The 69,264-nt window shown below is 39.7% G+C and overlaps 1 non-coding gene across 1 annotated transcript; it reads right to left on the bottom strand.

Moving 5' to 3' along the window:
* Nucleotides 1-26,178: 26,178 nt before the first annotated feature.
* LOC114388834 lies at nucleotides 26,179-26,285 on the bottom strand. Its single transcript, XR_003661624.1, has one exon. It is a non-coding gene; the product is annotated as a small nucleolar RNA R71 (small nucleolar RNA).
* Between the last annotated feature and the right edge of the window lie 42,979 nt (nucleotides 26,286-69,264).

The following is a 69,264-nucleotide window of genomic DNA, read 5'->3' as shown; positions in this document are numbered from 1 at the left end:
AATAAGCAATTGTCATTGCTGAAAATCCTGTTTAGCATGGAAAGACAAAGCATATTCAAGTGATTTCCATGTTGTTCGTGAGGCTGTTAAGAATTGTGAGATCAAGCTTATTCAAGTGTATTTATTTTTTATACTTTATGCATTGTAGTAAGTGTATGTTCAGTAAGTGTGTTGACTAGTACTTGCTCGAGTGTGTTTTAAGCTTTGTGTTTATGATCAGTATACGAGCTATTAAGCTTGTTGGGTAGAAGTAACTACTGTTCTATTTTGTGAGAATATATGTATTAGATACAAAGCATTTCAGCTGCTCTAAGAATGAACATCAGACTTTCACTTCTTCTCTTTTGAGTGTATTTTTATTATTTCTAATTTTTTGAATCTCTTGTGCCAACAGTATCCTTCTACAAACTTAAGTTGAATCTTTAGCCAATGAATTTTCAAAAGCTAAGTCTTATTTGTAAGTTTCATGTATTCTGCAAATGGAATGGAATTGTATATGAAGTTTCAAATTCTATGTTTTAATTATATTAATAACCTCTTAAAAAAAAGATGATATTGGTGTTATTAGGTTAGGTACATTATTTTATTTGGTTTTTTGTTGTATGACTGCTTGTCTTATTTTATTAGTTTCTTTTCTTCTTTTGCTAATGTGACTGTTTTGAGTGGGTGACTGAGGAAGGTATCTTTGGTGCTGCCGGAGAAGTATTGAAAGTTCAGTATAACTGAATTATGAAGCTTAAAAAGAATATAATTATGCTTTAAAAAAGGAGCACTAGATGGATGTGGTATAGTTTTAATGATTTATAACACGGGCAATGTGAATTGTTGGTTGGATGATAATGATCATGGATTGAATTGTAATATGTTTTTTCTTCACACAATTATTAGATTTCACAAAATTGATCGAGATCCTTTGATTACTATGTTGTAAATTGCAAGAGTTACTGTGAATTTTGAGCATAAGTTTTTTTTAAGAGTACAAAACGCTATAATTTTGACTGATTCTATTTAAAATATTAGAGAACAAAACATTAGAGTTACTCTGTCAGTACTTTTTTAGCAAAGAAAATTATTAGTTAGTATTTACATAGGATTTCCCTATTGTCAATTGTATAACACAATTTTTGTTATTTTTTCTGAATCTTGGATGAATTTAAGGAAAACATTTTTCAACTAGAGAGAATAAATGTATGAGGTAAAGTTTTAAAATTGACATAAAAAATGATTTATATAAAAAGAAAATTATAAACCGAAAATGATCAAGCAAGAGAAAACACTCTAGTATGAACTAACAATAGTGCACAGAATCTACCAAAAGAAAAGTAGTACCTCCACAATCCACATGACAAAAGCATAAAAAGGGAACAAGAGAGAAGAATGAACCAAATTGTAGTTTTGTCTCGGTGCATTTCTTTCACATCACTAGAGTTATGACTTTGGCTTCACCAATGTTGCTTTAGCAAAAGTACCTAGTGTTTTTTGGGTGCCCACAGAGTTTCTCTGATTCACCAACTGCACTGAATTTAGAATTGAGAAAATCAGTACCATTACAAGTGGTCAAATAACTGTAATCAGCTAAACAACAAGAAGAATCTAATTACATTAACGAGGGTCCAAATGTTGGACGGCCATGATTCAAGACTCAAGAGTAGGTGTTACCAATTTTCAGCATGCACAAGCAGAAAAGTTGGCCTCAAAATGTATACTTTTCACATGAAATGAAATGCTATTTGACGCACATAAGTACAACTCAACCCATTATATTATCTCGATAAGAATAATTCCATGATCATGCACAAACAGAAAAAGGCTCACGGGCAACACCAAACAAACAACTACAACAAATGGAAGATGACTAATAATTAATGACCAAATATTTCTGAGACAATGTTTTTTATGCGCAAAAAGTGCAACCTGTCCTGTGGTTGAGATTGTTTCTCTCTCCTTCTCTTTTCTACATGGATGTCAGTAGAAGAAGCACCCGTGACCAATCCTTCACTGTCATTATTTTTCACTTTACACCTAAACTTTTCTTATGTTATCATGTTTTAAGTATGAAGTATTTTTGGAGTTTGTTGATGATTAAATTATCAACAAACCTTACTAACTATTTCTAAGGAAGTTCCAACCTAAGATTTCACTTAAAATACAATCAAAACAGGCTGCATTCCAACCAACTTAAAGTTATTACTTTACACCTAAACTAAGTTCCATAACTAGCATATAAGCCATAGCAATAAACAATTTCTAGGCCGCTTCAAATTCCAAAGACCATTCCCCATTAGTGTTATTGTTACATTATTTTTACTAACATCATTTGTTTTTCTCCATCTCTTTGTCGCATCAACAATCTTATTCCACATTTCTTTCTTTTTTTCTTTCTGTCTCTCTTTGTTGTATCTCTTACAATGTCAAACTTGCAGTACATGTTCATCTTGTTTGCAGTTCTTCTTGTGCAAAATAACAGTAGAATACATTGCCATACCAAGGGAATTAGCATTGGTCGATAACCCATACAACTTATCATTGGTCTACAAGGAATTGAATACTCACAAAACTAAATATATAAACACTTAATTAGACTGACAGAAGTAGTCACTCATAGGTAAAATTTCAAGTCATTGGTTCGAAGTTGGAATCCTTTGAGAATGTAAAAAAGACCAAAGAAAATTGCACCTAAATGTTTAAAGGACCAAAGAAAATGATTTTTGTAAAAAAGACAGTAACAAACATAGCGTTTGCAAAAAGAACCTCTCTCCCCTTAAATAGACAAATACCCAATAAGTAATAACTCTAGGGTCAGTGTATATATTGGTTAACTATGATTATTAAAATAAAATTTAAAAAAACTAAAATTGCTGTATCAATTTTTTTGAGAAAAATAAGTGTTTGGATTATTAAAATAAGATCAAAGCAAGTAGGAGGAACAGGAAACCATCAAGCATGTACAGAGGAGTTCAATGCAGGAAATGGGGGAAATATGATTGAGTTGCAGCACAAAGGTTTCACGCCCATGCCTAGGAAAGGTAAATCTGCAGAACCCCAAGTTGTTGGGGCAAATGAAGATCAACCAGATGACTGTGGAATGAAAAAAGGTGTATGACTATGGTGTACACTGTACAACGACTATGCACTACTTGTACCAATTAAAAAAGGCAACACATTGATGTTGAGGAGCAGACATTGAACACATGGGTACTTACCTTTTGTCGGAAAACTTCTCTTCCGCTGCTTCGCAAAGATTGAAGACACAGAGGCACAGTGCACTTCAAGGGCTGTAATATAAACACAAAGGCACCCAATGAGGGAGTCAAAGTCCAGGACAAAGACGAATTTAAGGGGCTTTTCAGGGAGTAGAGGACTACCTTCAACAACGATGAACAGTGGCTAGGGTTACGCGTGCGGGACTTCTGAGTGTATCGAAGAACAGTAGCTAGCTAGTTACGGGCGCTGGACTCCTCAGTATATATATGAGGAATAAATTATTCAAAAAATTAAATTTTAAAACATTATTCAAGGATGGTCATTATGGAAAAACCGTCGTTGTTCCAGTCTGGTTGCTTATTTAAAGGCGGTTATTACAATAACCAGCGTTGTAAACATTATGAAAATTACAACACTGCCACCGTGACTATTTCTACGACGTTTTGCTAATGACCGACGTAGTAGCAGTGTCGTAAAAGGCCATTATTGTAGTAGTGCATCCATCTATGAAACTCTAAAATCCATAATACATGCAAATGCAAGCATGAATGTTATAGCTTCTAACCTTACAACTGGAGTGTAGGTTTTATCATAGTCAATTTCTTCTTCTTGGTTGTATCCTTTTGCAACCAATCTTGCTTTATTCTTTACTATGATGCCAGATTCATCAATTTGTTTTGAAACACCCATTTGGTTCCAATTGACTTGTGAGCAGTTGGTTTAGGAACTAAATCCCGTACTTCTTTTCTCTTAAACTGATTTAGCTCTTCATGCATTGCCATTAACCAATGTTCGTCACACAAGGCTTCATCAATGTTTCTTGGTTCAACTTGAGAAACAAAAGCCATGTTGTTGCACAAAATTCTTAGTCTAGAACATGTAGAGACACCCTTTGAGATTTCTCCAATTATGTTGTCTAAGGAGAGATCTCTTTTGCCTTTCTCAAGTTCTTCAACCTATATGTCATCTTCAAGAGCAAAATCCTTTTCCTAAAAACCTGTATCTTCTTCTAAAGAATTTTTATTCTTTTACCAATGTGGACAACTTTACCGGATATGGCTTCACTTATAAGACAATAATTTTTGTTGAACTCTATTTTGAAGCCTTTATCACAAAGTTGACTAATGCTTTAGTCCATCCACATATAACACATTCTTTATCTGAATTTTGTGTTGATTCCCTATATTTTCTTCTCCTGTTATTTTTCCTTTGTTATTGTCTCCAAACGTGACGTATCCTCCATCTTTTGACACAAAGTCAGAGAGTTTGGACTTGTCACCCGCCATTTGCCTAGAGCAGCCACTATCCAAGTACCATAGTGAATCCCTTGCTTTTAGGCACACTAACAAGACAAAATCAATTAGAAGGAGGTGGTACCCAATTTAAGTTGGGTCCAATGGGGTTAATCTTCACAAATAAATATTTTGGAATCCACATGTATTTTCCTTTTGGAACATCAAATCTTCTAACATAGCAGTGATATGATGTATGACCCTTTTTCATGTGATAATGACATGTTTTTGCATTTCTCTTACAATACACCATGTTCCTCTTTATAGAGACCTTGGCTGGGTTCACCCCTTTTGAGGATACAAACTGATTTTTCTTTGAAAAGGAGGTTTGCTTGTTATACCCCAAGCTGGTCTTATTTGTAGCATGCTTTTGCAAATTGAGCATGTGCTTACGATCAGTCTTTCCTTTATTTAATTTTCCAAACATATCTTTAGAATAGGAAAGCTCAGATTGCAATTTCATACATTCAACATAGTGATTATTTTTGAAATTTTCAAACTTTGTCTGCAAAAACTTCTAATCATCCATGTTAAGGGAAGTAGAGTTGTCATCACAAGCAATGGCTTTACATCTTGAAACAAGCTTTTCATTTTCTTGCTTTAGTACATTCAGCTCACCTTATGTTGAAGCCAATTTATTGATATGCAATTTTAGTTCACTTTTCAGCTTTTTTTTTTTAACACAACAAGCCTTTGAGCTTCCTCATGCATTTCATTAAATGCTACTAAAAGTTCTTCAAAATCAGGACTTACCTCAACTTCTTCACTTGTTGATTGATCATTCATGGATTTTGCCATTAAGCATACATTTGCAATTTCTTCATCACTTGAAGAGTTGGAGGTTGTTGATGCACTATCTTTGCATGCTATGTAGGCTTTCTTTTGTTTTCTATCCTTCTTTCCTTTCTTTTCACCATATTTTCTAAGGTAGATAGGACAGTCAAATTTTATATGGCATTGCTTACCACATTCAAAGCATGTGTAGTTATTGTTGTTGTTCTCAATCTTGGAGGATTTGGAGAATTTTCTGTCCTTGGGTTTCCTGAGAAATTTTCCAAATTTTCTTACCATCAATTTGATGTTCTCTACGTCTTTCTTACTGTTGGAACTATCTTTGTATTCTTCCCTTGAGAAGTTTACTTTCAGTGCAATTCCTTTCTTTTTCTTTTCTGTTTCTTCTGCATAAGTTTGTTGAGTCAGTTCATGCTCATAGGCTAGTAATTTACCGAAGAGAGCTTCCATCGTCATTGTGGCTAGATTCTTGAATTCCTTCACTACAACAAAATATAGATTTAACATCGCACGATTAACATTGATTTTTCAAAAAACCGATGTTAAGAAAAGCACAGTGGCATTTTTGTAAATAAGTCGAGTTAGTTAACATCGGTTTTGTCAAAACCGATGTTAACATAATATAGTTAACATCGGTTATTGAAAAACCGATGTTAACATCAACTGGTTAACATCGGTATTTTAAAAAATCGATGTTAACCAGTTGATGTTAACATCAGTTTTCTTTATAAAACCGATGTTGTATTATAGATAAATTAAAACCCAAAAGGTTCTTTCCCCCCGCACGCTCAGTCTCAGAATCAAAAGCATCTTTCTCCCTCACCGCAAAGACCTGTCACTGTCATCTCCTCCTCACCATCGTCATCACTGGGGTTCGTGACTGCCGTTGGGGTTTGTGATCGCTGGGGTCCATTGGAGTCCGACTTTAGCATTCAACACCAACACCAACACTGCACTTTCAGTCAGGTAATTCCTTTTCCGCAATTTCTTGAAATGAGTTTTGTTAAGTTAAACCCTATATGGCTGTTTTTCACCACCCCCATACTCCATAGTTGGTATAATGTTTATTTAACCCTATATGGATGTTTGTTGTCGAGGGTCACTTCAAACGGCCGTAACTTTTGATAGAAATGTTCTTTTGTGGCCCATAATATGTCAAAACATTCGAAATTGAAGGAGGAATCCCCAAGTAAATATTCCCAAAGGGAATTTGGTCAACTCATTTTTCCAAAAAATGCCTTTGAGTATCTGAAAAATAGGATTTAAGATTTAACCACCGATTTTTCCAAAAGTTTCAAGTTTTGTTATTCTATAATAACCCAGTTTGGTCAATTTGCCCTGTATATATCCTTGGGTATGTTGACGACATTATAATTACTGGCAATACTATTCCTTTAATTAATCAAATTACCTCTTAGTTGAACTCAAAATTCTCTATAGCGTAGCTTAGGGAAAAGGTTTTGGCTAAATAGCTTACCATACGTTATATTCCTGCCATTGACCAATGGGCATATACTTTGACTAAACCCCTGTCTCCTACTAGGTTCAGTTTTCTGAGGACCAAACTCAATGTGATTGAGTTTGTTTCAAAGACTCAACTGCACACTCACTTAATTATGTCGGTTACCAAGTTAGTTCTTAGTTAGTTATGATAGTTACCAAGTTAGTACTTAGTTAAGTGTCAATGTTAGTTAAGAGTTTGTTAAAAGGTTAGTTAGTAATAACTAAGTGTTCTAGAACTCTATATATACTAATCTTTGTAACATAAATCAGTTGCCCAATGCCCAATCATAATATAAGAAGGTAATAACTATGTTTGATCAATAGCTTTAACCATAAAACAAGATTTCTTTACAAAATCACTACAAAATAACCATAAATTGGGGAACTATACAAGTTTCGGAAAATGTTTTCTATGCAAAAGTTAGTCATATAAGACGACTAACAATTACAATGAGGTTGTAATTGATTAAAGCAGAGAGTTTTAGCCTCTAAAGAAAATTTCCTAACTTTGAAACTTTTCTTCACACAAACCATGATGAGGCATGATGCAATACAAATATCAAATGTACTAAGAATGCAACAACCAAGAGTTACAAAAAATAAACTTTTGTATGGATCGTATCACAAAACAATTATGAATCAAACGTAATCAATACTTGATCAATCCTTAAACATGATCCTTCATTAACATCGTTTCTTTCACAATCATAAAACTTAAATCTTTATGAAAAACATGATTAATACTTGAATGAGTTGATTAATACTTTGAATGGGAGAAAAATATTAGAACAAGAGAAGAAAGACACAATCTTTTATATTGGTTCATTCTCTATTTCTAGAGAAGCTAATCCAGTTATCAAGTCCACAACCTGAATTAGATTTCCACTATGCATCAAGAATCCTTACAAGCAATCACAACCAATCTACAACTATAAAGATCTTTTCTTCTTTTCTTTCATTCAATAATAACAACATAAAATCTTGCTCATTCCGAGGTGTTGGATCAAGTGGCCTCAGAATAATTAAGAAGGGGGGGTTGAATTAATTATTCCTAAACCTTTACTAATTAAATAATTACTCTTCTAAGGCTTTTACTACATTGTTAAGAGAATGAGGGGTAGAAGAGAAACTTACCAGAAAGTAAAAGCGGAAATTAAATGCACAGCGGAAAGTAAAAGAGTAGGGAAGAAGGAGACAAACACACAAGAGTTTTTATACTGATTCGACAACAACCCGTGCCTACATCCAGTCCCATAGCGACCTGCGGTCTTTGAGATTTTTTTCAACCTTGTAAAAATCCTTTTACAAGCAAAGATCCACAACGGATGTACCGTCCCTTGTTCTCTTTGAAACCCTAGTGGATGTACCCTCCACTAGAACTGATCCACAAGAGATGTACCCTCTCTTGTTATCAATCAAACCCAAGTAGATGTACCCTCTACTTGTACCACAAAGGATGTACCCTCCAATGTGTTAAGACAAAGATCTCAGGCTGTTAAACCTTTGATACTTTGTGAATGGGGATACAAAAGAATTCTCAGGCGGGTAGTCATTTGAACACTTTTGTATAAGGGAATGGGAAGAATCAAAAGAATTCTCAGACTGTGTCGTTTTGAATTCTTTGACAAGGGAGAAGGGAGACACAAAAGAATTCAGGCAGTTAGTCCTTTGTTCTTTTGGAAAAGGGAGAAGAGAGACACAAAAAGAATTTAGGCGGTTAGTCCTTGGCGAATTCTTTTTGGCAAAGGGAGAAGAGAATGAAAAGATGAATAGCACAAGTTTTCAAGGTTTAGAAAACCAGAAAACTTTAGAAAGCTTTTGGTACAAAGAAGAAGAAGTTCAAAGAGATTCAAGGCTTGTAAAGGATTGTAAGAGATTGATTGTAAAAGTATTCAAGATTCTTGAAATGCAAAACAAAGCCTTGCTTTTATAGACTCTTCATGTCTGGTCAAGACAACCATTAGAAGAATTATGACTTTTAGAAAAACTTAAAAACCAATTTGAAAAAGTAAAAAATTATTTGAAGAGTTACATCTTTTGATTTTATTCATAAACAATCACTGGTAATCAATTACCAAATCAGTGTAATCGATTACACAAAGCTTTTATGTGAAAGGATGTGACTCTTCACATTTGAATTTGAATTTCAACGTTCAAAGGCACTGGTAATCGATTACCAAAACATTGTAATCGATTACAACTTTTTGTAATTAATTGGAACATTGTAAATTCAATTTGAAAACTTTTTCAAAATAATTTTGCTACTGGTAATCGATTACAACAATCTGGTAATCGATTACCAGAGAGTAAAAACTCTTTGGTAAACATGTTTTGAGAAAAATCATGTGCTACTCAATTTTTGAGAAAAACTTTTCATACTTATCTTGATTAAGCCTTCTCTTGATTCTTGAATCTTGATCATGATTCTTGAGATCTTGAACCTTGAATCTTGATTCTTGACTCTAAACTTTCTTCTCGAGTCTTGAATTCTGCTTGATTCTTATCTTGAACTCTTAAATTGTTCTTGATTCACTTGAGTTGTTCTTTGATTGATCTTTGAACGTTTTGTCATCTCCTTTGTCATCATCTTTTGTTATCATCAAAACACCTTCGAATCACCTTTGATTCACCATGAAGCTTTGCTTCTACACGAGGCTAAGATGTTATTATCAAGATGTATTGAGTATTCTCTATTGATCTCTTGACATATAGATGTGAACACAAGCTTGTTATTTATAGAGAAAACAATTATAATCGTCTATAATCGATTAAATGTATAAAGTAATCGATTAGATTATCTAAGTAATCGATTAAAGTGTTCATCTAACATCTGGAAAACAACTCAAGAATAATGTAAACGATTTGATGACCTAAGTAATCGATTAAAGTGTTCTTGTTCACCTCTGAACAACTAAACGAGAGAGAAGTAATCAATTAAAGCAAAGACTTCTGAATAAATCAATCATTGTCTGAAACAACAGTGTAATCGATTAAAATACTATCATACTTAATTAAACCAATACAAGACTTAACTCTTTAAGCTTCAAACAACTTGTTGTAATTGATTACGACAAATCTGTAATTAATTAAAACAAAGATGATGCACACATTATGGTGATGCACAATGCAAAACAAATATCAAATGTACTAAGATGCAACAATCAAGATAACAACCAATACAAATGCAACTCAAGGGAGTTAGGCATGTAAAAGCCAAAACATCTTGAAAGCTTCTTCAAGCTTTTTCTTGAGCTTCAAACTTTAGTCTTAGGTTGTTCACCATGTTGCTTATGTTGCTCCCCCTATCTCTAACAATAGGGAGTCTTCTTTAGGACTGGCTTTATATAAATTCTATTTTGTACATAACAAGCAGTGTTTACTGCTACAACCCATAATTGTTTGGGAGTTAAGTGATCGTTATGCATTGTTCTAGCCATTTCTTGAAGAGATATATTTTTTTCTCAACAACTCCATTCTGTTGTGTTGTTCTTGAAGTGGAAAAGTTTTGGTGAATACCATTCTCTTCACATAATTTTTCAAAAAAATAATTTTCAAAAAATAATTGAAGACATACAAATGCCTTTTTCATTTTGAATCATTTTACAAAATTTATAAAAGGTATCAAAAGACTCATCCTTATGGGTTAGGAACCTAACCCATGTCCATCTGGTGTAATCGTCCACTATGACCAGACCATACCTGCATCCAAAGAGGGGTGTATTCTTGGTTGGTCCAAAAAGGTCAAGGTGTAGGAGCTCTAAAAGGCCTAGAAGTGGAAAGATTTTTTTTGGCTTTAAAAGAACTTTTTACTTGCTTCCCTTTTTGGGAAGCTTCACAAAATGAATCTTGATACGATAGCTTTGGAAGTCCTCTTACAAGATTATGCTTTTAAAGCTTTGAGATTAACCTCAAGCTGGGATGTCCAAGCTTCTTATTCCATACCCAATGATGCTCTTTGACTGAGAGTAAGAATGACATCTTTTGACTGGACAGATCACCAATTCAAGTCTTATAGAGATTTCCTTGTATCTTAGCAAAGAAGAGTGAAGAGTTGTCCTTATTCTAGATGATACACATATCCTTATTAAAGGTGACATTGTATCCACTGTCACATAATTTATTTATACTCAATATGCTTCAATCCTTTAACCAGTAAAACATTATCTATAGTAGGATAGGGAATTTTATTGAATAGTTTGTAAGCGACTAAAGGAATGTGAAATAAAAACAAAGTTCAGGAAACAAAATAGAACATGAATAAAATACAAATCAAGTTTAAAAGCATCTGTCCAATTCACCAAACCAATGCAAATAGAATTATCACAATTACTATGAATAATGGTCAGTGTGAAAGTTCACTCGAATGCATTAGAGAAAGTTCAATCAAATCAATCTCTTCGAACATTCACAAAGTGTTCAAATACTAAACCAAAACTCAAGTTCAGCCTTGCTTGGAGTGGATCCTTGGATAGATTAGTTGTTTAGCCCTTCGTGATCATCAAAAAAAGGAAAAACCACAAATTTTTGTGCAAGAAAATGGAAGAACATAAGTGAAAAGATGAAGAGGAATGAAGAACAATTGAGAGAAAAAGAGAGAAAAGAGAAAACTTGCACAAGAAGTAACTGATTTTTGTTTTGTACAAAATGAAGTAAGTAACTAACTCTAATATATAGAGTGACTACTCAAAAGGACTGGATGGCCTTAATTAGGCCCATCTAATCTGCCTAATTAAACTAATTACACAAAACAAAAGCCCAAACTTGCAGCCCAATTATTCAAGTGCAGAGGTTCTTACTTCTGAGCTTAATTTAACCTTGGAAATGGCATAATTGGCCAAAGCTTATTTATAACAAAATTGAAGATCTTTTTATCATCATTCCAAGGATTATTCACAGCAAAGGCTTTGGACGCAAAGTTGCATTTTGGCCTTTGAACCGTATGGGCTTGAGATTTCCCATTCTTTATTCCTTCATCTAGAGCAAGCTCTTGCTCATGAACTTTAAAGATTCTGAGGAGCTCTTCAAGAATTGAATCAAGATTCTTGATATCTCTTAAGGTTGTAACATGTGGTCTCCACTTTCTAGATAAACTTCATAAGATTTTATCAATGTAATAATAATTATCATAATGCCTACTGTCATACCCTAATTTCGTCCGGAGACCATCCGTTGTTGGGATGCGACCCTCGTTTGACCACTTCGAGGTATTTGGCACCCATCGTTAGGCAATTTGTGAAGTTTCGAGACATGCCGGAAGCCAAAAGAAAAGCGTTGTAGCACAATCAGTGAAGTTTCGTGACATGCCGAAAATTAAAAGGAAGTGTTAGTGCACAATTCGTAAAGTTCCGTAACGTTCCGGAAGGCAAAAAAGAGATGGTTACGTAATCCGTAAGGTTCCGCAACATTACGGAAAGAAAACAAGTATTGTTACGAAATTCGTAAGTTTCCGTAACTTTACGGAAAAAGAATCACCAAAAAAAGGCAGGGGTGTATTTAGTAAAAATGGGGGTTCAAATAGCAACCAGGCCCACTTGGGCCTTCCAGGATGTTCCTCCAGAAGGCGGTTGGTTTTGGAGGAAGCAACCTAGCTCGCCTGGGTGAGCTGGGTGGCAAGCATCTCCTTCCTTTTCCAATAAATAGGGGAAGGAGAGAAGAACAAAAATGTTCAACCCTCCTGGTATCTGAGATTCACTTAAAATTAGTGAGAAAAATTGTTTCCGTGAAGAAAATCCAAGCCGAGGCGCTTCCGTAACGTTTCCGTGGGTGATTTCGCGAAGATTTTCAATCGTTATTCGACGTTCTTCGTTCTTCTTCGGTCTTCAACCGGTAAGTTCCCGAAATCGAACTTTTCAATTCATTCTATGTACCCTTAGTGGTCCTCATTTGTTTCACATGCTTTTATTTTCATTTCATTTACTTTCCGTACCCCCCTTTGAAGTGCTTTAGTCATTTACTTAAGTCATTTCTCGCCTAATCAAAAAATAAAATAAATTTCCACCAATCGTTTTAATTGTAATATCCGTTAATTTCTGTTAAAATGAAATCTGACCGTTCGGTCATGCCGTAACCACGTTGGAAACCAAAAAGAGGTAAAATAATAATATAATAATAAAAAAATATCTTTTAGTAAAATAAAACAAAAAAATCAATCGGACGTTTCTCTTTGAAATTTTTCTTTCTTAATTGAATTGACTAATAACCAAAGTGAAACTAAGGCTAAAATCAATTCATAAACCATACTTTTGTCATCGCCTAAAAAAGCCATTTTCAAAGGTCCAACGCCTTGAAATGGTCTTTTCCGCTTTTATTGGTTAAGTGTAGATTTCTAAAAAAAGCCTAAAATCAATATGTAACTTTGTTACCTCTTTCAAAAATAAAGAAATCATTAATGGTCCAATGCCTTAATGTTTTCACACTTTTCAAAAGAATCGAAAGATTGTCTAATGGTCCAACGCCTTAAATGACCTTTCATTCAATATAAACATATCTTGAAAAAAAAGGATAAAAAAATAACTTAACCAAAACGCTTTGTTCACAAAAGAACTACGTAGGTCTGATTTTCTCATCACAATTGAGGAATACGTAGGAGCAAAGGGAAACGCCCTTGTCGATCACAAAAAGATAAAAACATAAAAAGGCATAAAAAGACATAAGAACGTAAAAAGGGAAAAGAATATAAATTGAAGTCATATTTGCACATTTGATTAAAGGCTACCGTCTCTTGTGACGGACGTGTGGGGTGCTAATACCTTTCCCGTGCGTAAATACAACTCCCGAACCTTTCACTTAGAGTTCGTAGATCACGTCTTTTCTGGTTTTTCCGACGTTTTCCTCAAATAATCATTGGTGGCGACTCCGCACGTATTCCTTTCTTGGAACACGCACCCGTGAGTCACGCGTCGCCCTCCCGCCGAAGGGTAGGTTGCGACAATTGGCGACTCCACTGGGGACTGTTTTAGAGACTTAGGCCATTTAATCTTGTGCAAATGTTTTACCATGACTTTCTCCTTTGTTGGCTTCCCTTTATTATGTTCTTATATATATAACTCTTTAATGCTTTTAGTGCGTTTTAAAATGTATGCATGAGGTAAATATTTATCCATTTGATGCACACAAACACCAACACTATTTGCACACACGGTGAGTTGAAAAAAAGGGCCCTATACCCGAGCTCGTGGAAACATAAGGGGGTGTTTGGTTTGGTTGTTTTCTGTTTTCATTTTCACTGAAAACAGAAAACGGTGATGAAAATGTGTTTGGTTGGATTTCTGAAAACATTTTCAGTGAAAATGAAAACAGGAAACAACCAGAAAATGAAAACAATAAATTTTCGTTTTTAGTGTTTTCAGTTGAGAACAGAAACCTTATTTCGGGTAAAATAAAATTGTGGTAACAATGAATGTAATTTTAAGCAAATCTAAAAATACAAAAAGACAAGAAGTCAATATATCATAAATTTTCAGTATTTTTATTTCATGAAAACAGAAAACAAGAAGTCAAACCAAACATATTTTTAGAATTCTAATGTTTTTGAAAATGAAAACAGGAAATGAAAATGCAAACCAAACACACCCTAAGAAGTCGAGGTGAATATGTGATCATGCTAGGTCTGCGACTTGCTTGGTTACAGTGAACCCTCATCTAGAGTTTTTCTCTTTGATAACATATTGTTGCTAGTAGTCCCTACTGCTGCAATTTGTTCTTCGAAGGGGATGATACCTCTAGAGACCATCAAGAGAGATATGACCACCTTGGGAATTATCACTAAAAGCCTAGTTGGCTCCCTCCCATATAGGTCCCTTGAATAGGGGCACGAAGTGGACACGCTACATGCCATTTTTTCACACTGCCATGCATAAGTGTCATGTACCCTTTTGCTTATATTTTGTGAATATTGTCATACTATGTACACTCCCGCGTTGTGCCTTTCACATATGCATCACGCGCGGATTCTGTTTCGATCCCCTCTCTTTGGCAAACCAATGGAGGGTCCGTGCCACCTTCTTTAATACAGAGACAATTTCCCAGGCTCCTGTATTCATAAATTGCATCTGTGTCATATGTATTTCTTCATGCATTCATCCATTCCACCCATGATAGATGTCGGAGTTTTGATTTGCACCGATTTTTGTTCACTTTAGTAAAACATGGGGTCAAGTCAAATGCCTTCACTTAAAAAGAGGTTTTATCAAGTCAAGGTCAAGAGCCTAGGGACCACCAGTCTAAAGGAGTTAGGGCAGTTAATGGGTTAGCTCCAGCGGTAAGCTTTTCACAAAGCTTACGGTAAAATCTGGGACTTAGCCATGGTAGAAGTCTCCACAAAGGCCATTGCCTCCCTCGCCCAGTATTATGATCAGCCGTTGAGGTGCTTCACCTTTGGGGACTTCCAGCTATCACCTATGGTAGAAGAATTTAAAGAGATCCTAGGATGCCCTCTAGGGGGAAGGAAACCATACCTCTTCTCAGGGTTCTATCCCTCATTAGCTAGAATTTCCAAGATAGTCCAAATCTCGGCGCAGGAATTAGACCACAGGAAGCAAGTCGAAAATGGGGTGGTTGGAATACCAAGAAAATATTTGGAGGCAAAAGCAAGAATCTTGGTAGGTAAAGGCGAGTGGGCCCCGTTCATAGATATTCTCACACTGTTGATCTTCGGAGGAGTCCTCTTTCCGAATGTGGATGGATTGGTGGACCTAGCAGCGATCGACGCTTTTCTTGCCTATCATAACCACAAGGAAAGCCCGATTGTCGCTATGCTAGCCGATTTATATGACACCTTCGACTGAAGATGTGAAAAGAGAAATACAAGGATTGTTTGTTGTACTCCAGCTCTTTATGTATGGTTAGTTTCGCACCTTTTCATGCATAGAGAAAGGAGGGGCAAATTGGGACCAACTCTTAGCAAGCAAAGAAGGAGCATCTGTCAACTGGTTCCCTCGATGGAAGGAAGGAAGAACCAGAGTTCTTATTTCATGCGGAGGATTTCCAAATGTTCCCTTGATGGGGACGAGGGGTTGCATCAGCTACAATCCCGTTCTTGCTATAAGACAACTTGGCTACCCTATGAGAGGGGCGCCACTAGAGGATGAGCTCACGCCTGTCATTTCACGTGGTTTCAATAAGACCAACGTGGAGACACTTCAGAAGGTCCGCAAGGCATGGGAGGTGTTGCAAAAGAAGGACAAGGAACTCAGGGGCAACAACAATGGGCCCATCAGTGGCTACCGTAAGTGGTTGAGAGCCCACGTGCAAGGTTTGGATTGGCTCCTGAGTTTGAGAACCGCAAAAAGGGAGGAAGTTAAGGCACCAGAGGAAGACGAAGAGGTGCAGGTCCTTAGGGCAGAACTCGAGCAAGCCCAAACAGTCAAAGAAAGGTTCAAATCAGCAGCTCTGAAGATCCGAAAGGAGAATGCCGAAATGAGAGATATGAATGTAGCTACCACCAAAGCCTTGGAACAAGAAACCAAGAGGGCTCGTAAGGAAGAGCACGGTCGGAACAAGTTTCGAGGGGCTCTGTGGGGCAGTAACAGCGAGCTTAAGCTCTGGAGAGAGGAAAGGGACCAATCACGAGTAGACAGTTTGATCTTGAAAGATGAGTTGAAGGTTTGCTCAAGGTTCAAAAGAAACTTGTCTCAGTAGTTATGCGAGACAGAGACCAGCATGTTAGCTATCGTAAGCAAATACCAAGAAGAACTAAATCTAGCCACGGCCCACGAGCATAGACTGGCGGACGAGTATGCCCAAGTATACGCGGAAAAGGAGGCTAGAGGAAGGGTGATCGACTCGTTACATCAAGAAACAACAATGTGGATTGACCGATTTGCTCTTACCTTGAACGAGAGTCAAGAACTTCCCCGATTGCTAGCCAAGGCCAAAGTAATGGCGGACACCTACTCCGCCCCCGAGGAGATCCACGGACTTCTCAGCTATTGTCAGCATATGATAGACTTAATAGCCCATATAATCAGAAACCGCTAGGAAGTTTGTGTTGTCACTCAGATCTTGACTTGTTATAAACTTTTTGAATAAAATGAGTTTATCCCATGTTTTTACTCCAAAGATCATTGCGAATCAAGTCACTCCCACATTTTATCTCTAGCATGCATTCATATCATGCAGCGCATAAGCATCTCTTCATGGCATCATAATGGACATATCGTTCCTGCGTTTGTCCGTTATCATATTCCAACATCACATTTTGCATGAGTCATTGCATCATCATGCATATGCGTTCAACATACTTTTTGTTCTACAAACTGCATACCCTTTTGCTTTCATGTTCGCTCATGCATGATCCTTGCATTTTCCTCTACAAAACAAAAACAAAAAGGGAAGCATGAAAATTCATGATGCATTCTTGGTTGCATATATTCGGTACCATGAGCCAACCATGTTGGGATCATAAACCCGTTTCGCTTAAAAAACAAAATGAGTGAACATGGTACCTAATGCATAGTTAACTAGGAAATGATGTTTCTTCGGGCATCTCAATTTCATAATCACATTTTCCATGCATAGCTTAAAGTATGCTCGAGTCATTCATCCCTATGAAAGGTTGTTGAAGTATTGGCAACCGAATTGCCATTCCTTGGATTATAGGGTTGAATTAAGCTCATGCTTTTTCGAAAAAAGTTCATCAAGTCAAGTTGAAGTATGGAAGTAACCATCTAGCAAAAATTGGGGCAAAAGATGAATCGAGTTACATCACTGCTTCGTCTACTGCCAAACACATTTAGGACTGTTGATGCCCTTGTTACTTGTAGTTTCACCTTAACCAAGATGCCATGGACCATGTTGAAAAATCTAAATTTATTCAACCCCATGTCCTGCGTAAAAATTCGCAATACTTCAACTGTGTATCATTCACATACATCCATGCTTTTCATTGGTTGCATTGCTCATTGCATTCTTTCCTTGAAAAAAAATATAAAAAATAATAAAATAAAATAAAATAAAATAAAAATGAACTTAATCATTGTTAGCCGAAAAAAAACGCTTTATGGCGCCCTTACCGAACTTAATCCCCTCTGGTAATCAATTACCATCCATGTGTAATCAATTACACATTATAAATTTTGAATTCAAATTTCTAATGACTGTTATAAACATTTTCAGTCGCTGGTAATCGATTACCAGAGAGTAAATCTCAAATTGAAATGATTTAGATAGAATTCATTGGCCAAACCTTTTGCTTTTCCAATTTGGAAACTTCTTCCTAAGATTCTAGAGATCAACTTGATCATATATCTTGATTTTCTCGGATTCTTGGATTCTTGTCTTGAATAAAACTTAGAAGCACTTGATCCTTTGACATCATCAAAACATCTTGCTTCTACATATGAGTCATTTGACTTAATCCATCAACTGAAAAAAATCCTTCAACTATTTCTCATCCTTGGAAAATTCTTTTTGCAAGAATCAACCGCTTCTTTCATTCTTCCTCACTACAAGGTTGTGAAAACAAGACAACGATTGATACCTCAAAGCCCTGCACTGGGGCAATGAAAGGCACCATGCATAAACCTTAAGTGAACCTAGGGGTAGATTAGAAGTCCTCACCCAATAGGTTCCCTGCTACAAGGTCATGACGAAAGACAACGGTTGGTACCTCAAAGCCTTACACTGGGGCAATGAGGAGCACCGTGCATGAGCCTCAAGCGAACCTAGGGGCAGATCAAAAGTTCTCACCCGTTGATGTTTTTATAAAGGGGGGACAAACCCCGAAATTTTAATGGATTGATTAAATGTCAAACAGCTCCATTGCCGTCACTCCAAAATGGTCAAGTGACTAAATCAAACAGAACATATACTCTAAGGGAGTTCCCGAAAAGATTTGCAAAAGATAGGACAAGGTTGCATGAATTATCACCTCTTTCAAAAGGACAGTCAATCTGTGTTTTCCAAAAAATTAAATCAAAATGAAAAATCACAAAATAGGGAAAGAATGTTATGAACATTCCATTACATTGCATTGTTTCATATGAAATCCGCATTTACCAAATTTCACAACAAAGGTTGCATGCTTCTGCATCACTAAACATCATGTTAACTACATAGATTTCCTACATCTAATCTTTTGAATTTGGGATGATCGGCTCTCTCAATGAGTCGATCTCTTGCTTTCTCATAAGGATGGACCCTTGGGTACTAGTACCCTCACCTTTAGAGGACTATATGTCCTCGTCATCAGAGGGTTGCACGCCCTCACCTTTAGAGGACTACACGTCCTCGCCTTCAGAGGGTTGCACTCCCTCACCTTCAAAGGACTACATGTCTTCGCCATCAGAGGATTACGAGTCCTCGCCTTCAGAGGACTACATGTGCTCGCCTTCAGAGGGTCATGTACCTTCACCTTCAGAGGACTACACGCCCTCACCTTCAGAGGACTACACGTCCTCACCTTCAGAGGACTACACGTCCTCGCCATCAGAGGGCTACACGCCCTCACCTTCAGAGGACTACACGTCCTCGCCTTTAGAGGGTCATGTACCTTCACCTTTAGAGGACTACACGCCCTCGCCTTCAAAGGGCTGCACGCCCTCATCTTCAGCGGACTACCTGTCCTCTCCTTCAAAGGGCTACACGCCCTCATCTTCAAAGGGCTACACGCCCTCACCTTCAGAGGACTACACGCCCTCACCGTTAGAGGACTAGACGTTCTCGCCTTGAGAGGACTACACATCCTCGCCTTCGGAGGGCTGCACGCCCTCGTCTTCAGAGGACTATATGTCCTCCCTTTGAGAGGACTACACGTCCTCGTCTTCGGAGGGCTACACGCCCTCGCCTTCAAAGGACTACACGTCCCCCTTTTCAGAAGGCTACACGCTCTCGCCTTTAGAGGGCGACACGTCCTGGCCTTCGGAGGGCTGCGCTCTCCCTCGCCTTTTGGGGGCTATGTGTCCTCACTTTTAGTGGGCTCCATATCCACACCTTAAGAGGAATTAAGGTCCTCTGCCCTTAATGCTTAACCAAGACTTGGGCTCCCAGTTAAGGGACCAGTAATTTCCCTTCAACCATTCTTTTTCCCGGGCCACCCCTTGATCTCAAAGGAGGGCCAACTGTGCGAGCACAACCAGAGAAAGACTATCGCGCAACTACTGTGCGTACCGAGGCAAGCTTTCACCCGTGCCATTGTAAAGAGACGAGTGTGGATCATGCACACCAACATGACCACTCTTACATAGATATAAATGGCGTTGCTACTTAGCAACATTTTGCCCAGCAACCGTAATGTCGATCTCCCCCTGCGGAAGTATCAGTTGGTCTATGCCGTCCCGACATAGGTAGGTATGCATTATTTCCAACTGATTTCTAATGCCATCTGCTATTTGCAGGGGTCGCGCCCACAAGACACCCAATGGCCCTGGGGTTTCCAACTTTGGTTACGGGCCTCTATCAGTCCTACAGGATGCCCGTACCCCCCGGCAATGTCATGCCATCGCGACATAGGTAAGTATGCATATGACACATGGCCGACCTATAGGTGACCAAGTCCAAAGCCAAAGGTAAGCAAAGTAATAGGTCCGTGACCGACAAGTCATCATGCGTCCAGCTCAAGATGTTAAAGAAGCGCTACTAGGAGGCAACCTAGTACCTTTTGAATCTATGCTTGTTATTTGATCACTTTTTGTAGTAGGACACGCCTAGTTGCTCTTGATCCTAGGAATTTAAATAAAACAAGCACAAGCTTAGAAGGTAGTCATACCTCACAATATATATATATATATATATATATATATATATATATATATATATATATATATATGTATGTATGTATGTATGTATGTTTAGGTAGCAAGATACCTTGGATATGCATGTATATAGCAAAAATACCTCACAAAAATATACACATGTTTAGGTAGCAAAATACCTCATGAAAAAAAAGGAAAAAGCAAAAACAAACTAGAAAAAGAAATAAACAGATGATAAAAAAAAGATAAAAGAGAAAAATAAGTTGTCTAGCTGAAAAACCAACATGCTTTTGAAAAGAGATGACTTCCAGCATTTTCTTTGAAAAAATTCACTGATCATAACCAGTTTTTGAAAAAAATGTGTGTACACATTTAAAGGGTAAATGTTGTGAAAGTTTTTCCGAACACCCAAGATAGACTCAGATGAATGCACAAATTGATAAAAGAACATATTTTGGAAACACTGGGTTGACTAAAATAGAGGAAATGAATCTTGAGCCCTAGCATCACATGACCATAAAAGTTTGACACTTGAGTGTCCACATAGGTGCATGCATGACTAGTTTTGCATACAAATTCCAAATCATCATTGTTGCATTTGTGTCATGGAAATAATGTGGGACATCCCCTTTTATCCTTGAACCAAACCAAACCCTGACATATATCATGTCCATCCGTGCTACAAGCCTTGAGCCAAAATACCAACTTACCATAAACCTTGACCCAGGGTGAGAATATCAATCCTTGCCCTGGGTAGAAAACACAAAAAGAAGGAAAATCCCCAATCAAAGAAAGGGAGAAAGCAAAAAAGGAAAAGAAAATTCCCAATTAAAAGAGGGAGAGAAAGCAAAAAAAAAGAGGAGAAAGAAAATCCCCGATCAAAGATCGGAAGAAAACAGAAGAAATGTGCAGAAAGGTCTTTGGACCAGACAATATCTGAACAATACAAAATTGTCACCAAGAAAAAAAAAAAAAAAAGGAAACCACGACCTAAAGTGGCCCTCTCCCTTTGATTACCAACCAAAATCCTGTGCGTCGGTGACTTGTTCGCCTCACACTAAACAAAAACAACAAAAACAGAAAAGGAAAAGGCCAAAAACATTCAAAGCCAAAATTCCCACAAAAACAACACCATTCCCAAGAAAAAGTCCTACTGATCCATGATCACGCACGTAATCTTTGATTTGATAGGAAATAATTTGCAAAATCAAGTCATGGTATATCTATGGTTCAGAATTAGGATGAAACACTTACCCATGTGAGATTGATACACTTTGAGTGATTTTATTCTATTTTTGTTGAACCCAGTGTTTCCTCTAAATGGTCATTTAGAAACGAAATGCTAACATCCAAAATCTCATTTGTGGTTATGAGAAGATTTCATCAGCATACTCCCCTTCCCCGGTAGGTACATTGTTTTTCATCCGAAAAGCATATGTTGCTCTGATTAGTTTCAAGTTTTCTCTCTTTACTAAAGCATGTTCGCATTTTAGTGAAGAAAACACCGAGAATATTTTTAGTCTCACAAGTTATCCAGAACTATGTAGGTCTGAGTTCCTCATTGAGCATACGTAGGAGCAAGAGCCTCGCTTTTGTCGGCCGCCCCACAATTTCTGTCATACTGACCCTGGAGTCACGTGACATGCGGAGCTACCCGAGTGGTTATCCGTTTAAAATTTCTTTTGCTATCTATAACACTCAAAGCATGATAGCACGCAGAGACTAGCATCATCTTCTGCATCCTTTGTCAATCGCGGCCAACAAGCTCGTTGACACGTGAAGATTTACGTCATCTTCCGCGCAAACAATTTCTGTCATACTGACACTGGAGTCACCTGACATGCGGAGATACCCGAGTGGTTATCCATTTAAACTTTCTTTTGCTATCTCTAAGACTCAAAGCATGATAGCACGCAGAGACTAACGTCGTCTTCTGCACCTTTTGTCATCCAGAGGCGGCGGGCCCGATGACATGCGGAGATAGATTACGGTCATTCGCACGCTCGATGGGTGGTAAACGCGCAGAGACAGATTCTGCACCCTTTATCATTCAGGAGCAGCGAGTCAAGTGGTAAACGCGCATAAACGAATTCTATGCCCTTTCCATTCAGATTTCACAAATTGGGTGATAAAGGCGCAGAGACGAATTTTGCGCCCTTTATCATTCAGGAACAACAAGTTGGGTGGTAAACGCACAGAGACAGATTCTGCGACCTTTATCATTCAAGAGCAGCAAGCTGAGTGGATAAATGCACATAGACGAATTTTGCGCCCTTTATCATTCAGGAACAACAAGTTGGGTGGTAAACGCGCAGAGACAGATTCTGCGCCCTTTATCATTCAAGAGCAGCAAGCTGAGTGGATAAACGCGCATAGACGAATTTTGCGCCCTTTATCATTCAGGAACAACAAGTTGGGTGGTAAACGCACAGAGACAAATTCTGCACCCTTTATCATTCAAGAGCAGCAAGCTGAGTGGATAAACGCGCATAGACGAATTATGTGCCCTTTATCATTCAGGAACAACAAGTTGGGTGGTAAACGCGCAGAGACAAATTCTGCGCCCTTTATCATTCAGGAGCAGCGAGTTGGGTGGTAAACGCGCATAGACGAATTCTGCACGCTATGCCATTCAGATTTCGCAAATTGGGTGATAAACGCACATAGATGAATTCTGCGCCCTTTATAATTCAGGAACAACAAGTTGGGTGGTAAACGCGCAGAGACAGATTCTGCGCCCTTTATCATTCAGGAGCAGCGAGTCGAGTGGTAAACGCGCATAGACGAATTCTGTGCCCTTTGTCATTCAGATTTCGCAAATTGGGTGAAAAACGCGCATAGACGAATTCTGCGCCCTTTATCATTCAGGAACAGCAAGTTGAGTGATAAACGCGCATAGACAGATTCTGCGCCCTTTGTCATTCAGATTTCGCAAAGTCGAGTGATAAACGCGCAGAGGCAGATTCTGCGCCCTTTGTCATTCGGGGACAGTAAGTCGAGAGGTGGGCAGAGACAAATTATGGTCATTCCGTGCACCTTTTCGCCATCTAGAGGCGATCGTTTCCGGTGGCATGCAGAGACAAATTATGGTCATTCTGTGTCTCGCCGCTGATGTGCCATCATTTTCTTCTATTTTCTAAACCCTTTTTGCACCATTTTAATTACTGATTGGTCTTAATTGTCAATTAATTAGGCAGTTTTATTATTTGGTCTCATTTAGCTAATTTGATGTTTTTAATCTAATTTCAGGAATTAATGAAACATTGGGCTTAATCCGGATTTTGGTTGTGGACTTGAAGAGGGCAAAAAAAGCAGCGCTTACCTTAGTTAATTTTTAATTAGGAAATTTCGCAATTTTATTTTATGTGGTTTAGTGTTTATTTCGTTTTGGGACATTGTATTGTAATAGGACTCAGTGACTTTGAGTGACTCTTTTTAAATAGTAGCCTTGGGATTCGTGCAAGGCATTCTGTTATGCCATTCATTATTCAGAGCTTTGTTTAGGGTTTTAAGTTCTTTCTGTTCTAATGCTACTGTTTTCGTTCTTAATGCAATTTCCCATTTCCTGCTTCTAATTACAATTTCGTTCTTGTTTCTTCTTCTACTTTCATTTACGTTTCTGTTTTCATTTTCGTTTCTGTTATTTACGTTTCTCCTTCATGTTTCATTTACGTTTTCTGTTTGAATCTATGGAAGGCTAATCATTCTGGTGTTGTTTCCTTCTGAGGAAGAAGCCCAACTCTCTTTGAGGTTTCGTTTATAATGTGGTTCCCTGGCAGTTTTCCCTTCACCAGTTAACCCAAATTCGTGAACATTAATCAGTGCACGCTTCGTGTTCGATTAATTGCCTCTGAGCCTAACTTGTGTTCATGCTTAATGGACGAAGGGCTAACTGGTGTATGTGGTGCCTAATCACGTATTGATAACCCTAGGTTGATTTTCGCTTAGTAAATTGAAATAGGGTTGGATTAAGTGGTTACTGTTAGGGACGAATTCTCCATAACCCAGGATAAGAGAATGGCTTCTGAATCAGAGGAAACAACCCAATTTTTAATATTATTAGTTTCATATTCCAGTTTACTTGTTCTGCTCCTTAAATCACAAAACAAACAACCCCCCCCCCAATCGTTACTGTTACTGCGAGTATATTATGAACATTTGGTTTATCATTGCTCATTGGGAAACGACCTAGGATCACTTCCTAGTTACTGCATTATCATGTTTATTTGATTCGGGTATGGCCTCAATCAAATTTGGCGCCGTTGCCGGGGAGCAGTGTCCAAAGGTTCATAATAGCTAGCTAGTGTTGTGTGTTTAATTCCTTCGTGTTTTATGTTTAATTGTTAGTATTGTGTTAGTGTTGTTTAGTGTCCTGGTATTTTGTTTAGTGTGTGTTCTGTTTCAGTTTTCCTATTAAGCGCTTCCCCTATTTCAGTTTTGGGTGTTTTGCTGTGAATAGTGTTTTGCGACGGACTTAGCGACCACTTTTGGTTGCGGCAAAACAGAGGAGTAGTAGAAATCAAGTAGAGACGGATTTTAGCGACCACCCATGCTGAATTATTTGAGATTTTTTGTTTTAGTAGCTAGAGTTGTTATTTTTGGCTGAATTTTTTTTTGTGGTAACTTCTTTTAATCTATATTTTGTGGGAAAAATAGCTAGAGCCTTTAGTTAGGTCAGATTTGAAAGTTCCAAAAAAGTAGCAAATTTTGTGTTTGTCGAAACTTCAAATGGCCATAACTTTTGCTCCGGTTATCAGAATCGCAATAATTATATATGTATTTGGGGTAGAAAAAAATTTCCTACGTCGTGGCAGCTGGCAGCTGGGGTCTCTATAGTCCAAAAATAGTGATTCTGTCAAAAGGTTTTTATTTTTCAAGTTTTATTCACTTATTTTTCTTAACCTACCATTTTTAGCTTCCATAGTTAGACTTTGAATTTTTGCCTGAAATTTTTTGTGCTATCTTCTCATCATTTTATAAGGTTTCTCACAAAATTTCAAGTCATTTGGATATCATTTGAGGGTAGCTGTAGTTCAAACCTACACCTTTATTTACATGACAAGGCAACTAGTTGTGCATGCTGAATGTAGTGTATGACTAGAGGCAATCCATTTGACTTACAACCCTTTGATCTTGTGATAGATAGGACATTTCATAGATTAGTTAGGCATCATTTTATACCTTTTGATCATCCTGAGCATTCCATTACTGGTGAATCTGTGCATTTTGTTATTGGTGATTTTGACCATCCTGATTTTGAGTATTACAATTTTGAGTATTCTGATTTTAAGAATTCTGATTTTGAACATTCTGAGAACATGGCACAACCTCCACCCCGTGAGAGGACTCTAAGGGAAATGGCTGCACCTGATTTCACCTACGAAAGCTTGTGCATCCAATACCCTGATGAGGATATCCCATATGTTCTTAAAACTGGACGGATTCATTTGCTTCCAAAGTTTCATGGCCTTGCAGGTGAAGACCCGCACAAATATTTGAAGGAATTTCATATTGTCTGCTCCACCATGAAACCCCCAGATGTCCAAGAGGATCATATATTTCTGAAGGCTTTTCCTCATTCTTTAGAGGGAGTGGCAAAGGACTGGTTGTATTACCTTGCTCCAAGGTCCATCACGAGCTGGGATGACCTGAAGAGAGTATTCTTAGAAAAAAATTTCCATGCTTCCAGGACCACAGCCATCAGGAAGGATATCTCAGGTATTAGACAACTCAGTGGAGAGAGCCTGTATGAATACTGGGAGAGATTTAAAAAACTATGTGCCAGTTGCCCTCACCATCAGATTTCAAAGCAGCTGATTCTCTAATATTTTTATGAAGGACTCAGTAATATGGAGAGAAGTATGATAGATGCTGCCAATGGTGGAGCCCTTGGAGACATGACTCCTGCTAAAGCCTGGAATTTAATTGAGAAGATGGCTTCCAACTCCCAACAGTTTAGCGCCAGAAATGATGCTATTGTCATTAGAGGAGTGCATGAGGTAGCTACAAACTCAGTTGCATCATCTGAAACTAAGAAGCTTGAAGGCAAACTGGATGCATTGGTTAACTTGGTAACCCAGCTGGCCTTGAACCAGAAATCTGTACCTGTTGCAAGGGTCTGTGGTTTGTGCTCCTTTGCTGACCACCATACAGACCTTTGCCCTTCCATGCGGCAACCTGGAGCAATTGAGCAGCCTGAAGCTTATGCTGCTAATATTTACAATAGACCTCCTCAACCTCAGCAGCAAAATCAACCACAGCAGAACAATTATGACCTCTCCAGCAACAGATACAACCCTGGATGGAGGAATCACCCTAATCTCAGATGGTCTAGCCCTCAGCAACAACAACAGCAGCCTGCTCCTTCCTTCCAAAATGCTGCTGGCCCAAGCAGACCATACATTCCTCCACCAATCCAACAACAACAACAGCCCCAGAACAACCAACAGTTGAGGCTCCTCCACAACCTTCTCTCGAAGAACTTGTGAGGCAAATGACTATGCAGAACATGCAGTTTCAACAAGAGACCAGAGCCTTCATTCAGAGCTTAACCAATCAGATGGGACAATTGGCTACACAATTGAATCAAAAACAGTCCCAGAATTCTGACAAGCTGCCTTCCCAAGCTGTCCAAAATCCCAAAAATGTTAGTGCCATTTCATTGAGGTCGGGAAAGCAGTGTCAAGGACCTCAACCCGTAACACCTTCCTCATCTGCAAATGAACTTGCCAAACTTCACTCTACTCCAGGAAAAGGTAACGACAAAAATTTACCTAACAATTTCTGTGCAGGTGAATCTTCCACTGGTAATTCTGATTTGCAGAAGCAACACATTCCTCCTCTTCCATTCCCTCCAAGAGCAGTTTCCAACAAAAAAATGGAAGAGGCAGAGAAAGAGATCTTGGAAACATTCAGAAAAATAGAGGTAAACATACCTCTTCTGGCTGCAATAAAGCAAATTCCAAGATATGCCAAATTCTTGAAGGAGCTGTGCACTAATAAGAGGAAGCTTAAAGGAAGTGAACGAATTAGCATGGGCAGAAATGTCTCTGCACTGATTAGTAAATTTGTTCCTCAAATTCCTGAAAAATGTAAAGATCCAGGTACATTCAGCATACCTTGTATTATAGGGAATAGTAAGTTTGACAATGCCATGCTAGATTTAGGAGCTTCTGTTAGTGTTATGCCTCTGTCTATTTTTAATTCTCTATCTCTAGGTCCTTTGCAGTCAACTGATGTGGTAATTCATTTAGCTAATAGAAGTGTTGCCTACCCTGTTGGTTTCATAGAAGATGTCTTAGTTAGAGTTGGTGAACTAATTTTCCCTGTTGATTTTTATATTTTGAATATGGAAGATGGATTTTCTCAAGGATCAGTTCCCATCATTCTAGGCAGACCCTTTATGAAAACTGCTAGAACTAAGATAGATGTTTATGCAGGCACACTATCCATGGAGTTTGGTGATATAACTGTTCATTTTAATATTCTGGATGCTATGAAATACCCATCTGAAGATCTTTCTGTATTTCGTGCTGAAATAATTGACCATGTTGTTGATGAATACATGACTGATCTTTACTCTAATCTGCATACCTCTCACTCTTCATGCATTGAGTCTGAAATTGTACTTGATCATATGTCTGAATTTGATGCTGAAAGTGAATCTGAAAGTGATATTGATTGCATGTCTGGTGGTGGTGTTTTACCTCTTGAGATTGATTTTATAGAGTCAGATAGGACTAACCATGTTTCAGGAAGTACACATACCTCTGACTTTCTTTATGAGGTACAGGCAGAGAAACCATCTCCTTCTACCACTACCCAGCCAACCACACCAGAATTGAAGCCTCTGCCATCAAATTTAAAATACGCTTACTTGGATGATAGCAAAAGTTTACCAGTGATTATATCTGCCTCCCTTACTGATGAGCAAGAGGAGAAGTTGTTGTCTGTTCTCAAGAAGCATAAGAAGGCTATAGGCTGGACCCTGGCGGACATTCCTAGTATTAGCCCATCCACATGTATGCATCAAATAAATTTAGAGGATGGAGCTAAACCAGTAAGACAGCCACAGAGAAGACTCAACCCGGTGATTCTTGATGTAGTGAAGAAGGAGATAACCAAGCTTTTGCAAGCTGGAATCATTTATCCTATCTCCGACAGCCAATGGGTGAGTCCCGTCCAGGTAGTCCCGAAGAAGACCGGCCTCACAGTGATAAAAAATGAGAAGGAGGAGCTGATTCCTACTCGGGTGCAGAATAGTTGGAGAGTCTGCATTGACTATAGGAGGCTGAACCAAGTTACCAAAAAGGATCATTTTCCCCTGCCATTCATTGACCAGATGCTTGAGCGCCTGGTAGGTCAATCTCACTACTGTTTCCTTGATGGTTTTTCTGGTTATATGCAAATTACTATTGCTCATGAGGATCAGGAAAATACCACATTCACCTGCCCCTTCGGCACTTTTGCCTATAGGAGGATGCCTTTCGGCCTGTGCAATTCCCCTGGTACCTTCCAGCGGTGCATGATTAGTATTTTCAGTGACTTCTTAGAAAATTGCATAGAGGTGTTCATGGATGATTTCACTGTGTATGGATCCTCTTTTGATGGTTGTCTGGATAGTTTGGAAAAAGTTTTGAATAGATGCATTGAAACTAACCTTGTTCTAAATTTTGAAAAATGTCATTTTATGGTTGAGCAAGGTATAGTTTTAGGCCACATTATTTCCAATAAGGGTATTGAAGTAGATCCTGCAAAAATTTCTATTATTTCACAATTGCCTTACCCCTCTTGTGTGCGAGAGGTGCGATCTTTTCTTGGTCATGCAGGATTCTACAGGCGCTTTATAAGGGATTTTAGCAAAGTAGCCCTTCCACTGTCCAACTTGTTGCAAAAGGAGGTGGAGTTTGACTTTAATGACAGATGCAAAGAGGCTTTTGATTGCCTCAAAAGAGCGCTGACTACCACCCCCATCATCCAGGCACCCGATTGGACAGCCCCTTTTGAGCTTATGTGTGATGCATCAAATTATGAATTGGGGGCTGTCCTTGCTCAAAAAATTGATAAATTGCCCAGGGTGATATATTATGCTTCTAGGACTTTAGATGCTGCCAAAGCGAATACTGAGAAGGAGCTTCTAGCCATAGTTTTTGCTCTTGAAAAATTTCAATCTTATTTGCTTGGTACCCGCATCATTGTTTATACTGACCATGCAGCTCTAAAGTACTTGTTGAAGATGGCTGATTCTAAGCCTAGGTTGATCCGATGGATGCTCTGGCTTCAAGAGTTTGACTTGGAGATCCGTGATAGGAGCGGAGCACAAAATTTAGTTGTTGATCATTTGAGTCGGATCGAACGTGTATCGGATGCGAATTCACCCATTCGGGATGATTTCCCAGATGATCATTTGTATATACTGTATAGTATTTCTGACTCTCTTTCTACTCCCTGGTTTGCTAACATTGTCAATTATTTGGTTGCTTCTGTTTTTCCTCCCTTAGCTTCTAAGGCCCAAAAAGATAAAATTAAAAGTGATGCTAAGCATTTTGTTTGGGATGACCCCTACTTGTGGAAATTGTGCAGTGATCAGGTCATTAGACGATGCATTCCAGATCATGAGACTGACTCAGTCCTGCAGTTCTGTCATTCTTCCGCACTGGGAGGTCATCTGGGTGTTCAAAGGACAACTCGCAAAGTGCTTGATTGTGGTTTTTATTGGCCCACCATCTTTAAAGATGCGTGGAAGATCTGCAGCACTTGTGAGCAATGTCAGAGAGCAGGAAATACACTTACATGGCGACAACAAATGCCTCAACAACCTATGCTATTCTGTGAGGTGTTTGATGTCTGGGGTATAGATTTCATGGGCCTTTTTCCTGTCTCTTTTGGTTATGTTTAAATTCTCCTTGCAGTTGACTATGTTTCAAAATGGGTGGAAGCCAAGCCCACTAGAACTAATGATGCTAAGGTTGTTGCAGATTTTGTCAGGTCTAATCTATTTTGCAGGTTTGGAGTACCTAAAGCAATTGTTAGTGATCAAGGAACCCATTTTTGCAACAGAACAATGCATGCCCTGCTTAAAAAGTACGGGGTGGTACACAGGGTATCCACACCATACCACCCCCAGACCAATGGACAGGCAGAAATTTCAAACAGGGAGATTGTCATACCCTAATTTCGTCCGGGGACCTTTGCTTGATGACATGCGACCTTTCTTTGGTCCTTGTGAGGTGCTTGGCACCCATCATTAGGCAATTTGTGAAATTCCAGGACATGCCGGAAAACCAAAAAATATTGATGCACAATCCGTAAGTTTCCGTGACACACCGGAAATTAAATGGAAGCATCGTTGCATAATTAAGTGAGGTTCCGTAACATTCCGTAAGTCAAAAAGGGGATGATTATGTAATCCGCAAGGTTCCGTAACATTATGGAAAGAAAACAAGTATCGTTACGAAATTCGTAAGTTTCCGTAACTTTACGAAAAAAGAATCACAAAAAAAAAGCAGAGGGGGGTGTACTTAGTAAAAATGGGGGTGCAAATAGCACCCAGGCCCACTTGGGCCCTCCAGAATATTCCTCCAGAAGGCTGTTGCTTCTGGAGGAAGCAACCTGGCTCGCCTGGGCGAGCTAAGCTCGCCTGGGCGAGCTGGGCGGCAAGCACCTCCCCCATTTTGCTATAAATAGGGGAGGAAGTGAAGAAGAAAAGGGTTAAGCCCCTTAGGCACTTCTCTCTCTTTCGAATTTGCTTGGAAAAATTGTTTCCGTGAAGAAAATCTAAGCCGAGGCGCTTTCGAAATGTTTCCGTAACGTTTTCCGTGAGGAATTTCGCGAAGGTTTTCGACCGTTCTTCGACGTTCTTCATTCGTTCTTCATCGTTCTTTGATCTTCAACGGGTAAGTACCTCGAACCAAGCTTTTCGATTCATTCTATGTACCCGTAGTGGTCCACATTGTGTTTCGTGCATTTTTATTCTCGTTTTGTTTACTTTTTATACCCCCTGTTGACGTGCTTAAGCCATTTTACTTAAGTCAATTCTCGCTTAACTTAAAAATAAAAATCAATTTCCACCGAACGTTTGAATTGTATTATCCGTTAACTTCGGTTAAAATAAATTCCGACCATTCGGTCGTGCCGTAACCACGTTGGAAATCAAAAAAGAGGTAAAAAATAATATAATAATAAAAAAAAATATCTTTTAGCAAAATAAAGCGGAAAATCAATCGGACGTTTTCTCTTTGGGATTTCTCATTCTTAATCGAATTGATTAATAACTAAAGTGAAACTAAGGCTAAAATCAACTCGCCTAGTCAAGCTCGTCCATAAAAATAGGCTTTTGAAGTTTGTCATTTCAATTTCTCACTAAGTAAAATGGATCATTTTCAAGGTCCAACGCCTTAAAATGATCACCTCTTAAGTAAAAAAGAATCACTTGATAAGAAAGAACTACGTAGGTCTGATTTCCTCATCGCAAATTGAGGAATACGTAGGAGAAAAGGGAAACACCCTTGTCGACCACAAAAAAGGAAAAATATAAAAAGGGTATAAAGGATATAAGGACATAAAAGGGAACGTAAAAATCAAAGTCATGTTTGCACATTCGATTAAAGGCTGCCGTCCCTTGGGACGGACGTGTGGGGTGCTAATACCTTCCTCGTGCGTAAATACAACTCCCGAACCTTTCACTTAAAAGTTCGTAGATCGCGTCTTTTCCGACGTTTTCCTCAAATAAACGTTGGTGGCGACTCCGCGCGTATTCCTTTCGTGGAACACGCATCCTGCGAGTCTCGCGTCGCCCTCCCGCCGAAGGGTAGGTTGCGACAGTTGGCGACTCCACTGGGGACTGTTTTTAGAGAGTTAGGCCATTTAATCTTGTGCAATGTTTTACCGTGACTTATCCCTTTGTTGGTTTCCCTTCATTATGTTCTTATGTATATAAACTCTTTGTTGCTTTTAGTGCGTTTTAAAATGTATGCATGGGGTAAATATTTATTCATTTGATGCACACAAACACCAACACTATTTGCACACACTGTGAGTGAAAAAGGGCCCTATACCTGGGTTCATGGGAACATAAGGAGCGGAGGTGAATCTGTGGTCATGCTAGGTCTCCGACTTGCTTGATTACAGTGAACCCTCATCTAGAGCTTTTTTCTTTGAAAACTTATTGTTGCTAGTAGTCCCTACTGCTGCAATATGTTTTTCGAAGAGAATGATACCTCTAGAAACTATCAAAAGAGATATGACTACCTTGGGGGTTATCACTAAATGCCTAGTTAGTTCTCTCCCTTATAGGTCCCTTAAATAGGGGCACGAGCAAACACGCTGCGTGCCATTTTTCACACTGCCATGCATAAGTATCATATACCCTTTTGCTTATGTTCAGTGCATATTGTCATACTGTGTACATTCCCGCATTGTGTCTTTTACATAGGCATCACATATGGGTTCTGTCTTGATCCCTTCTCTAAACAAACCAACGGAGGGTCCGTGTCGCCTTCTTAAAAACGTACGTTGGGGCACTTTGCTACCCCTAGGCATTGTGTCTAAGAAGGGGACGAATTCCCCGGACCCCCGCATTCCTAGATTGCATCTGTGTTATATGCATTCCTTCATGCATTCATCCATTCCACCCATGAGATATCGGAGTTTTGATTTGCACCAGCTTTTGTCTCACTTTAGCAAGCATGGGAACAAATCAAACCGGCAAGAGGTTCTACCAAGTCAAGGTTAAAAGCTTAGATACCACCAGCATCAAGGAATTAGGGCGGTTGATGGAACCTCTCCAAATGCAAGCTTCCCGCAAGACTTACGGAAAGATCTTAGAGTTGACCTTAGCAGAGGTATCCATAGAAGCCATTGCATCACTCACCCAATACTACGACCAGCCTTTGAGATGCTTCACATTCGGAGACTTCCAATTAGTACCAACCATTGAAGAATTTGAGGAAATTCTAGGATGTCCTCTCGGGGGAAGAAAACCATATCTTTCATCCGGGTGTCTCCCCTCTTTGAGCAGAATTGCAACTGTGGTCAAGGATTCAGCAAGAGGTTTGGACCGCATAAAACAGATTCGGAACGGCATAGCGGGCCTACCACGGGGGTACCTAGAAGACAAGGCGAGGGGTATGGCCAATCAAGGAGATTGGGTCCCATTTATGGATGTGTTAGCTTTGCTAATTTTTGGGGTCGTCCTCTTTCCAAACGTGGATGGTTTGGTGGACCTAGCAGCAATCGACGCTTTCCTTGCCTACCACCATAGCAAGGAAAGTCCGGTGGTAGCTGTCTTGGCAGATCTATTTGACACATTTGACCGAAGGTGCGAAAAGAGTAGCGCACGGATCATCTGTTGCTTGCCCGCCCTCTGTGTTTGGTTGGTTTCGCACTTGTTCTAACAAGACACAAGACATCCATGTCCGCTCCTGAGCCATCGCTCGTGTACTGAAAAGAGGAGAATAGATTGGGACCAGCTTTTGGCCGGGATAGGAGGTAGAACAATCAGTTGGTTCCCCCGATGGAAGGAAGGAAAAGAAGGAGTCCTTTTCTCATGTGGAGGATACCCAAACATTCCGCTGGTAGGAACGAGGGGTTGTATTAACTACAATCCCGCGCTCGCTATAAGACAACTAGGGTACCCCATGAGGGGAGCACCGACGGAAGAAAGCATGTCTCCTTTCCTTGTGAGGGATTTCGGCGCACAAAATTCCAAGACTATACAAAGAATCCATAAGGCATGGGAAACCCCGTTAAGGAAAGATCAAGAACTTAGAGGCATTCGTAATGGCATCATTGGTGGCTACCATGAATGGCTGAAAGTTCATATACGAGGTTTAGATTGGCTCGCCAAGTTAAAAGTCGTCAGCGAAGAGAGTTTTGAAGCACCGGAAGAGGACGAAGAAGTCCAAGCTCTCAAAAGCGAGTTAGGAAAGGCGAAACTTGCCAAGGAGAAGTTCAAGTTTGCCGCAACACACATTCGGAAGGAGTGCGCCGGGTTACGGGAAGAGAATACAATTACCGCAAGAGCCCTTGAACAAGAGACCAAGAGGGCTCGCAAGGAAGAGTATGGCCGGAATAAATTTCGCGGAGCTCTATGGGGTAGCAATAGTGAACTCAAGCTGCGAAGGGAAGAGAGGGACCAGTCGTGAGCACATAGCATGGTTCTGAAAGAGGAGTTAGTTGCTTGTTCAAGGTCCAAAAGAAGCTTGTCTCAGCGTTTATGCGAGACGGAGACCAACATGCTAGCTATCATCGCCAAGTACCAAGAACAGTTAGGTCTAGCCACGGCCCACGAGCATAGAATCGCGGACGAGTATGCTCAAGTATACGCGGAAAAAGAGGCTAGAGGAAGGGTGATCGACTCTTTACACCAAGAGGCAACCATGTGGATGGATCGGTTTGCTCTTACCTTGAACGGGAGTCAAGAACTTCCCCGCTTGTTAGCCAAGGCCAAGGCGATGGCAGACACCTAGTCCGCCCTCGAAGAGATCATGGGCTTCTCGGCTATTGTCAGCATATGATAGACTTAATGGCCCATATAATTAGAAATCGTTAGGAAACTTGTATGGTCTCTCAAACCTTGACTAGATACGACTTTCTTTTTGAAATAAAATGAGTTGGTCCCATGTTTCTACTCCAAAAAGCTTGTGCAAATCAAATCACTCCTACATTTCATCTCTAGCATGCATTTTTTCTTTACCCACTCCTCACGTTTGGTTTTTTAGGGAAAAACACCATAACTAAACGCGCCACAAGGCATCCCTATCGCACCAGATCCAAATCTAGAACGATGGGTGATCAAGAGGAGACGCAGGAACAGATGAAAGCCGACATGTCAGCTCTGAAAGAACAAATGGCCTCCATGATGGAGGCCATGTTAGGTATGAGGCAGCTCATGGAGAAGAACGCGGCCACCGCTGCCGCTGTCAGTTCGGCTGCCGAAGCAGACCCGACTCTCTTGGCAACTGCGCACCATCCTCCCTCAAACATAGTAGGACGGGGAAGGGACACACTGGGGCACGATGGCAGCCATCACCTGGGATACAACCGAGCGGCTTACCCTTATGGATTGCCGCCCAACTACTCACCACCCGTCTTGCAAGAAGATGCGGGCCACATTGCTTCTCCCGTCCTTGAAAGAGAGCCTCCTCAACAGCCCGACAAAGTCCATAAAGACACTCAAGACTATGCTCGAAGGGATGTCGAGTTCTATCCCCCGATCCCCGAAGGGCCGGCACCAGGCACGTTGCCTCAACCCAACATCGCGGCGCCACCAATAGTTTTGTCCACGGAAGGACCGCCCCCAGCAACTGAAGAAAGGAGGAAGCTCGATCTCCTTGAGGAAAGATTGAGGGCCGTGGAAGGATTTGGGGGCTATCCGTTCGCAGACATGACAGATCTTTGCTTAGTACCCGATGTTGTTATTCCCCCGAAGTTCAAAGTGTCGGACTTCGACAAGTATAAAGGGACAACTTGTCCGAAAAACCATCTCAAGATGTACTGCCGTAAGATGGGCGCCCATTCTAAGGATGAAAAGCTATTAATACACTTCTTTCAAGATAGCTTGGCCGGAGCCGCGGTAGTGTGGTACACTAATTTGGAAGCTTCCCGTATCCGTACTTGGAAGGATCTGATTACTGCCTTCCTAAGGCAGTATCAGTACAATTCTGATATGGCTCCCGACCGCACTCAACTGCAGAATATGTTCAAGAAAGAGGGTGAAACCTTTAAAGAATATGCGCAGCGGTGGAGGGATTTGGCGACACAAGTAGCTCCTCCCATGGTTGAGAGAGAGATGATCACCATGATGGTAGACACTCTGCCAGTGTTCTACTATGAGAAGCTAGTAGGTTACATGCCGTCCAGCTTTGCGGATCTAGTATTTGCCGGGGAAAGAATTGAGGTAGGATTGAAAAGAGGAAATTTTGATTACGTTTCCTCCACAAATGTGAATGCCAAAAGAATCAGGGCAACAGGGGCAAAAAGGAAGGAAGGAGATGCCCATGCCGTCTCTTCAACACCCGCGTGGGTCAAACCCCAGCAAACGCCTCATGGTACCCATCAGTACGCGCAACATCACCCGAGCTTCTCGGCTCATACCGGGAACGCCTCTAGTTCAACACCCGTGCAGCCTAAGGCACTCACCCAGAGGGAAGCTCCCCAAGTTCCAACTCCGAACACGACTCGCCCGGCCGGTAATTCCAACACGACAAGGAATTTCCCTCCGAGGCCATTTCCGGAATTCACCCCACTCCCAATGACGTACGAAGACCTTTTGCCATCCCTCATCGCCAATCATTTGGTCGTGGTAACTCCCGGAAGGGTCCTCGAACCCCCTTTCCCGAAGTGGTATGACCCTAACGCAACTTGCAAGTACCATGGGGGTGTCCCGGGGCATTCCGTTGAAAAATGCTTGGCCCTTAAATACAAGGTCCAACATTTAATGGATGCTGGATGGCTGACTTTCCAAGAGGATCGGCCCAATGTGAGAACCAACCCGCTCGCCAATCATGGAGGGGGAGCGGTTAACGCCGTTGAGTCCGATAGGCCGCACAGGTCTAAACCTTTAAGGGATGTGGCAACCCCTAAGAGGTTTATCTTTGAGGCCCTACAAAAGGGAGGTGTGATTCCCCATAGTGGGTGTAAGGAAGACTCCTGTTTGCTGCATTCTAGCGAGCTGCATGACATGGAGACGTGTTTGGGAGTAGAGGAATTGTTACAGCGGATGATAGATCAAGGTCGACTGGAAGTCGGCAGTGAAGGAAAAGAAGAGCATCATATATGCATGCAGTCCACGGAGGGGAGCAGTGTTGCGAAGCCCAAACCCTTGGTGATATACTTCACTAAAAGCGCAGCTTCGCAAAAGCCCGGACACCCCTTAGTAGCCAAACCTGTTCCTTTCCCGTACCAAAATAGCCACGCAGTCCCGTGGAGATATACACCTCCAAGGGAGAAGGAAGAAGAAGCCACTGACGTCAGCTTGTTGTCAGCTAAAGTAACAAATATCACGGGACTGAGTGGTGTGACCCGTAGTGGTCGTGTGTTCGCGCCTCCGGACCTACCAGTCCAACCCGCGGACCTCAAGGGAAAAGGAAAAGTGGTGGAGGAACAAGATGGCGAAGCACCCCACGCTTCGAATAAAGATATTCCGGCAAAGGGCCCCCCGGAGAAAAAGGATGGTAAAAAGGAGGTGTCGCTAGAGGAAGCCAGCGAGTTCCTCCAGATAATTCAGCAGAGCGAATTCAAGGTTATCGAACAGCTCAACAAAACCCCGGCCAGGGTCTCGCTGTTGGAGTTACTTATGAGCTCTGAGCCTTATCGGGCTCTGCTAGTAAAAGTTCTGAACGAGGCCCATGTGGCCCAAGATATCTCGGTAGAAGGTTTCCGAGGGCTGGTCAACAATATCACTGCCAACAACTATCTTGCCTTCGCCGAAGAAGAAATCCCTGCCGAGGGGAGAGGGCATAATAAGGCTTTACACGTATCAGTCAAGTGTATGGACCATATCGTAGCCAAGGTGCTCATCGATAATGGTTCCAGTTTAAACGTGATGCCTAAGAGCACTTTGGAGAAATTACCATTCAATGCTTCCCACTTAAAGCCGAGTTCAATGGTGGTTCGTGCCTTCGACGGCACTCGCCGAGAGGTTAGGGGAGAGATCGATCTCCCAGTACAAATAGGCCCTCACACCTGTCAAGTCACCTTCCAAATAGTGGATATTAACCCCCCTTACAGCTGTCTGTTGGGGCGCCCGTGGATCCACTCAGTGGGAGTTGTGCCTTCTACACTCCACCAAAAGTTGAAATTCGTAGTGGAGGGGCACTTGGTCATCGTGTTAGGCGAGGAAGACATCTTGGTAAGCTGCCCATCCTCTATGCCTTATGTGGAAGCCGCAGAAGAATCGTTAGAAACCGCTTTCCAGTCTTTTGAGGTGGTCAGCATTTCCTCCGTGGACTCCTTCTCTGGGCAGCCTTGTCTGTCCGATGCAGCAGTAATGATGGCCCGAGTTATGTTGGGGAATGGTTATGAACCCGGAATGGGTTTAGGCAAAGACAACGGCGGCATAACTAGCCTGATAAATGCCCAAGGAAATCGTGGGAAGTATGGTTTAGGCTATAAGCCCACTCAGGCGGACATGAAAAGAAGCATCGTGGGAAGGAAGAGCAGTGGTCAAAGCTCGCGTTGGAGACAAGAAAGTGAAGGAAGCCCGCCCTACCACATAAGTAGAAGCTTTATAAGCGCGGGTCTGGGAGACAAAGGTCAAGTGGTCGTGATATACGAAGATGATGTTCCGAGTACATTAGATTTGGTATGACCATGCCCTCCTGATTTCCAGCTGGGAAATTGGCGAGTGGAGGAACGCCCCGGCATTTACGCAACAAGCATAATGTAAACCTTTACGGTTTTAAAAGCTCTATAGTTGGGCCTAGGCTTTAGAGTTTTTCCTTTTGTTAAGGCTTTGTGTCTTTTTTTGTTGATTTTATAATACAAGGATCTTTCTTCATTTGTTCCTACGTCTCTACCCATTCTCATTCATTTGCATGTTTACGTCTTATTCTGAAACGGCAGATCCGATGACGAGTCCCCCGAAGGTACTAATACCTGGGACCCGCCTATCGACTTCGAGCAAGAAATGAGTCAAACGGAAGATGAAGGAAACGAGGATGTGGGACTTCCCCCAGAATTAGAAAGAATGGTCGCCCATGAGGACCAAGAAATGGGGCCTCATCAAGAAGAAACAGAGCTGGTAGACTTAGGAATTGGCAGTGGAAAAAGGGAAGTAAAGATAGGTACAGGTATTACCGCACCTATCCATGAAGAATTAATAATCCTGCTAAAAGACTACCAAGACATCTTTGCTTGGTCATACCAAGATATGCCCGGTTTGAGTTCTGACATTGTACAGCACCGATTACCTCTAAATCCCGAGTGTTCCCCGGTAAAACAGAAACTGAGAAGGATGAAGCCCGAAACATCCTTAAAGATAAAAGAAGTGAAGAAGCAATTTGACGCTGGATTTCTGGCCGTCGCTCGGTATCCAGAGTGGGTTGCCAACATCGTACCGGTCCCTAAGAAAGATGGGAAAGTACGAATGTGTGTGGATTATCGGGACCTGAATCGAGCCAGTCCCAAGGACAATTTTCCTTTACCACACATCGATATCCTCGTAGATAACACGGTCAATTTCGCTTTATTTTCCTTCATGGACGGTTTCTCCGGTTACAATCAGATAAAGATGGCGCCCGAGGATATGGAAAAGACTACTTTCGTCACCCTGTGGGGGACGTTCTGTTACAAGGTGATGTCCTTTGGACTCAAGAATGCCAGGGCAACTTATCAACAGGCCATGGTAGCTTTGTTCCATGATATGATGCATCAAGAGATCGAGGTCTACGTGGACGACATAATTGCTAAATCTAAATCCGAGGAAGAACACTTTGTCAACCTGCGGAAGTTGTTCGAAAGGCTTAAGAAATATCAATTAAGGTTGAACCCCGCTAGGTGTACCTTTGGGGTCAAATCAAGGAAATTGCTTGGTTTCATTGTAAGCCAGAAAGGGATAGAGGTAGACCCCGAAAAAGTGAAGGCTATCCTTGAGATGCCAGAACCCCGTACAGAGAGGCAAGTCCGAGGTTTCCTGGGGCGCTTGAATTATATTGCCAGATTCATATCGCAGCTCACCGCCATTTGTGAGCCGTTGTTCAAGCTCTTACGCAAAAACCAAACTGATCGCTGGAATGAGGATTGCCAAGAGGCTTTTGGAAGGATCAAAAAGTGCCTAATGAGTCCTCCCGTGCTTATGCCACCAGTACCTGGAAGGCCTCTCATTTTGTACATGACAATCTTGGACGAGTCAATGGGGTGTATGCTGGGGCAACATGACGAATCCGGGAAGAAAGAGCGCGCTGTTTACTACCTAAGTAAGAAGTTCACGACCTGTGAGATGAATTACTCCTTGCTCGAAAGAATGTGTTGTGCTTTAGTATGGGCATCCCATCGCCTAAGGCAGTACATGCTGAGCCATACTACCTGGTTGATATCCAAGATGGACCCGGTTAAGTACATCTTTGAAAAGCCAGCTCTCACGGGACGAATCGCCCGGTGGCAAGTCCTGCTATCCGAGTTTGATATAGTCTACGTCACCCAAAAGGCGTTAAAAGGAAGCGCCTTAGCAGATTATTTGGCTCAACAGCCTCTTAATGACTATCAGCCCATGCATCCTGAATTCCCGGATGAGGACATCATGGCCTTGTTTGAGGAAAAATTGGACGAAGATCGGGACAAATGGACCGTACGGTTTGACGGAGCATCAAACATTCTAGGTCATGGCGTTGGGGCAGTATTGGTCTCTCCGGACAATCAATGTGTACCCTTCACAGCCAGGCTAGGATTCGACTGCACCAACAACATGGCCGAATATGAAGCATGTGCCCTAGCCGTCCAGGCAGCGATTGACTCCAATGTCAAACTACTCAAGGTGTACGGCGACTCGGCATTGGTAATCCATCAGCTGAGAGGGGAATGGGAAACTAGAGATCCCAAGCTGATACCCTACAAAGCCTATATCAAGGAATTGGCTAAGACCTTTGATGAGATTTCCTTCCATCATGTTCCCCGTGAGGAAAATCAAATGGCGGATGCACTTGCTACCTTGGCGTCTATGTTCCAACTAACACCGCACGGGGATCTACCCTACATTGAATTTTGGTGTCGTGGCAAACCTGCGCATTGTTGCCAAGTAGAAGAGGAACGGGACGGAAAGCCTTGGTATTTCGACATCAAGCGATATGTCATAAGCAAAGAATACTCGCCAGAGATTGCCGACAATGATAAGAGGACATTGAGAAGGTTGGCAGCCGGTTTCTTCATGAGCGGAAGCATACTGTATAAGAGAAATCACGACATGACACTCCTGCGATGTATGGATGCCAGGGAGGCAAATCACATGATCGAGGAAGTCCATAAGGGCTCGTTTGGAATGCACGCCAACAGGCATGCTATGGCCAGGAAGATCCTAAGAGCAGGTTATTACTGGCTTACCATGGAAAGTGATTGTTGTGTCCATGTGAGGAAATGCCACAAATGTCAAGCATTCGCAGATAATGTCAATGCCCCACCACATCCTTTGAATGTCATGTCCGCCCCTTGGCCTTTCTCCATGTGGGGAATAGATGTCATCGGGGCCATTGAGCCCAAGGCCTCGAATGGTCATCGCTTCATCCTCGTAGCGATAGATTATTTTACCAAGTGGGTCGAGGCAGCTTCCTATACCAACGTCACGAGGGGTGTGGTAGTCAGGTTCATTAAGAAATAGATCATCTGCCGATATGGTTTGCCAAGGAAGATTATCACGGACAACGGCACCAACCTGAATAACAAGATGATGGAAGAAATGTGCGAGGAGTTTAAAATCCAGCATCACAATTCCACACCCTACCGGCCAAAGATGAATGGAGTCGTGGAAGCGGCCAATAAGAATATCAAAAAGATTATCCAAAAGATGATCGTGTCGTACAAGGATTGGCACAAAATGCTCCCATTCGCATTACACGGTTACCGAACTTCAGTGCGAACGTCAACTGGGGCAACGCCGTTCTCATTAGTATATGGGATGGAGGCTGTGTTACCGTTTGAGGTGGAAGTCCCGTCATTGAGGATCATGGCAGAATCCGGATTAAAGGAATCAGAGTGGGCTCAAACGCGCTATGACCAGCTCAACCTCATTGAGGGTAAGCGCTTAACGGCCATGAGTCATGGGCGCTTATACCAGCAAAGAATGAAGAATGCATTCGACAAGAAAGTACGTTTGCGCAAGTTCCATGAGGGAGACCTTGTGCTAAAGAAAATGTCCCATGCTGTCAAGGACAATCGAGGGAAATGGGCCCCGAATTACGAAGGGCCTTTTGTTGTGAAGAGGGCTTTCTCCGGAGGAGCCCTGGTGCTTACCAACATGGATGGTGAAGAGTTACCTTCACCCGTGAATTCTGATGTCGTCAAACGATATTATGCTTAGAAGCTGGGGCAATTAAGGATGTCGCTGCATGTTCTTTATCTTTATGCGTTTTCTGGATTTCCCCTAGGGATTTCCTGTCTGTTGTATCTCTCGAAGAAATGAACGTGGATTCGAGGCTTTAGTCCTCACGTTAGTTTCAAACCTTGCGTTGATTTGTGATCACCTGAGCCCTTCCGCTCAGTTCATGGGATGCCCCAAGCGCTTAATTAAAATTGAACCTGAACCAACTTTCCCTAAAATTTTCTGCGTTTGAAAACATTCATGCATACGCATACGCATACGCATGCATATTGTTGTGGTAAAACAGGGGCAGGATCATCTTGAGCTACCTTCTGGGGTGAGGACAAAACATGGACAGCAGAAACCAATCAAGGTAAGACCACGACGCGGTCAAGATTGGCCATACCTGGTTGTTTATTACTTGCAGGTACTTAGGAATGGATGCAAGTGGGGATAGGGTCACGATCGACTGATCGTTGCCCTCTCTCTGCGCTAGACAAGCAGAGAACGTCGCTGCAAGGCAGCCCCGTATCCTTTGTATTCGCAGTTTTCTTTTACTATTTGTTTGTTGTAAAAATAAAAATAAGTAATCAACGCCTAATTCTAACTTAAGTAAGTTCAAGTTAGGCAAGACGCTAATCCATGAGAAAGGAGGGGACATGGTTAATGTTCCCCTAAAAAAAAAAAAATATGCAGGTTAGCACGCCTGGGCGAGCCACCCCTGCACCAAAATATAAGAATGACGAAAGGAGGGACGTTTTTGCATTCAAAAACTTCTTTCCCCCCTTTCAAAAGCCATACCCACGGGATTGACGAGTTTGCAGCCCTAGGGTCATCATTTTTCGCATTATTTGATTCCATTTTGCGCTTTTGTTCATCACCAACAAGTAAGTGTTCCATCCCTAAGCTTTCTAGCTTTTCATTGGTGTATTTTGATCTCCTTTTGGTGCTCTAAATTGTGGGAATGTGCTTAAATATATGGGGCAATTTTGGTTTGTTTTCTTGCTTGATTAGGTTGAATTGGGGGTTTGTATGGGATGGCCCTAGGCCTATAATGCATTTTGAAACAATGGGACATGCCACATTGTCCCCGTTCTCTTGCTATTGATGCCTAAACGCGCGCCCACCAAGTGTTCGGTGAAATGCCTCAATGGCATTAGCGCGTGACTTTTGTAAGGAAACAACCCATGGGGCATTTTGGTTTGTACATATTTTCTATTTTTTGGGACATGTATTCATTCCCGAAAAAGGCTAGAGTAATTGCCCCACATATATCCTAGGCCTAGGAACCAAAGTTTTTATGCAAAAGAACACAAGAGGAGGTGCATGTTGGGTAAAGTTACCCTTTTTGGCCAGCAATCAGCTATGGGCCACGCTACAATATTTACCCTATGCCTAGATGGTTAGGAATTTTGCTCATCATAAATGTGTAGGTTTAGAATAGGTAGCAAAATACCTTTGGCAATTTACACTTTGGGTATGGTAGCAAAATACTTGGATGTATGTACATATAATTTTTGGTAGTCAAAATGTCTCACAAAAATCTATAAATATGTTGCATGTTATGTAAAGAAAATACATTACAAAAATACCTTTTAATTTGAATACAATTTTAGTGAGCAAAAGAAAATATACTTGAATTTGCATGCGGCTTTAGGTAGTAAAAACACTTGAAAAAAAGCATGAAATGTAGCACCTTATTGTGTAGATAGTCAAGATTCATTATGAAGTTTGTGTATGTATAGGTATTAGAAATACCAAGATGTGCACGTATGCAATTTTTGATAGCCAAAGTGCTTAGAGTATGCATGTATGTGAATTTAGCAAAGGAAATGTGTGTGATGTAGGTAACAAATACACCTTGGAAGTACATGTAAATAATCTAGGTAACGAAGGTGCCTTGATTGTATATGGGTGCATTTTTCATAGTTATAAGAATGTCTTGTGCAAGTGAACGTTCGTGAAGAAGTATGCGCATAAGCTTGCTCTAAATTTACATTGATGTTTGTATTTATTGGAGGGGGTTGTATGCCATTTTTGTTTTAAGGGTAGCATTTCTTGGTAAAAACTAACTTTCCAAATGTTTGCCTTCGCAGGAATGGCCCCGAGGAAGCTTGCCTCAAAGAGGTCCAGGAAGGACAAGGCGGCCGAAGGAACTAGTTCCGCTCCGGAGTACGACAGTCACCGCTTTAGGAGTGTTGTACACCAGCAGCGCTTCGAGGCCATCAAGGGATGGTCGTTTCTCCGGGAGCGACACGTCCAGCTCAGGGACGACGAGTATACTGATTTCCAGGAGGAAATAGAGCGTCGGCGGTGGACATCACTGGTTACTCCCATGGCCAAGTTCGATCCAGAAATAGTCCTTGAGTTTTATGCCAATGCTTGGCCAACAGAGGAGGGCGTGCGTGACATGAGATCCTGGGTAAGGGGTCAGTGGATCCCGTTTGATGCCGACGCTATCGGCCAGCTCCTGGGATATCCGTTGGTGTTGGAAGAGGGCCAGGAATGTGAGTATGGCCAGAGGAGGAACCGGTCTGATGGGTTCGATGAGGAGGCCATCGCCCAGCTGCTATGTATACCGGGGCAGGATTTTGCCCGGACTGCTGCAGGGAGGCGAGTGTGAATCATGCGCACCAACATGACCACCCTGACCCAGATATGGATGACGTTGCTCCTCAGCAACATCCTGCCCACCGATCATAATTCCGACCTCCCCATGCCGAAGTGTCAGCTGGTGTACGCCATACTGACACGGATGAGCGTCCATGTGGCTCAGTTGATCGCTGATGCCATCTATATTTTTGCAGGTATGGCGCCTACCAGGCACCCTTTGGATCCAGATATGTCCAACAGGGCCCTGGGATTTCCCTCGCTGATCACAGGACTCTGCCAGTCATTCGGAGTCCCCGTTGCACCTACCAAGGTAATTCGGCCGCCCATCACCCGGGCTTTTATTGAGAAGTACTGTACCCAGAGACAGGCTCAGGGGGATGCTCCACAGGCCGCAGGCACGCCACCACCACCTCATCAGGCTGGCCAGGCTGGGGCATTTGACATGGAGCAGTATTTACGGCATTTGGTTCGCCAGCAGGCGGCCAACCACCGAGCACATGTACAGACCCATGATTGTCTGTACCAGATGAGCCTCGGCATGCAGAGCCAGGGCTTCGCTTCTTTTTCATGCCCTACTCCAGACCAGTTCAGGGCAGAGGTCGCATGGCCCGGAGATTGGCCCGAGGCCCAAGCAGGAGAGGCACCCCCAGAAGCTCCCGGCGGTGGAGAAGAGGCCCACGAGGACGAGGAGATGGCCGATTTGCTTGACTTCTTGGGAGGGAGTGGAGATACGTGACTGGGAGATCCCCAGATTCATGTTTTCTTTCATATTTCTTTTATCATTTTTATGTTATGTTATTGTTTTGACTTGAGAGACTAATGTTTGTTTTTGTTGTTTCGATTGTCATTTGTACAGCGCATACATTTTTGTTTGGATTGTTGCGTTAGTGTTTATATATCATTACTATCAATGATGCTTGAAATTTTGGAACCGTGTAGAGTTCTTCGTTTAGGAACATCGTCAAAAAAAAATAATAATATATATAATAAAACAAACAAAAATCATGATAAAAATAAAAATAAAAATTAAAAAAGGGAAAAGAAAGCAATTAAGAAAGAAGAGAGCAAATAAGGAAAAAGAAAGCAAGTAAGAAAAAGAGAGGAAAAAGAAAAAAAATAAGTTGTTTAGCTGAAAAACCGACATGCTTTTGAAAAGAGATGACTTCCAACTTTTCTTTGAAAAAAATTCATTGATCATAACTAGTTTTTGAAAAAAATGTGTCTACACCTGAAGGGTGAATACTGTGAAATTTCCCCGGACGCCCGAAATGGACTCGGATGAATGCACAAATGGATAAAAGAACATATTTTGGAAACATTGGGTTGACTAAAATAGAGGAAATAAATCCTGAGCCCTAGCATCACATGACCATAAAAATTTGACACTTGAGTGTCCGCATAGGTGCATGCATGACCAGTTTTGCATAAAGTTTCCAAATCATCATTTTTGCATTTGTGTCATGGAAATAATGTGGGGCATCCCTTTTATCCTTGAACCAAACCAAACCCCGACATGTATCATGTCTAACCATTCTACTAGCCTTGAGGCAAAATCCTGACTCACCATAAACCTTGACCCAGGGTGAGAATGTCAATCCTTACCCTCGAAAGCAAAAAGAAAAGAAAGGAAATTCCCAATCAAAGAGTGGGAGAAAGCAAAAAGAAAAGAAAGAAAATTCCCAATCAAAGAATGGGAGAATGTAAAAAAAAAAAAATGAAGGAGAAGAAGAAGGAAAGAAAGCTCCTGATCAAGGATCGAAAGAAAAAAGAAGAAATGTGCAGAAAGGTCTTTGAACCGGACAATATCTGAACAATACAGAATTGTCACCAAATGAACAAAAAGAAGGAAGGGAAACCACGACCTAAAGTGGTCTTCTCCCTTTAATTGCCAACCAAAATCTTGTGCGCTAGCGACTTTTTCGCCCCGCACTAAACAAAAACAGAAAAGGAAAAAAGCCAAAAAAGGGCCAAAAAAAGAAGAGGTCAAAAGCCGAAAAACCCACCAAAAGAACCCGTTTCCAAGGGAAGTCCTATTGATCCATGACCACGCATGTAATTTTTGATTTGATAGGAAATAATTTGCAAAGTCAAGTCATGACATATCTATGGTTCGGAATTAGGATAAAACACTTACCTGTGCGAGATTGATACACTTTGAGTGGATTTCTTCTATTTTTGTCGAACCCAGTGTTTCCTCTAAATGGTCATTTAGAAACGAAATGCTAACATCCAAAATCTCATTTATGGTTATGGGGGATTTCATCAGCAGACTCTCCTTCTCTGGTAGACGCATTGTTCTTTTCACTCAAAAAAAAGCATATGCTACTCTAATCAGTTGGAATATTTGTCTCCTTACTAAAGCATGTTTGCATTTTTAGTGAAGAAAACACCAAGACTTTTTTAAGTCTCATAAGTTATCCTGAACTACGTAGGTCTGAGTTCCTCATTGGAGGATACGTAGGAGCAAGAGCCTCGCTTTTGTCGACCGCACCGCTTTTTGTTACCATGACTCAAGAGCTGGTAACCCGCGGAGAAACCTTACGGTTATCCGCACCCTTTGTCATCCAGAGGCGGCGGGCCCGATGACACGCGGAGACAAAATTTGGTCATTCCGCACCCCTTTGCCATTCAGACACAGTCGTGTCCGATGGCGTGCAGAGACAAAAATTGGTCATTCTGCACCCTTGTGTCATCCAGAGGCGGCGGGCCCGATGACACGCGGAGATACCTTACGGTTATCCGCGCCCTTTTGTCATCCAGAGGCGGCGGGCCCGATGACACGCGGAGACACCTTACGGTTATCTGCACCCTTTTGTCATCCAGAGGCGGCGGGCCCGATGACACGCGGAGATACCTTACGGTTATCCGCACTCTTTTGTCATCCAGAGGCGGCGGGCCCGATGACAAGCAGCGGCCAATGTGGTCATTCTGCACCCTTGTGTCATCCAGAGGCGGCGGGCCCGATGACACGCGGAGATACCTTACGGTTATCCGCACCCTTGTGTCATCCAGAGGCGGCGGGCCCGATGACACGCGGAGATACCTTACGGTTATCCGCACCCTTTTGTCATCCAGAGGCGGCGGGCCCGATGACAAGCAGCGGCCAATGTGGTCATTCTGCACCCTTGTGTCATCCAGAGGCGGCGGGCCCGGTGACACGCGGAGATACCTTACGGTTATCCGCACCCTTTTGTCATCCAGAGGCGGCGGGCCCGATGACAAGCAGCGGCCAATGTGGTCATTCTGCACCCTTGTGTCATCCAGAGGCGGCGGGCCCGATGACACGCGGAGATATCTTACGGTTATCCGCACCCTTTTGTCATCCAGAGGCGGCGGGCCCGATGACATGCGGAGATACCTTACGGTTATCCGCACCCTTTTGTCATCCAGAGGCGGCGGGCCCGATGACAAGCAGCGGCCAATGTGGTCATTCTGCACCCTTCGTCAATCGCGACCGACAAGCCCGTTGACATGCGGAGATTTACATCATCTTCCGCACTTACAAGATCTGTCACACTGACTTTTGAGTCATGCTGACGGGCGGAAATACCCGAGTGGTTATCCGTATAAACATTCTTTTGCTATCTGTAAGACAGAACGCTTGATAGCATGCAGAGACTGACATAGTCTTCTGCACCTTTTGTTCCTCCGGGAACAACAAGTCATTTACATGCGGAAATTTTATGGTCACCCGCGACTCTCGTCAACCGAGAGGAACGAAATTAGTGTCATACCCTAATTTCGTCCGGGGACCTTTGCTTGATGACATGCGACCTTTCTTTGGTCCTTGTGAGGTGCTTGGCACCCATCATTAGGCAATTTGTGAAATTCCGGGAACAACAAGTCATTTGCATGTGGAGATTTTATGGTCACCCGCGACTCTCGTCAAATCGAGAGGAACGAAATTAGTGTCTTATCTTTACTTTCCTTTTATCTCCAATAAAAGACAAGTAAAGAGGGGCAATTGTCATACCCTAATTTCGTCCGGGGACCTTTGCTTGATGACATGCGACCTTTCTTTGGTCCTTGTGAGGTGCTTGGCACCCATCATTAGGCAATTTGTGAAATTCCAGGACATGCCGGAAAACCAAAAAATATTGAAGCACAATCCGTAAGTTTCCGTGACACACCGGAAATCAAATGGAAGCATCGTTGCATAATTAAGTGAGGTTCCGTAACATTCCGTAAGTCAAAAAGGGGATGATTATGTAATCCACAAGGTTCCGTAACATTACAGAAAGAAAACAAGTATCGTTACGAAATTCGTAAGTTTCCGTAACTTTACGAAAAAAGAATCACCAAAAAAAAGCAGAGGGGGTGTACTTAGTAAAAATGGGGGTGCAAATAGCACCCAAGCCCACTTGGGCCCTCCAGAATATTCCTCCAGAAGGCTGTTGCTTTTGGAGGAAGCAACCTGGCTCGCCTGGGCGAGCTGGGCGGCAAGCACCTCCCCTATTTTGCTATTAATAGGGGAGGAAGTGAAGAAGAAAAGGGTTCAGCCCCTTAGGCACTTTTCTCTCTTTCGAATATGCTTGGAAAAATTGTTTCCGTGAAGAAAATCTAAGTCGAGGTGCTTCCGAAATGTTTCCGTAACGTTTTCCATAAGGAATTTCGTGAAGGTTTTCGACCGTTCTTCGACGTTCTTCATTCGTTCTTCATCGTTCTTCGATCTTCAACGGGTAAGTACCTCGAACCAAGCTTTTCGATTCATTCTATGTACCCGTAGTGGTCCACATTGTGTTTCGTGCATTTTTATTCTCGTTTTGTTTACTTTTTATACCCCCTGTTGACGTGCTTAAGCCATTTTACTTAAGTCATTTCTCGCTTAACTTAAAAATAAAAATCAATTTCCACCGAGCGTTTGAATTGTATTATCCGTTAACTTCGGTTAAAATAAATTTTGACCGTTCGGTCGTGCCGTAACCACGTTGGAAATCAAAAAAGAGGTAAAAAATAATATAATAATCAAAAAAAATATCTTTTAGCAAAATAAAGCGGAAAATCAATCGGACGTTTTCTCTTTGGGATTTCTCATTCTTAATCGAATTGATTAATAACTAAAGTGAAACTAAGGCTAAAATCAACTCGCCTAGTCAAGCTCGTCCATAAAAATAGGCTTTTGAAGTTTGTCATTTCAATTTCTCACTAAGTAAAATGGATCATTTTCAAGGTCCAACGCCTTAAAATGATCACCTCTTAAGTAAAAAAGAATCACTTGATAAGAAAGAACTACGTAGGTCTGATTTCCTCATCGCAAATTGAGGAATACATAGGAGCAAAGGGAAACACCCTTGTCGACCACAAAAAGGGAAAAATATAAAAAGGGTATAAAGGATATAAGGACATAAAAGGGAACGTAAAAATCAAAGTCATGTTTGCACATTCGATTAAAGGCTGCCGTCCCTTGGGACGGACGTGTGGGGTGCTAATACCTTCCCCGTGCGTAAATACAACTCCCGAACCTTTCACTTAAAAGTTCGTAGATCGCGTCTTTTCCGGTTTTTCCGACGTTTTCCTCAAATAAACGTTGGTGGCGACTCCGCGCGTATTCCTTTCGTGGAACACGCATCCTGCGAGTCTCGCGTCGCCCTCCCGCCGAAGGGTAGGTTGCGACAGAGATCAAGAGAATTTTAGAGAAGATTGTGTAGCCAAGCAGGAAAGATTGGAGTACCAGGCTTGATGATGCTCTCTGGGCACATCATACTGCCTACAAAGCACCCATAGGAATGTCTCCTTATCGGGTTGTCTTTGGAAAGGCATGTCATCTTCCAGTGGAAATTGAGCACAAAGCATACTGGGTAGTGAAGACTTGCAACTTCTCTATGGATCAAGCTGGTGAGGAAAGAAAGTTGCAACTGAGTGAGTTAGATGAAATCCGCCTAGAAGCCTACGAGAATGCCATGTTCTACAAAGAAAAGACCAAGAAGTTCCATGATAGCATGATAGTTAAGAAGGACTTCATGGTTGGGCAAAAAGTGCTATTGTATAATTCTAGGCTTGGACTCATGAGTGGTAAGTTGAGGTCTAAGTGGATTGGTCCTTTTGTTGTTACTAATGGTTTTCCTTATGGTACAGTTGAGATCAAAAGTGACTCCACAAACAACAGCTTCAAGGTCAACAGACATCGACTTAAGCCATTCCTCACGAACCCTTCTTTAGTGGACGTAGTGGTGGAAGAGACTTCCTTACTCCACCCTACTCTTCCTCCACCATGACTTAGGGATTTCTTCTTTTCCTATCTCCTTCTTTGCTTTTATTACACTTGTCCAATTCTATTTGATGGTTTAATTGTTTTAATCTCTTAATTGTGCTACATTGAGGACAATGTGTTGTTTAAGTATGGGGGGAGTGTTCTTTGGTTTTTGTTAGTTTTGTTGGTTTTGTTAATTTGTTAGTTGTGTTAATTTGTTAATGTTGATTAGTTTCGTCGGATTTTTAGTTTAATATTTTGGGTCAATTCTGTATGCATGTACGACTTTGCATGTTTTTCTTTGAATCATAGGATATGTTCAAGAAATGGGTAATTTTTTTGAAAATAAAAGTTTTTGACATTTTGTGACTTGAAATCCTTGATTCTCCTCTACATGTCATGATAGTTTTGAAAGCTCAATTTGAAAGTGATGAGTTTACCTTTGTGAGAATTTGAGCCATCCATCTTCATAATCATTTGGTGTGTTTTGCCCCATTGATTGCGTGCACAATAGCCTTGGCTTGATTCTTGTTGATGCTTCCTAATTCACATGCATATTTGGATATGATTGAGGCAATTTTGTTCTTATAAGCTTCTAGCCAAATGGACTTACCTTGACTTAATTCCTTTGATAGCCCTTTTGAGCCTTGTTTCCCTTTCCTTGTTTTGAAGCTCACTACAAGCCTTAAGTGAAAAACCATGATATCACCATATCCTTAAGGAATTTTGGAGCTTTGGAATTGTTTTGGGAATAAGTGTGGGGGTTTTTGTTTCATTGGATAACATGTTTTGTTGGCCATGCTTCATGATATATTTTGAGCCATACTTGATATACATTGCATATTGGTTAAATGTTGGACATGCTGAATATGATGCTGTTTCTCAAAAGGCTACAAAGCAAAAAAAAAATCGAAAAAGGAAAAGGAAAACAGTAAAGTTGAGTGAATGAATAAGAAAAGAATGATGAGACTCTTGGTTCTACTCTTTATGTTTAAATTTTATCTTTACTTCTTTTTATTTTCTTATGTTTTCTTAATATGCACTTATTTCCCATTCCTCTTCTATTCCTTTGGGATTCAGCCACTTATTCCATATTTTTCCATACCTTGTCCTTGGCCCCATTACAACCTTAAAAGACCTTTTGATCCTCATGTGCTTGTGTTTATAGGTTGATTGTCAATTTTAGAATCTTGCCAAGTTTATGTGGTGTTTGTTTTCATGGGTGCTTTGAGGGTAAATAGTAGCCTAGACACACTTGAGAGATAGAGTGTATATCTTGTGAGACTTTATCACTTTTCATTCTTGAGCTGATTAACTATTTTGCCATGATTGGGTTGCTTGGATGATTTTCATGAATGTCTTGACTTTTCGGATCTCCTTATGTTAGATGTTACCCATTCCTTTCATTCCTTGATGTTCATCGAGAAATATGTGAATGTTTTCGTTTGCCTCTCTTTGATATCCTTGGATATTGTTCTTTGTTTCATTTTGCCCAGGAGTGCAAAAGGCTAAGTATGGGGGGTTTTGATGTGCCATCATTTTCTTCTATTTTCTAAACCCTTTTTGCACCATTTTAATTACTGATTGGTCTTAATTGTCAATTAATTAGGCAGTTTTATTATTTGGTCTCATTTAGCTAATTTGATGTTTTTAATCTAATTTCAGGAATTAATGAAACATTGGGCTTAATCCGGATTTTGGTTGTGGACTTGAAGAGGGCAAATAAAGCAGCGCTTACCTTAGTTAATTTTTAATTAGGAAATTTCGCAATTTTATTTTATGTGGTTTAGTGTTTATTTCGTTTTGGGCCAGAGTATTGTAATAGGGCCCAGTGACTTTGAGTGACTCTTTTTAAATAGCAGCCTTGGGATTCGTGCAAGGCATTCTATTATGCCATTCATTATTCAGAGCTTTGTTTAGGGTTTTAAGTTCTTTCTGTTCTAATGCTACTGTTTTCGTTCTTAATGCAATTTCCCATTTCCTGCTTCTAATTACAGTTTCGTTCTTGTTTCTTCTTCTACTTTCATTTACGTTTCTGTTTTCATTTTCGTTTCTGTTATTTACGTTTCTCCTTCATGTTTCATTTACGTTTTCTGTTTGAATCTATGGAAGGCTAATCATTCTGGTGTTGTTTCCTTCTGAGGAAGAAGCCCAACTCTCTTTGAGGTTTCGTTTATAATGTGGTTCCCTGACAGTTTTCCCTTCACCAGTTAACCCAAATTCGTGAACATTAATCAGTGCACGCTTCGTGTTCGATTAATTGCCTCTGAGCCTAACTTGCGTTCATGCTTAATGGACGAAGGGCTAACTGGTGTATGTGGTGCCTAATCACGTATTGACAACCCTAGGTTGATTTTCGCTTAGTAAATTGAAATAGGGTTGGATTAAGTGGTTACTGTTAGGGACGAATTCTCCATAACCCAGGATAAGAGAATGGCTTCTGAATCAGAGGAAACAACCCAATTTTTAATATTATTAGTTTCGTATTCCAGTTTACTTGTTCTGCTCCTTAAATCACAAAGCAAACAAACCCCCCCCCCCCTTCCCAATCATTACTGTTACTGCAAGTATATTATGAACATTTGGTTTATCATTGCTCGTTGGGAAATGACCTAGGATCACTTCCTAGTAACTGCATTATCATGTTTATTTGATTCGGGTACGACCTCGATCAGCCGCCCAGGCTCGATCGTGTCCAACAACACGCAGAGATAAATTATGGTCATTATGTGTCTCGTCGCCCAGGCTCGATCGTGTCCAACAAAACGCAGAGACAAATTATGGTCATTCTGCGTCTTATATCAACCAAGAGGAACAAATTCTACAGTATCAGGATGATGTGTTGGTACTGATCATTTTCAAATTTTTGCAGGTTCCGCTGGCAGGGAGGTTCACTGGCCGAATGGTGTTTCGCTCGAACGAAATTAGTGTCTTATCTTTACTTCCCTTTTATCTCCAATAAAAGACAAGTAAAGAGGGGCAGCTGTCATACCCTAATTTCGTCCGAGGACCATCCGTTGTTGGGATGCGACCCTCGTTTGACCAGTTCGAGGTATTTGGCACCCATCGTTAGGCAATTTATGAAGTTCTGAGACATGCCGGAAGCCAAAAGAAAAGCGTTGTAGCACAATCCGTGAAGTTCCGTGCATTTCGAAAATTAAAAGCAAGTGTTAGTGCGCAATCCGTAAAGTTCCGTATCATTCTGGAAGGCAAAAAAGGGATGATTACGTAATCCATAAGGTTCCGCAACATTACGGAAAGAAAACAAGTATCGTTACGAAATTCGTAAGTTTCCGTAACTTTACGGAAAAAGAATCACCAAAAAAAGGAAGGGGTGTATTTAGTAAAAATGGGGGTTCAAATAGCAACCAGACCCACTTGGGCCTTCCAGGATGTTCCTCCAGAAGGCGGCTGCTTCTGGAGGAAGCAACCTAGCTCGCCTGGGCGAGCTGGGTGGCAAGCATCTCCTTCCTTTTCCTATAAATAGGGGAAAGAGGGAAGAACAAAAATGTTCAACCCTCCTGGTATCTGAGATTCACTTAAAATTAGTGAGAAAAATTGTTTTCGTGAAGAAAATCCAAGCCGATGCGCTTCTGTAACATTTCCGTAACGTTTCTGTGGGTGATTTCACGAAGATTTTCAACCGTTCTTCGACGTTCTTCGTTCGTTCTTCGTCGTTCTTCGGTCTTCAACCGGTAAGTTCCCGAAATTGAACATTTCAATTCATTCTATGTACCCTTAGTGATCCTCATTTGTTTCACTTGCTTTTATTTTCATTTCATTTACTTTTCGTACCCCCCTTTGACGTGCTTTAGTCATTTACTTAAATCATTTTCTCGCCTAATCAAAAAATAAAATAAATTTCCACCGATCGTTTGAATTGTAATATCTGTTAATTTCTGTTAAAATGAAATCCGACCGTTCGGTCATGCCGTAACCACGTTGGAAACCAAAAAGAGGTAAAATAATAATATAATAATCAAAAAATATCTTTTAGTAAAATAAAACAAAAAAATCAATCGGACGTTTCTCTTTGGAATTTTTCTTTCTTAATTGAATTGACTAATAACCAAAGTGAAACTAAGGCTAAAATCAATTCACAAACCAAACTTTTGTCATCGCCTAAAAAAGCCATTTTCAAAGGTCGAACGCCTTGAAATGGTCTTTTCCGCTTTTATTGGTTAAGTGTTGATTTCTAAAAAAGCCTAAAATCAATATGTAACTTTGTTACCTCTTTCAAAAATAAAGAAATCATTAATGGTCCAATGCCTTAATGTTTTCTCACTTTTCAAAAGAATCGAAAGATTGTCTAATGGTCCAACGCCTGAAATGACCTTTCATTCAATAAAAACATATCTTGCAAAAAAGGATAAAAAAATAACTTAACCAAAATGCTTTGTTCACAAAAGAACTACGTAGGTCTGATTTTCTCATCACAATTGAGGAATACGTAGGAGCAAAGGGAAACACCCTTATCGACCACAAAAAGATAAAAACATTAAAAAGGCATAAAAAGACATAAGAACGTAAAATGGGAAAAGAATATAAATTGAACTCATATTTGCACATTTGATTAAAGGTTGCCGTCTCTTGTGACAGACGCGTGGGGTGCTAATACCTTCCCCGTGCGTAAATACAACTCCCGAATCTTTCACTTAGAGTTCGTAGATCATGTCTTTTCTGGTTTTTCCGATGTTTACCTCAAATAAACATTGGCGGCGACTCCGCGTGTATTCCTTTCTTGGAACATGCACCTGCAAGTCACGCGTCGCCCTCCCGCCGAAGGGTAGGTTGCGACACCTTCCTAGAGAGCAAAGCTTATTCATAATGGTTTGGAAGCGCCCGAACAAGGTTTGGATATTTTTCTCCCTTCTTCCATGTTGAAGAGTTTATACTTGCGTGTTAGAAGGCTCAACTTGTTGCATTTTACCTTCGAGGAGCCTTCGTAGGTAATGGCTAAGGTGTCCCACATTTGTTCAGTGCTTCTGAAGCTGTGAACTTTGGAGTATTCTTCTTAAGATAGAGTGCCCAGTAGAGCATTTCTTGCTTGAGAGTTATGTTCATTCATCCATCTTTCCCATGGGATCTCATTTCTCAAAGCATCTAAAGGAATGTGCTTGCCTTTTTCTACGACGTCCGGCATATCGATGTGAGTAGATTAAAAAAAAAGAAATCATTCTTTCATTATAATAGTTGTAGTTGGCTCCCTTGAACATGGGGAGGCTTGTTCACAACATATCCTTCTTCCATCATTTCAGGAGTTGTATTTCCTAAACTCTATTAAGAGCTTAACCTAGCGGCCAAGCTCTAATACCAACTGAAGTACCTAAAACACACTAGAAAGGGGGTTGAATAGTGTGATGGATAAAATTGTCTTTCGAAAACTATAAAAAGATTTTCTCAAACAAATATCGATGGACAAAGGGTTTCATCCAAAGGCCTCATAATAACTTTGTTCTTCGAAAATCAATTTTCAAAACTTGGATAAGGTAGCGTGGAAGTGTCTTAAATAAAAGAACTAGTTATATAGAAGCAGTAATGAATACACAAAGGTTTTATACTGGTTCACCCTAACTCTTGGGCTACGTCGAGTTCTCCTTCAAACATTAAAGGGTTCCACTAGTCAAATCTTTTATTACAACCAAGTATTCTCTATGCCAGTCCTGGCTACAATGAGTACTCTCTAAGTCACTCCTGGCACTACACTTAATCTCCGCCTGAGATTAAGACCCAAGTATTCTTTGTCACTAAGCCACTCCTGAATTTCACAAGCAATATATGTTTGATAGAAAATGTATTCTAATCACTCAATGGGTGTCTTCACAATAAGCTTGAATACAACGAAACCCACTAACTTAGCAAAGCTAAAATTCACTCAAATTTCAAGTTTCACTAGTCCAGTGGATTGAATGCATTTCATCCTTTGTTCATTTTGTCTCAAAATATTCTCTTGTTTTTCGACAACATTAACACAAAAATCTTCAGGCTTTATATAGACTTTATAGCTTTGATTCATTTAGAGATCCTAGTTAGTCATTGTCTAATAGCTTTGGCACTTGACATGAGGTCACTATTATGCAGAGAGAGTGCAGGGAGCACAAACATTTTCTATAGCATATCTTTAGAGAAGTATAGTTTGTCAATGTCATCTAGTGGTCAGAGATGACTTTCAGCATACAGATTGAAATAAACGTTAATAGCATACGACGAAAGGAATTAAGAATGTCAATACAAGACAATTTAAATCTTTCCTCTTGTGCACTATAGCACAAGTTTCTTACCAAGCATGTGGACGCTATTTTCTTGTGATTGTTTTTAGTTCTTGAGAATCGAGTAACTATTCCATTACTTTTGCATTACGAGCCAAGTGCGAAAACACTTATCTTCTCAGGGTTGGATGCCAAAGCAATATCATCTACCGACTGATAATTTTCCTATCTTCCATTTTCTGCTTGTATCTCATAGAGATAATATAATCTTTAGCTTAAGCATGAATGGTTAGTACAGAAAAATTATATTTTGTTAACATCAAAACCATAGGGATATATTTGTTTAGTACAATCCAATATGACTAGGACATAATCAAACTCAACATTGATTGAAAATGACCCTTCAACTTTAGTTTCAGCCTTGATAGCACACACCAAAAACATTGAAGGATACACTACCATGTACCTTAAAGCATGGCTAGCAATGCAAATGGTCATTCAAAACATCTACAGCAACTGGGAATGATCATTCCATGATTTACTGAGATTGTTGCAAGCTATGCAACAATTTCTTCCTGATATGGTTATAGAGAAGGAAACACTGCCAATGTCACCACAAGGAGGTCGAGCAGTAGAGAGTTTCATGAAACTCCATTGTCTTTTTGGAGTTTTAGATTGTGTATAGATGGGTTTCAATGTTGTTAGCCTGTGGTTAAGGTTGATGGAACATGGTTATACAGTAAGTACAAGGGGATGCTCCTTGTGGCAGTTGCAATAGTCTTTGTCGCTGTCGAGAGTAAAATAACGGAAGCATGGCTCTTCTCCCTCCAAAATTTAAAAAGGCATGTCACTCTAAAATATGGTCTTTGTTTAATTTTAGACATGTAGGAGTCAATAAAAAGTGCCTTACTCAAGACATGATAGAGTGTGGACAACACAAAAATCTATGCATATGTTTTGCATTCGACACATTGCACCAAATTACATGAGGAGCTATAATAACAATGCCATCAAAAAACTAATTATCAATATGGGTAAGTGCCAAACTTCTTTCTCTTCATGTTAGATATCAGTTAATTTTCTATTGTTCACAATATTGAAATTCTATGTTTATAACTACATCCAATCACTACTACAACATTATAAGGGAGGAAGTCGATGGTGATTGAGCAATTAATTGGCTTAGTGAGATTCCACAAGAAAAATGGACTCTCGTATGGGATGATGGCCAATGATGAGGGCACATGACCACCAATCTTATTGATTCAATTAATTCAGTACTCAAGAAATCTGCCAATAAATGCGCTAGTAAAATTAATATATCTAAGTTGTAATGCATTGTTCAACAAAAGAGGGAGAGAAGTCTCAGCAATGCTTGCATCTAGCCAAGTTTATACACAAATGCTAAACAACACTATCGAAGACACACAGAGAAAGGCAAACACTCACAGTATTCTTGAGTTCAATTGACGCATCACATAGTTCTTTGTCTAGGAGACAATAAACCCAAGAGAATTCAAACATCTAGAGATTTCACAGTCAGGATAGATGACAGATTGTGTGACAACGGCAAGTTCTAGAAATTACACATGTCTTGTTCTCATGATATTGCTACTTGTAAGCATGCTCACCATGAGTACAGGAACTACATATATCCTTTGTATGAATTGGAAAGTGTCTCCAACGTATACAGAGGATTGTTTGAAAAATTGTGCAACGAATCGTATTGGCCACCATGTCATAAGCCAATGATCTACCTCGACCTAGATAAGAAAAGAAATTCTAAGGGTCTTCTTGTCTCTTCTTGTACCCACACTGAAATGGATATCTGAGAACCAGATCAACCAAAATGATGTTCTATGTATCACATCATAGGCCATTCAAAGAAAATTTTCCCCCACCATGTAGGTTAACGCCAACACTGTTAAATATGTCATATTCTTTGTATTTTAAACATTTTTTTGTGTTGTTTCAAATTTAAATATTGTTAGACAAGTGGCCTCAGATATCTTAAGAAGGGGGGGGGGGTTGAATTAAGATATTCCAAACTATTTACCCTAATTAAAAATCTATTTCACTTTTTACTCAAGTTATGAATTCCCTTAATGACAATCTTCTTAAATATTAATTCAAATGAAACAATTTGAATATGAATATAAAGCAATAATAAATAAAGGAGATTAAGGGAAGAGAAAATGCAAACTCAGTTTTATACTGGTTCGGCCACACCCTTGTGCCTACGTCCAGTCCCCAAGCAACCCGCTTGAGAGTTCCACTATCTTGTAAATTCCTTTTACAAGTTCTAAACACACAAGGACAATCCTTCCTTTGTGTTTAGAGATCCTTTACAACAAGAGACTCACAGTCTCTTAATCCCTTAGAGAATGAGAAGAAGAAGAAGAACAAATCTCTCTAGAAAGAGATGGATTTTACAGATTGAGCACTCAAATAATTCCTTAATGAATTGCAATTGAATTGGCCAAGGAATTCTTAAGAGGATAAAATGAATTTTCTCTTTGAGAGGATAAACACTTGTTGTTCTGAAAAATCTCTTAGCAATTTCGTGTTTAAGTCACATATATATAGACCATTGGTGGTCATGAATAAAGCCTTTGAAAAGTTGTCACTCTTGAAATTATTTTTCTGAAAATCCTGTCTGGTAATCGATTACATTAATTGTGTAATTGATTACAGCTTTTAAAATTTGAATTAAAACGTTTACTAACTGCTGGTAATCGATTACCAAAATTGTGTAATCGATTACACAGTCTAAAATTTCGAATTCAAATTTTTATAGCTGTTATAAAACGTATTTGGCCACTGGTAATCGATTACATCCTCTGGTAATCGATTACCAGAGAGTAAAACCTTTGAGAAACACTTTTTAATTTAAATCACTTGGCCAAACCTTTGCTAATTCAATTAGGAATTCCCTTCCTAATATTCTAGTGATCATCTTGATGTTGTGACTTGTAATCTTGAAGTATTGTCTTGAATTCAATCTTGAAAAACCCATTTGCATCAATTGTAACACATCATCATGATCATCATCAAAACATCAAAGACCATTGCATCTACAATCTCCCCCTTTTTGATGATGGCAATACAATACCTGAAATCAAGATTCAAGCAAACAACAAACAATTGTATATAGATAAAGCGTTTACTCCCCCTATATTTCGGAATTCATGATCACTTGATTTCTAAGTTTATTAAGCTTTTTCTTAAGCTTTTTCCACAATTTTCTCCCCCTTTGGCAACATCAAAAAGCCAAATAACTCGGAAATCAACACAGATATGACAATGGAGTAGAAAGATATAAATATCAGAGTATAAAACACAATAAGCCAAACTCACAAAGAAGAAATAATCAAACCAGAATTCAAATAACTGAAAATGTCAACAACCACAAAACATCCAAGACTGAAATTTAAAAACCACAAGATAAATAAGCAAAGTACTTAGCATAATAATGTAAATTCTAAGAAACTAAAAGCCAAAATACACGGCTTATAAAAGACATTAAATCAGAAACTAAAAACTAAGAAGACGGAGGTGGTGGTGGAAGATCAAAACTCTGACGAATGTATCCGACATCCTCTTCAAGCTGTGTAAGGCGAATGTCCATACCGGCAAAGCGTGAATCTAACGAGTCGAAGCGGTCACCAACATAAGAACGAAGACCCCGTAATTCGGAGAGGACTTCATTCATGAGTGCAGAATCTTCACGTTGAGGGGGAGGTGAAGGAGTACGTTCATCTTGAGGAGGGAGTGCATCCTTCTTCAACCATTGTCCATTCCGATCTTTACGATACCCAAAAGAGGTCACTGCACCAGCACCAATTGCAAAAGAACGCTTGACTTGAACAAAGGGTTCATCATCAAGCGGAATTTGAAAATGACGCAAAAACAGAGTAATCAAATGTGGATAAGGAAGAGGTGCATTGGCCCGTAATGCCTTATGCATTCGGTACCGAACCAAATGGGCCCAGTCGATCTGACGACCGGTAAGAAAAGCCCACATAAGAATCAAATCCTCCTCAGAGGCCTGTGCTAAATTTGAAGACCGAGGAAGCAAAATTCTAACAATGATATAATGCATGATGCGATTATCAAATGTTAATGACCCGGCCAACAATCTACCGGTCATTTCAACCTGATCATTGCAGACCATACGGCGAGCATCATGACTCGAATAATCAAATTTCCAGTCATCAACAATGGTGCCCTCAAAAGGTGCACCTTGATTGGGTAAATGAGTCAAAGAAAAGAATAGTGATTGATCAATGACCATAGAAATACCATGCACCTCAGACATAATAATACCATCCTGAATTTTTAAATTGCAGTAGAAGACCTTTACAAGTTCAAGATAATATGGCAATTTTAATGACATGAAATCAACAAGACCAGAATTTTGAAACACTTGATAGCAATCAAACGTTTCATCATTAAAGAATTCTACGTCTAGGTACTTAGGGTCTAAGATTATTCTAGAAGAAAACTGAGAAAGGTACCGTAGACGCTGATCATCGGATGAAAACAATGTTGATGATCTTGGAGATGATAAAGATTGAGGAATAGGTGTTGTGGGTGCTCCGGATGGACCGTGGCGGCGATGGGCGGCAGCAACAGCGGTGGAGGATGATCCCTTTCTCTGCTTGGATGGCTCTGCCATTTGATGAAATTTTTGTGGATTTTGATCGGTGAAAGTGAAAGAGGAGTGTAAAAGAGGAAGATTGGGCTTTACGGGACGTTATTTGGTGAAGAATTGAGTGAGAATCGAAGATTTGAAGTTTTAGGTATGGAGGAAAACGTGGAGGAGGCTTGGGCTGCACAGCAGCTCTGATTTCGTGAGTATTTATAGAAGATGACGTATTGTAATCGATTACAGGTATTGGTAATCGATTACAGGACTAATAAGCCTACTGGTAATCGATTACAAGATGTTGTAATCGATTACAGGCTGCCTGTTCATGTGTAATCGATTACACTGGATGGTAATCGATTACCAGAGCCTATCCTAGGCTAGTTTCTTAAGAGAATATCTATGTTTATGCTAAAATACATCCTATATGATTAATTTTCACTACTAATACACTAAATTCAATCATTCAATTATTATATACACAAGAAATCATAAATTCTATCATAAAAACAAGAATTCAACCAAGATCAAACAAAATAATCTACAATCAAAAGGTAAGAGTAAATCAACCAATCAATCAACCATTCAATCAACCAATCAATCCCTATTTTTCTAAATCTCTTACATCTAAGAGACCTAATTCTCTTCTAATAGAGAAGAACACTTCCTTGGGGAGAGGTTTAGTGAAAATATCAGCAAGTTGATTCTTAGTATCAACAAATTCTAATACGCAATCTCCATTTAGGACATGATCTCTAAGAAAGTGGTGTCTAATCTCTATATGTTTAGTTCTAGAGTGTTGAACTGGGTTTTTGGATAGATTTATGGCACTAATATTATCACACTTAATAGGTATGCGATCAAGAATGATGCCATAGTCAGATAATTGTTGCTTCATCCATAAAATCTGTGCACAACAACTACCGGCAGAGATATACTCCGCTTCAGCAGTAGATAAAGCAACACTGTTTTGTTTCTTACTATGCCATGAGACAAGAGCCGATCCAATAAATTGACAAGTTCCACTTGTACTTTTTCTATCAGTTTTAGATCCGGCAAAATCAGAATCAGAATATCCTATTAAGTTACATGTTGAATTCTTAGGATACCATAATCCTAAATTGATTGTTCCTAATAGATATCTCATGATTCTCTTTACTGCACTTAAATGTGATTGTTTGGGGTTGGATTGAAACCTAGCACACATGCATACACTAAACATAATATCAGGTCTACTAGCAGATAAATAAAGAAGAGATCCGATCATACCTCGATATTGTTTTATGTCTATAGACTGACCAGATTCATCTTTATCTAAGTAACAATTAGTGCTCATCGGTGTAGACATGTGTTTTGCACTATCCATCCCAAATCTTTTGATCAATTCCTTGCAGTATTTGGATTGATTGATGAATATACCTTCTTGAGTTTTCTTGATTTGTAATCCCAGAAAGTACTTTAGTTCTCCCATCATTGACATTTCAAATTCACTTTGCATATCAAGGGAAAACTCCTTGCACAATGAATCATTAGTGGATCCGAAAATTATATCATCAACATATATTTGAACCAACAAAATATCATTATGCTTTCTCTTTATGAACAATGTGGTATCCACTTTACCTCTGGAGAAATCTTTTTCTAGAAGAAAATTGCTTAATCGTTCATACCATGCCCTAGGGGCTTGTTTCAAACCATAAAGAGCCTTTTGTAATTTATAAACATGGTTTGGTTTATCAGGAATTTCAAAACTAGGGGGTTGTTCAACATATACCTCTTCTTGAATTAAGCCATTTAGAAAGGCACTCTTAACATCCATTTGATAAAGTTTAAAATTCATTATGGATGCATATGCCAATAGCATTCTAATGGCTTCTAATCTTGCAACAGGAGCATATGTTTCTTCATAGTCTATTCCTTCTTCTTGATTATACCCTTTTGCTACTAACCTGGCTTTATTTCTAATAATTATACCATGTTCATCTAATTTATTTCTAAAAACCCATTTTGTTCCTATGATAGGATAATTTTCAGGTTTTTCTACTAATTTCCACACATTATTTCTTTCAAATTGGTTTAATTATTATTGCATGGCAATGATCCAGTTATCATCTACTATGGCTTCTTTTATATTTTTAGGTTCAATCATGGATACAAAAGCCATATTATTGCATAAATCTTTAAGAGAGTGTCTAGTTGTTACCCCTTTTGAGATATCACCAATAATGTTGTCGAGGCGATGATCTCTTGAAGCTTTCCATTCTCTTGGAAGTTCATCATTGGATTTGACTTCTTCTGGAGGATCTTCATTGTTTCCTTTATCATTTCCTTTGGAATTTTTTTCATGAATGTTCATATGTTCTAAAGAATCTGCAATGTCATCTAGCATATTCTTTCTTGACAATATAGCATTAGATTCATCAAAGGTAACATGAATGGATTCCTCGATATTCATAGTTCTCTTATTATATATCCTATATGCTTTGCTTTGTAATGAATATCCAAGAAAAATGCCTTCATCAGATTTTGCATCAAATTTTCCTAGATTATCTTTACCATTATTAAGTACAAAGCACTTGCAACCAAAAACATGTAGATGAGAGATATTAGGTTTTCTACCATTAAATAACTCATATGGGGTTTTCTTTAAAATAGGTCTTATCAAGGCCCTATTCATGATGTAACATGCAGTATTGACAGCTTCAGCCCAAAAATACTTTGGAAGAGAAGTATCATTTAATAAAGTTCTTGCAATTTCTTCCAATGACCTATTTTTCCTCTCAACAACTCCATTTTGTTGAGGGGTTCTTGGTGCAAAAAAATTATGTTCAATACCATGTTCATCACAAAATAATTCAAAATCTTTATTCTCAAATTCACCCCCATGATCACTTCTAATGGATGCAATCTTGAGATTTTTCTTGTTTTGTATGACTTTAGCAAGTTTCCTAAATGCTTGGAATGAATCACTTTTATGTGTAATAAATAATGTCCAAGTATATCTAGAGAAATCATCAACTATAACTAGAGCATAGTAATTTCCTCCAAAACTCATGGTTCTAGATGGACCAAATAGATCCATATGCAATAACTGTAATGGTCAAGTGGTTGAAACAACATTTTTAGGTTTGAATGAAACTCTTGTTTGTTTGCCCTTTTGACATGCATCGCATAGTTTATCTTTTTCAAATTTCAATTTAGGCAAACCAACTACTAAATCTTTTGAAATTAACTTATTTAAGTGATCCATGTTTATGTGAGCAATTCTTTTATGCCATAACCATGGATCATCATCTTTACTAAGAAAGCAATGATTGTTTTCTTGTTTTATGCTTAAGTCTATCATGTAAACATTATTGACTCTATGTCCTACATGCTTTATATTAATGTCATGCTTATGTTCTATAAGACATTTCTGAGAATCAAATGATACTAGATAGCCTTGGTCACATAGTTGACTAACGCTAAGCAGACTGTGCTTAAGGCCTTCAACAAGTAGAACATTTTCAATGGAGTTTGAAGAATTTGTACCTATTTTACCCACTCCAAGAATTCTACCTTTGTTGTTGTCACCATATGTTACATGCCCGCTTTTCTTTGGAGATATATGTGTAAAATTTGATGCATCTCCAGTCATATGTTTTGAGCATCCGCTATCTATGTACCACTTCTTTCTCAAAGATACCTGCATAATCAAGTTTTTGACTTAGGTACCCAAATTTTATTGGGTCCTTGCATGTTAGTATAAACTGAGGATCCTTTTGGGACCCATATCATTTTAATGTTACTGTAATTTTTCTTGAAGTAGCAAGTTGATATGCCATGTCCTCTTCTTCCACAGTAAAAACAAGTGATAGAATTAGAATTACATTTTTGTGTGGAAGTGGAAAAGTTTTTATGAACCTTTTGTTGTTTTTCAGATTTATACCCTAGTCCATTTTTATTAGACACATATCTTTGTTTACTTAATATAACATCTAAATTATTTCTACTATATGAAAATTTTGCAAGTGAATTTTTCAACTCTTTAATTTCTTTTACATATTTATCACAACAACTACAAGAATCTGTTATTTTCTTGTCATTAATAGTGGAGATATTAACTTTTTCATTTGTTTTAGAGATTGAGACTTCATTTCTAAGAAGATCTAATTCTTTGTTTAATTTTGAAATTTCATTTTCTAATTTTGAAATTGTTTTCTTTGATGATGAAACTAATTTTGCAAGTTTAATTGATTCTTTATGCAAATCAGCAAATGCATCTTGCAATTCATCAAAAGAAATAGATAAGTTGTTTGAAGATGTTACCTCTTCATCACTTTCGTAACTTTTGGCCATAAGGCAGAGATTTATCTCTTCATTTTCAGAATCTTCAGAGGATTCCAAATCATTTTCATCCCATGTGATGTATGCTTTCTTCAGTTTCTTTTCACTGTGATTTTTCTTTTCATATCTTTCCATCTTTTTCTTGAAGATGGGACAATCAACCCTCAGATGTCCAGGTTGATTGCATTCAAAGCATTTTAGAGTAGAGGATGAATTTTCTATCCTTCTCTTTGATTTAAAATTTGGTCGCCTCTGATTTCCTCTTACTTTAAGAAACTTGTTGAATCTTTTTACAAAAAGACTTAGATCATCATCATCATTTGGATCATTATCCTGATCACTTTCTTCTTGAATTGAGGATGATGCTTTAAGAGCAATTCCTTTCTTTTTCTTGTCATTTTCTTCATTTTGGTGCAATCTCAATAGTTCCATCTCGTGTTCCTGCAACTTTCCAAATAAAGTGGCAAGAGACATGTTAGACAAATCTCTTGATTCAGAAATGGCCGTTACTTTGGGTTGCCATTCTCTACTTAAACATCTTAACACCTTGTTTATAAGATCCTCATTTTGAAATTCTTTGCCTAAGGCTGCTAGATGATTTACTATATGTGTAAATCTGTTTTGCATACTCTGAATATTTTCATTTGCATTCATTCTAAATAATTCATACTCATGAGTTAGTGCATTTATCCTAGATCTTTTAACATCTGTAGCTCCTTCATGTGTTAATCGAAGAGTGTCCCACATTTCCTTAGCACTCTTACAATTTGAAACCCTGAAATATTCATCCATTCCTAGGGCAGATGTTATTATGTTTTTGGCTTTTAAGTTGTATTGTACTCGTTTTCTATCCTCTTCAGACCATCTATCTCTAGGTTTTTCTATGGTTATGCTTTCACTTGATGAACTACCATCTATTGAAACTCTTTCTACTGTGGTGGGTATATAAGGCCCTATTTCTATGGCTTCCCAGATATTTAGATCTATTGCCTCGATAAAAATTTGCATTCGGGTTTTCCAGTAGTGGTAACCCTCTCCATTAAAGATTGGAGGTCTATTGATAGAATTCCCTTCTGGAAATAAGGAATTTGTTGAGGCCATCTTTTTCTTGAAGCTTCTAAACTTTATACAAGAATGAAGCTCTGATACCACTTGTTAGACAAGTGGCCTCAGATATCTTAAGAAGGGGGGGGGGGTTGAATTAAGATATTCCAAACTATTTCCCCTAATTAAAAATCTATTTCACTTTTTACTCAAGTTATGAATTCCCTTAATGACAATCTTCTTAAATATTAATTCAAATGAAACAATTTGAATATGAATATAAAGCAATAATAAATAAAGGAGATTAAGGGAAGAGAAAATGCAAACTCAGTTTTATACTGGTTCGGCCACACCCTTGTGCCTACGTCCAGTCCCCAAGCAACCCGCTTGAGAGTTCCACTATCTTGTAAATTCCTTTTACAAGTTCTAAACACACAAGGACAATCCTTCCTTTGTGTTTAGAGATCCTTTACAACAAGAGACTCAAAGTCTCTTAATCCCTTAGAGAATGAGAAGAAGAAGAAGAACAAATCTCTCTAGAAAGAGATGGATTTTACAGATTGAGCACTCAAATAATTCCTTAATGAATTGCAATTGAATTGGCCAAGGAATTCTTAAGAGGATAAAATGAATTTTCTCTTTGAGAGGATAAACACTTGTTGTTCTGAAAAATCTCTTAGCAATTTCGTGTTTAAGTCACATATATATAGACCATTGGTGGTCATGAATAAAGCCTTTGAAAAGTTGTGACTCTTGAAATTATTTTTCTGAAAATCCTGTCTGGTAATCGATTACAGTAATTGTGTAATCGATTACAGCTTTTAAAATTTGAATTAAAACGTTTACTAACTGCTAGTAATCGATTACCAAAATTGAGTAATCGATTACACAGTCTAAAATTTCGAATTCAAATTTTTATAGCTGTTATAAAACGTATTTGGCCACTGGTAATCGATTACATCCTCTGGTAATCAATTACCAGAGAGTAAAACCTTTGAGAAACACTTTTTAATTTAAATCACTTGGCCAAACCTTTGCTAATTCAATTAGGAATTCCCTTCCTAATATTCTAGTGATCATCTTGATGTTGTGACTTGTAATCTTGAAGTATTGTCTTGAAATCAATCTTGAAAAGCCCATTTGCATCAATTGTAACACATCATCATGATCATCATCAAAACATCAAAGACCATTGCTTCTACAAATATTGTGGAAGCAAACCTTCCAAGCTTATTTGATGATGCCATAGACTCAAGTCAAGAATCAAGATTCAAACAAGTTTCAAGAATCAAAGAGTCATTCAATCTAGAATCAAGATTCAAGTGAAGGTTCAAGAAAAGACTCAAGATGTGCAAGAACCTCAAGAAAAGCATCAAGATAAGTATAAAAAGAATTTTCAAAGAAAAAGATTGAATAGCACAATTTGTCCAAAATAATTTTTCAAAGAAAAATCTTTTACCAGAGTTTTTACTCTCTGGTAATCAATTACGAGAAGGCCGTAATCGATTACCAGAAGCCCAAAACAGTTTTATAACTTATTTACAAAGTAGTAATCGATTACCATGGGCATGTAATCGATTATCAATGTTTTTGAACGTTGAAATTCAAATTTCAAGAGTCACAACTTGTGATAAAACATTTTCAAACTTGTGTAATCGATTACACAACATTTGTAATCGAATACCAGTATTTCGAAAACGTTGGTTTTCAAATCTAAACATGAAGAGTCACAATTATTGATGT

This window comes from Glycine soja, chromosome 15, assembly GCF_004193775.1.
Source record: "Glycine soja cultivar W05 chromosome 15, ASM419377v2, whole genome shotgun sequence".
In the NCBI taxonomy this organism is placed as follows: domain Eukaryota; kingdom Viridiplantae; phylum Streptophyta; class Magnoliopsida; order Fabales; family Fabaceae; genus Glycine; species Glycine soja.
Note: the sequence above shows the minus strand (reverse complement) of the source record. Positions and strands in the feature narration are given on the sequence as shown.